Raw genomic sequence first — 59,361 nt, 5'->3', positions numbered from 1 at the left:
CATTTTTATAATGATAAAAACAACATGAACAAAGGCAACTGGAGGAGGAAAGGGTTTCTTTCATCTTACAGCTGACAGTTTACCACTGAAGAAGAAAATCAAGGCATGTACCTGGAGACAGAAACTGAAGCAGGGGCTATGGAGAAATACTGCTTACTGGATTATTCTCTGTGACTTATTCAGCATACTTTCTTATACACCCCAAGAACATATGCCCAGAGGTAACAACACCCCATCATCGGCTGGGTCCATGCACATCCATCATTAGTCAAAAAAATGTATTATGGAGTTCCCTATAATCAATCCGATAGAATCTTCTCAACTGAGGTTCCTTTTCCCAGATAACTCTGGCTTTTATAAAGCTGACACAAACTCTAACCAGAACAATTGACTCCTTATCATCTTGACACACCAGTGTCTAAACCATAACCACTCCTTTCTTGTTCATTCCCAAGATCTCACATTAATATCAATATCACAGTATAAAACATGAATGACTAAGGAAACTCCTAAAGCCTTCAAAATGGCCAACACTCAAAGTTCAGTCTTTTATCTACCCATCACCTCTTTCAAAGTTCAAAGCTTCTCTCAAATACTCAAGTATCTCTAGAAGTCTCTTAACTGTGTCTGCCTATAAAGTCTAAACACAAGGTAAATGTTTTCTTATTCCAAGGGAATTACCAGGGCATATTTATACTCAAACCAAAACAAAGCCTATGTCTAACATTGCAAAACAATGATCTTCTAGGTCCCAAGGGACTTGTATGCTCTGCCCTCCAAAGCATACAAAACTTGTTTCCTAGGCTCAGTCCAGCTCCACCCCACAACTGCTACTGCCCTCTACTGTGGAATGTAGAATATAGCCTTAACTCCTTATCAGAGCAGACAAAGACCCTCAAAACCCAGCACAAAAGTCTCTGTGAAACTTCTTACATACAAGGCCTACTGAGAAGTTTGCATGATGATGGACATACTGTCTTTCTCAAATGAAGTTTTTACCATTCATATATCTTTGCTTTTGGATATACCACTGTTTCATACTCTAGCATTCTTCATTATACTTTTTCTCATGAACATTATGTGGTTTTTGTTGTTGTTGTTGTTGTTGTTGTTGTTGTTGTTTTGTCTCCAAGGTCTTCTCGATCCCTTGAACAGCAATAACAACTTCTTCCCTTTTTTTCTCTAATTTGAAGCCAAATTTTGGCCCTTAGAAGAAGCTTTAGCTCCGATACTATATTTTTCATTTTATCTGTACTCTATTATTAACTTAAATATTTTCCTATAGACTTATCAACCCTAGTATCCTATCTATCTGACTGAGTGTCCTCAGAGGGGACATATAGAGAAGGAACAGTTCAACTTTCACAAAACTGTTTCTGTTTAAGCCTAGCTAGAGGGATGTTCTGGAGTCCGTATCTTCGCATGAGCAATGCCCCTTAAGCTCACTTCCATGCTACTCATCAGTTCTAATTTACTAATTGTTAATGATCTATGTCATGTTTCCATTCTATTTTAGTTCCATTCTTCAGGAAAGATGGCATTTTGAATGGCAGGTATATTGGCAATGGCAGGCCTGCTTCCGCACTCTGACCCACAGAAAGCCATTTTATTTTTTCTTTTGGAGCTGGAGAAGTGGCTCAGAAGCTAAGGTCTAAGGTTTATAATCTGTGTGGTTTGAACAAGAATTGCCCTCAGGAGCATATATAGTTATCAGGGAGTGGCACTACTTGAGAAAGAATAGAAGGTGTGGTCTTCTTTAAGTAGGTGTGGCCTTGTTGGAGGAAATTTTAAAAGCCAAAGCCAAGCTTAGTGGCTCTCTCTTCCTTGTGTCTGTGGGTCTGGATGTAGAACTCTTAGCTACTTCTTCAGCATTATGCCTACCCCTGTGCCACCATGCTCTCTGCCACAACAATCAACTAAACCTTTGAAGCTGTAAGCAAGCCCCTGTAAGCTTGGATTTTTTAAAAACCTACTTTTAATAATGGTTCTTAAATGCTGTAAACTCCCTTCTAGCCCACCACTCACCAGAGGTTGTGGAAAATAAAGGTTACTAAGATACAGGGAAAGTGGACCTGTTTGGTGTTTTTTTGTTTGTTTGTTTGTTTGTTTGTTTGTTTTGTGCATTATCAGGAAATCAGCAGTTCAGTTTACAGAATCAATAGCAGCTCGATTTACTCACAAACACTTCACAAATTTACCAGCAATTAGTTCAGTAGTGTCAGGATAGCAAACACATATCAGCAGCAGTGGCACGACCTAGCAGAAACAGCCAGGCCTCCACTAAATCAGCAGAAATGAGCGATCAGGACCAGCAGGGACACCAGGAGCAGTTATCTGCCGTACCTCTCTAAATGAAGTGAAGATCAATGACGACAAAGATGTGAGACCAAGAAGCTTGCTATGCCAGCTTTGTCACTGTCCACTGGGTCTTATATCTCGCCAAATATCACATGTCCTCTCATTATTCTTGCCTCACCATGTGAGTCTGTCTTAGCAAAACTCTATGTATGTCTGTATCAGCTGACATCACTCTCCAATTGGCCTGAGTCTGCAGAATTGGCAAGAAGCTGCCAAAGCACCACTAGAAGGTTTGTTGTTGTTGTTGTTGTTGTTGTTGTTGTTGTTGTTGTTGTTGTTGTTGTTTTGGTGCATTTTTCTCTATGGAGTCATGACAAATGGAGCTCAGCAAGGGAATGTAAGGCAATCCAATACATGCATGTTGTTAGCAAAGAATCCTTCATCACCCTTCCTTTCATGTGCATGCTTTGACAAAACATCCTTTCACCTGTGTCTGCTTCAGCAAAACATCAGTTGACATGTGACTTTCCAAAGAAACCAGAAGTATCCATGTCAAGCTCCAATTAAATACTTTCTTTTATAAGAGTTGCTGTGGTCACTATGTCTCTTCACAGCAGTAGACCAGCCACTGAGACAACTAAAAGGAAAAGAAACTAACATATTTAGTTTATAGAATGCTCAGGTCCTTTTCTTGTCAAAGAGATACACACCTAGAATCCCAGCACTTATGAGAGCTGCTGTGGGAGAATTAATAAATAAAGGTCTATACATCTATATGAATGACTTTCTAAAACTGTGATTGCTAGGCCATGCAGATCATGTGTGCACTTGTACACGCACATGCACACACACACACTTTAATACACATCCTTAGATTTTCTTATTCTTATCACTAATATTGTTTGTTCATTTAAATTGTATTGGTTCTTCTTGACAGCAAATGAAAGGAGGACATGATTTGGTTGCAAAAGAGAACCTGGCAAATGTATTTTTTACCTTAAAACCAAGTTAGTAACTGGGCATAATTTTGTACACGTACATGTATGTGTGTACACACATGGGGATCAGATGTGTCATGTGTGCACATGCATGTGGAGGTCAAAGGACAATGAGTAACATCCTCAGAGACATTCATCTCCTTTTGAAACAGGCTTCCTCATTGGCCTGAAGCTTTCCAATTAGGCTGGCCGGTTTGGCCAGGGAGCCTCAGGGATCCTCCTCTTTCTGTCTCCCAGTGCTATGATTACAACAGTGAACCACCACATGGAACATTTTTATGCAAATTCTGGGACAGAATCTCTAAATGTTTGAGATGCAAACACTTTACCAACTGCTCCCCACCCCCACTTGCAAGCTCAGGCAGCAATACAAAAGCACTTATTTGATTTTCCTAAGAAATACATCTTTAATATTCTGTAACTTCCTTAAAAGAAGGGAAGGGCGTGTGTATTACTTAAGTAGGACAGCCATAACCTTTCACAGACAGGCTGGCTTGAACAAAGGCACTCACTCCCAGCAACTCTGGAGCCTTGCAGTCTGAGTTCAGGGGCCATTCAGAGTCTGCTCTTTTCCAAAGCTTTTCCCCTTGGTTTAGAAGTGGGTGACCACCCTTTCCCTGTCATCTCCTAGGATTTCTTCTGCTTTCCCGTCTCCTTTTCTTCCCATAAGAGTACCAGCTATTTGGCTGGAAGCCCCACTTTCGTGGTCTCTTTAAAGATTTCCCCTGAAAATACAGTTATTTTATGAGATACTGGACATTGCATCTTCATTTGACAATTTGGAGTTGGAGGCAAATAAAAAAAAAATATATCAACGATTATGATACACAGTCTCAAAGTAGGGAGGCTGCCCTAGACAGAATTTAGCTTAACTGAAAATGTATTTGATAAAGTTCCAAACACAAACACAGTCAATAATTGCCAGCTGTGGGTTGAAGTAAAAAAAGGGATGGCAATTACCCACTGGTGACCCGGGAAGGACATGAAGCGCCAGAAGCAAAAGCTATTTTGCAATGTTGACCCTTCTCCTTGACACAGTAGAAGGTGGATTGAAGCAACAGACATCCTGTGTCTACCTGTGAATACATAAAATCATGGAGCAGAGTTTAGCCAAGTAAACTGTCAGGGAACACAAAATAAAAATGCAAAATGATGAGCAATTTGTCAGCAAGGTCCTGGGGAAGATTCTATTCATTTATAAAGGGAATAGGCAAGAGATCTGTCTTGACAAGACAGAAATTACTGCAAAAATTCAATGTGGTGTCTATAAGAATAACCACTGCTCTTAAATAATGCAAATAAAAAAGCAAGCACATAGCAATTTAAAATAAAATTAACACATAATATTATAAACCTTGGTGATTAAATGTATGGCTAGTGTAAATGTAGCCTCAAACGACCTAAATTCTCTTTGTAAATATTTTTATTTATTTTGTTGTCTCATTCCCCTCAAGAAATCAAACAACATCTCATAGAAGTAAAAAGAACTTGATGGTATATCACCTTTATTTTGTGTATATATGTACTTTTATCCCTACTCTATCCAAGACTTGTATCATAAAGAGGTGCTGGATTTTGTCAAATGCTGTTTTTGACAGCTAGTGAGATGATCATGTGTTTTGTTTTCTTGTCTTTCCTTTTGTTTATAGAGTGGATTGTGTTGATGGAGTTTTGTACATTGAACCAGTCCTCAATCCCTGGGATGAACCCTCCCTGGTCATGGTGGATGATGTCTTGGATGTGGTTTTGGATTAGGTTTGCAAGTATTTTAGTGAATGTTTTTACATCAGTGTTCACAAGGGAAATTGATATGAAATTCTCTTTCTTTGTTGAGTCTTTGTATGGGTTAGGTGTCAGGGTGACTGTGACCTTATAGAATGAGTTTGTCAGCATTCCTTCTGCTTTTATTTTGTGGAATAGCTTGAATGGAGAGAAACACTAAAATCAGGGACAAGACAATGCTGCCCACACTCCACCTATCTCTTTAGTGTAGTACTTGAAGCTCTACCTAGAGCAATAAGACAACTAAAGGAGATCAAGGAGATGCAAATTGGAAAGGAAGAAATCAAAGTATTGCTATTTACAGAAGAAATAATAGTATGAGTAACTGATCCCAAATATTCTACCACAGAACTCCTACAGCTGATAAAATGTGGTTCATTTACATAATGGAATACTAATCAGTCATTAAAAACAAGGGTATCGTGAATTTTACAGGCAAATGGATGGAACTAGAAAACATTCTCCTGAGTGAGGTAGTTCAGACCCAAAAGAACATGCATTTACTCACTTATAAGTGGATATTAGTCATAAATTACAGAATTACAGGCTCTAGTCATCAGTCCCAAAGAGCCAAATAAAAGAAAGGATGGTTGAACCTTCTTTGAAGGGAAAACAAAATAGATATTGGAGGTCAATGGAAAGGGAGTACTGGGTAGAATAGGGGATGGGGAGGTCAGCAGGAGGAGGGAGGAGGAGATCATATGTAGGAATAGCAGGTGAGAAGGGAGATGGGCTGTGGTGTGGCACAATTTCTAGGCTATTCCAGAGGCCTGGGATTGGGAGTGGGGGGCCCACAGAGTCTATGGGGACTGAGATTTCTAGCAGTGGGGGATGTGGATCCTGAAGTAGCCACTCCCTGTAGCCAGGCAGGAGTTCCAGGAGGGATAAGGACAGCAACCCACCCACAAAATCTTCAACCCAAAGTATATCCTGGCTATGAGACAGACACCTAGCATAACTGTCCTCTGGGAAGCTTCACCCATCAGCAAATAGAAAGAGATGAAGAGACTCACACACAAATATTAGATGGAGCTAAGGGAGTCGTGCAGAAGAGTTAGGAGAAGGATTGAGGGACCTGAAGAGACCAGGGACTCAACAGAAAGGCCAACAGAGTCAACTTACCTGGATCCTTTGGGACTCCTAGAGATTGAATCACCATCCAAAGAGCAAGCATGAGCTGGACTCAGGATCCTGCACATATGTAGGGGAATGGTGACTCCCAGAGGGGAACGCCTCCTTCTCAAAAGAGAGGACTAGGGGAAGGTGGACTAGGGAAAGGACTTTAATGAGGGTGAGTTTCTGCATCTCTGTTGTGTGGGGAGAGGAAAAGCTAATACTGGATTGTAAAGTGAATAAATAAATCAATTAATTTAAAAGAAGTAAAAACAATATACTACTATGTAAAGCTGTATTCAAGCATATACACTTATCCACTCTTCTGCATTCATTATTTTGACTCCCTTTGTGCAGATATTCAGGCAGTATCCACTCTATAACTTTAGTTTAACTTCTACAGCTCAGTCTTGTCTGTGTAAGTGATGTCACAGTCATGTTTTCTTTTTTCTTTTTTTAATTAGATATTTTCTTCATTTACAATTCAAATGCAATCCCAAAAATCCCCTACACCCTCCCTCCACTCTGCTCCCTTATCCACTCACTCCCACTTCCTGGCCCTGGCATTCCCCTGTACTGGGGCATATAAAGTTTGCTAGACAAAAGGGCCTCTCTTCCCAATGATAGCCAACTAGCCCATCTTCTGTTACATATGAAGCTAGATGCATGAGGTCAGAGGGTACTGATTAGTTCATATTATTGTTCTACCTATAGGGTTGCAGACCCCTTCAGCTCTTGGGTACTTTCTCTAGTTCCTACATTGGGGGCCCTGTGTTCTATTCTATAGATGACTGTGAGCATCCGCTTCTGTATTTGCCAGGCACTGGCAAAGCCTCACAGAAGAAAGCTATATCAGGATCCTTTCAGCAAAATCGTGCTGGCATATGCAATAGTGTCAGCGTTTGGTGGCTGATTATGGGATGGACTCCCAGGTGGGGCAGTCTCTGGATGGCCCATCCTTTCATCTTAGCTCCAAACTTTGTCTCTACAATTCCTTCCATGGATATTTTATTCACTATTCTAGGGAGGAATGAAGTACCCACGCGTTGGACTTCCTTCTTGATTTTCTTGTGTTTTGGAAATTGTATCTTGGGTATTCTAGGTTTCTGGGCTAATATCCACTTATCAGTGAATGAATATCAAGTGACTTCTTCTGTTATTGGGTTAAACTCACTCAGAATGATATCCTCCAGATACATGCATTTGCCCAAGAATTTCATAAATTCATTGTTTTTAATAGCTGAATAGCCCCTAGAAGACTCTCCACGCAATCTTAGGACCACCTGTGAGTTGAACACAACTTCTGTTCCATTCCAATCACACAGGACCTGAGACAGCATTAGGAAAGCAGTAAACCCGGCCTGACCAGGGTCACAAGTCCCTTACAGTTGGTGCCAGCACCAGGTCACCTGGGCGAAGATTCAGAGGACACCCCCAAGGTCCCTAGAGGACAGCTTCTGAGGCAGACCCCATTTCGGGCTCCAGACATCTGGACACCTTCCCTGGCAGAGGAAAGGTGTCCTCCCTGCCCTGTAGAGCTTTGCAGGAGCACTTGGGGAAGCCAACTTGGTTCCTGGATCCCCCCAAGACTAGTCTGCACAGGTGAGAGTGTGGACTACAGAAGCTAACAGCTTCTGGGACAGGCCCTGTTTCAGGCCTTCATCTGCTGCCAGGAGGCAGGTCTGAATGCCAGATATCTGTGCACCTTCCGTGCAAGAGGAGAGCTTGCCTGCAGAGAGTGCTCAGACCACTGAAACTCAGGAGAGAGCTACTATCCCAGGTCTGCTGATAGAGGCTAACAGAATCACGAGAGGAACAAGCTCTAACCAGAGACAACTATAACAACTAACTACAGAGATTACCAGATGGCAAAAGGCAAACATAAGAATCTTACTAACAGAAACCTAGACCACTCACCATCATCAGAAAGCAGCATTCCCACCTCACCCACTCCTGGGCACCACAACACACCCTAAAACCTAGACCCAGATTTAAAAGCATATCTCATGATGATGGTAGAGGACATCAAGAAAGACTTTAATAATTCACTTAAAGAAATACAGTGGAACACTGCTAAAGAGTTACAAGTCCTTAAAGAAAAACAGGAAAACACAACCAAACAGGTAGAAGTCCTTAAACAAAAACAGAAAAGCACATCCAAACAGGTGATGAAAATAAACAAAACCATACTAGACCTAAAAGGGGAAGTAGACACAATAAAGAAAGCCCAAAGTGAGGCAACGCTGGAGATAGAAATCCTAGGAAAGAAATCTGGAACCACAGATGCAAGCATCAGCAACAGAATACAAGAGATGGAAGAGAGAATTTCAGGTGCAAAAGATTCCATAGAGAATATCAGCACAACAATCAAAGAAAAGGCAAACTGCAAAAAGATCATAACTCAAAACATCCAGGAATTCCAGGACACAATCAGAAGACCAAACCTACTGATAATAGGAGTAGATGAGTATGGAGATTTTCAACTTAAAGGGCCAGCAAATATCTTCAACAAAATTATAGAAGAAAACTTCCCAAACCTAAAGAAAAATATGCCCATGAACATACTAGAAGCCTACAGAACTCCAAATAGACTGGACCAGAAAAGAAATTCCTCCTGACACATAATAATCAGAAGAGCAAATACACTAAATAAAGATAAATATTAAAAGCAGTAAGGGAAAAAGGTCAAGTAACATGTAAAGGCAGGCCTATAAGAATTACACCAGACTTTTCGCCAGAGACTATGAAAGCCAGAAGAGCCTGGACAGATGTTATACAGACACGAAGAGAACACAAATGCCAGCCCAGGCTACTATACCCAGCCAAACATTCAATAACCATAGATGGAGAAACCAAAGTATTCCATGACAAAACCCAATTCACACATTATCTTTCCCCGAATCCAGCACTTCAAAGGATAATAACAGAAAAAAACCAATACAAGAACGGAAACCATGCCCTAGAAAAAGCAAGAAAGTACTCCTTCAACAAACCTAACAAAAGATAGCCACAAGAACAGAATGCCAACTCTAACAACAAAAATAAAAGGAAGCATCAATTACTTCTCCTTAATATCTCTTAATATCAATGGACTCAATTCCCCAAGAAAAAGACATAGATTAACAGACTGGCTACACAAACAGGACCCAACATTTTGCTGCTTACAGTAAACCTATCTCAGGGAAAAAGACAGACACTACCTCAGAGTGAAAGGCTGGAAAACAATTTTCCAAGCAAATGGTCTGAAGAAACAAGCTGGAGTAGCCATTCTAATATCAAATAAAATTGACTTCCAACCCAAAGTTATCAAAAAAGACAAGGAGGGGCACTTCATACTCATCAAAGGTAAAATCCTACAAGAGGAACTCGCAATTCTGAATATCTATGCTCCAAATACAAGGGCAGCCACATTCATTAAAGAAACTTTATTAAAGCTCAAAGTACACATTGCACCTCACACAATAATAGTGGGTGACTTCAACACACCACTTTCATCAATGGACAGATCATGGAAACAGAAACTAATCAGGGAGACAGTGAAACTAACAGAAATTATGAAACAAATGGATTAAACAGATATCTACAGAACATTTTATCCTAAAACAAACAGATATACCTTCTTATCAGCACCTCATGGTACCTTCTCGAAAATTGACCATATAATTGGTCACAAAACAGGCCTCAACAGATAAAAAATATTGAAATTGCCCCATGCATCCTATTAGGTCACCATGCACTAAGGCTGATCTTCAATAACAACATAAATAATGGAAAGCCAATATTCACGTGGAAAATGAACAACACTCTTCTCAATGATACCTTGGTTAAGGAAGGAATAAAGAAAGAAATTAAGGACTTTTTAGTGTTCAATGAAAATGAAGTCACAACATAACCAAACTTATGAGACAAAATGAAAGCATTTCTAAGAGGAAAACCCATAGCTCTGAGTGCCTCCAAAAAGAAACTACAGAGAGCACACACTAGCAGCTTGACAACACACCTAAAAGCTCTAGAACAAAAGGAAGCGAATTCACCCAAGAGGAGTAGACAGCAGGAAATAATCAAACTCAGGGGTGAAATCAACCAAGTGGAAACAAAAAGAACTATTCAAAGAATCAACCAAAGGAGGAGCTGGTTCTTTGAGAAAATCAACAAGATAGATAACCGATAGCCACACTCACTAGAGGGCACAGGGACAGCATCCTAATTAACAAAATTAGAAATAAAAAGGAAGACATAAAAACAGATCCTGAAGAAACCCAAAACAACATCAGATTCTTCTACAAAAGGCTATACTCAACAAAACTGGAAAGCCTAGATGAAGTGGACAAATTTCTAGACAGATACCAGGTACCAAAGTTAAATGAGGATCAGGTTAATTATCTAAACAGCCCTATATCCCCTAAAGAAATAGAAGTAGTCATTAATAGTCTCCCAACCAAAAAGAGCCCAGGACCAGATGGGTTTAGTGCAGAGTTCTATCAGACCTTCAAAAAAGATCTAATTCCAGTTCTGCACAAACCATTCCACAAATTAGAAGAAGAAGTTACTCTACCCAATTCATTCTATGAAGCCACAATAACTTGGATACCTAAATCACAGAAAGACCCAACAAACATAGAGAACTTCAGACCAATTTCCCTTATGAATAACGATGCAGAAATCCTCAATATAATTCTCGCTAACCGAATCCAAGAACATATCAAAACAATCATCCATCCTAACGAAGTAGGTTTCATTCCAGGGATGCAGGGATTGTTTAATATACGGAAATCCATCAATGTAATCCACTATATAAACAAACTCAAAGACAAAAACCATATGATCATCTCGTTAGATGCGGAGAAAGCATTTGACAAAATCCAATACCCATTCACGATAAAAGTCTTGGAAAGATCAGGAATTCAAGGCCCATACCTAAACATGATAAAAAGCAATCTACAGCAAACCAGTAGCCAACATCAAAGTAAATGGTGAGAAGCTGGAAGCATTCCCACTAAAGTTAGGGACTAGACACGGCTGTCCAATTTCTCCCTACCTATTCAACATAGTACTTGAAGTCCTAGCCAGAGCAATTTGACAACAAAAGGAGATCAAGGGGATACAAATTGTAAAGGAGGAAGTCAAAATATCACTTTTTGCAGATGATATGATACTATATAAAAGTGACCCTAAAATTCCACCAGAGAACTCCTAAACCTTAAATACAGCTTCAGTGCAGTAGCTGGATATAAAATTAACTCAAACAAGTCAATGGCCTTTCTCTACACAAAGGATAAACAAGCTGAGAAAGAAATTAAGGAAACATCACCCTTCTCAATAGTCACAAATAATATAAAATACCTTGGCTTTAACTAAGGAAGTGAAAGATCTGTATGATAAGAACATCAAGTCTCTGAAGAAAGAAATTAAAGAAGATCTAAGAAGATGGAAAGATCTCCCATGCTCATAGATTGGCAGGATCAACATTGTAAAAATGACTATCTTGCCAAAAGCAATCTACAGATTCAATGCAATCCACATCAAAATTCCAACCCAATTCTTCAACGAATTGGAAAGAACAATCTGCAAATTCATCTGGAATAACAAAAAACCTATGGTAGCCAAAACTCTTCTCAAGAATACAAGAACCTCTGGTGGGATGACCATGCCTGACCTAAAGCTGTACTACAGAGCAATTGTGATAAAAAACTGCATGGTACTGGTATAGGGACAGACAAGTAGACCAATGGAATAGAATTGAAGACCCAGAAATGAACCCACACACTTATGGTCACTTGATCTTTGACAAGGGAGCAAAAATCATACAGTGGAAAAAAGACAGCATTTTCAACAAATGGTGCTGGCACAACTGGCAATTATCATGTAGAAGAATGTGAATTGATCCATTCCTATCTCCTTGTACTAAGGTAAAATATAAATGGATCAAGGAACTCCACATAAAACCAGAGCCAGTGAAACTCCTAGAGGAGAAAGTGGGGAAAGGCCTCGAAGATATGGACACAGGGAAAAAATTCCTGAATTGAACTGCAATGGCTTGTGCTGTGAGATCGAGAATTGACAAATGGGACCTCATAAAATTGCAAAGCTTCTGTAACGCAAAAGACACCATCAATAAGACAAAAAAGGCCACCAACAGATTGGGAAAGGATTTTTACCTATCTTAAATCAGATAGGGGACTAATCTCCAATATATATAAAGAACTCAAGAAGGTGGACTCCAGAAAATCAAATAACCCCATTAAAAAATGGGGCTCAGAGCTAAACAAAGAATTCTCAACTGAGGAATACTGAATGTTCAGTATCCTTAATCATCAGGGAAATGCAAATCAAAACAACCCTGAGATTCCACCTCACACCAGTCAGAATGGCTAGGATCAAAAATTCAGGTGACAGCAGATGCTGGCGTGGATGTGGAGAAAGAGGAACACTCCTCCATTGCTGGTGGGATTGCAAGCTTGTACAATCACTCTGGAAATCAGTCTGGCTGTTCCTCAGAAAACTAGGCATAGTACTACCGGTAGATCCAGCAATACCTCTCCTGGGCATATATCCAGATGTTCCAACTGGTAAGAAGGACACATGCTCCACTATGTTCATAGCACCTTATTTATAATAGCCAGAAGCTGGAAAGAACCCAGATGCCCCTCAACAGAAGAATGGATAAAGAAAATGTGGTACATTTACAAAATGGAGAGTACTACTGAGTTATTAAAAAGAATGAATTTATGAAATTCCTAGGCAAATGGATGGACCTGGAGGGCATCAACCTAAGTGAGGTAACCCAATCACAAAAGAACTCACATGAAATGTACTCACTGATAAGTGGATATTAGCCCAGAAACTTAGAATACCCAAGATATAGGATACAATTGCGAAGCACATGAGACTCAGGAGGAACGAAGACCAGGGTGTGGATGCTTTGCCCCTTCTTAGAACTGGGAGTGGAAAGCCCATGGAGGGAGTTGCAGAGACGACGTTTGGAGCTGAGATGAAGGGGTGGACCTTCTAGAGACTGCCATATCCGGGTATCCATCCCATAATCAACCTCCAAACGCTGACACCATTGCATACACTAGTGGGATTTTGCTGAAAGGACCCTAATATAGCTGTCTCTTGTGAGAATATGCTGGGGCCTGGCAAACACAGAAGTGGATGCTCACAGTCAGCTATTGGATGTATCACAGGGCCCCCAATGGAGGAGCTAGAGAGAGTGCCCAAGCAGCTGAGGGGAACTGCAACCCTATGGGTGGAATAGCAATATGAACTAACCAGTGCCCCCAGGAGCTCCTGGTGCTAGCTGCATATGTATCAGAGGATGGCCTGGTCGGCCATCATTGGAAAGAGAGGCCCATTGGTCATGCAGACTTTATATGCCTCAGTGCAGGGGAACGTCAGGGCCGGGAAGTGGGAGTGAGTGGGTGGGGGGAGGGTGTGGGGGACTTTTGGGATAGCACTGTAGATGTGAATGAAGAAAGTACCTTAATTTTAAAAAGGGGAAAAAAAAACAAAAAGAACAAATATAGTCCAATGGCAAAGCACTTACCAAATGTCCAGCAAGCTCTAGATTTGATAGTCACAGTGTGGTGACAAATAACTAAACAAACTCCATCAAACCAAACATTCTAATAAAACAATCATAAAAAAAAGTTCAGTTTCTGGAAAATGGCAGATGACCACAGGGGAAAAAAATTTTTAAAAATAGCTGAGTAGTACTCCATTGTGTAAATGTACCACATTTTCTGTATCCATTCTTCTGTTGAGGGACATCTGGGTTCTTTCCAGCTTCTAGCTATTATAAATAGGGCTGCTATGAACATAGTGGAGCATGTGTTCTTCTTACCGGTTGGAACATCTTCTGGGTATATGCCAAGGAGAGGTATTGCTGGATCTACCGGTAGTACTATGTCCAGTTTTCTGAGGAACGGCCAGACTGATTTCCAGAGTGGTTGTACAAGCCTGCAATCCCACCAGCAATGGAGGAGTGTTCGTCTTTCTCCACATCCACGCCAGCATCTGCTGTCACCTGAATTTTTGATCCTAGCCATTCTGACTGGTGTGAGGTGGAATCTCAGGGTTGTTTTGATTTGCATTTCCCTGATGATTAAGGATGTTGAACATTTTTTCAGGTGCTTCTCTGCCATTCGGTATTCATCAGTTGAGAATTCTTTGTTTCGCTCTGTACCCATTTTTAATGGGGTTATTTAGATTTCTGGAGTTCAGCTTCTTGAGCTCTTTGTATATATTGGATATTAGTCCCCTATCAGATTTAGGATTAGTAAAAATTCTTTCCCAATCTGTTTGTGGCCTTTTTGTATTATTTACAGTATCTTTTGCCCTACAGAATCTTTGCAATTTTATGAGGTCCCATTTGTCGATTCTTGATCTTACAGTACAGGCCATTGCTGTTCTGTTTAGGAATTTTTCCCCTGTATCCATATGTTCGAAGCTTTTCCCCACTTTCTTCTCTATAAATTTCAGTGTCTCTGGTTTTATGTGGAGTTCTTTGATCCACTTAGACTTGAGCTTTGTACAAGGAGATAAGAATGTATCAATTCGCATTCTTCTACATGATAACCGCCAATTGTTCCAGCACCATTTGTTGAAAATGCTGTCTTTTTTTTCCTACGGATGGTTTTAGCTCCCTTGTCAAATATCAGGAGGCCATAGGTTTGTGGGTTCATTTCTGGGTCTTCAATACTATTCCACTACTCTACCTGTCCTTCCATCATGACCAATTACGCTTCATCCCAGGGATGCAGGGATGGTTTAATATACAGAACTCCATCAATGTAATCCACTATATAAAGAAACTCAAAGACAAAAATCACATGATCATCTTGTTGGATGCTGAGAAAGCATTTGACAAAATCCAACACCCCTTCATGATAAAAGCCATGGAAAGTTCAGGAATTCAAGTCCCATGCCTAAACATAATAAAAGCAATCCACAGCAAACCAGTAGCCAACATCAAAGTAAATGGAGAGAAGCTGGAAGCAATTCCACTAAAATCAGGGTCTAGACAAGGCTGCTCACTTTCTCCCTACCTATCAATCTAGTACTTGAAGTCCTAGCCAGAGCAATTCGACAACAAAAGGAGATCAAGGGGATACAAATTGGAAAAAAAGAAGTCAAAATTTCACTATTTGCAGATGATATGATAGTATATATAAGTGACCCTAAAAATTCCACCAGAGAACTCCTAAACCTGATAAACACCTTCAGCGCAGTAGCTGAATATAAAATTAACTCAAACAAATCAGTGTCCTTTCTCTACACAAAAGATAAACAGGATGAGAAAGAAATTAGGGAAACAACACCCTTCACAATAGTCACAAATAATATAAAATACCTTGGTGTGACTCTAACTAAGTGAAAGATCTGTATGACAAGAACTTCAAGTCTCTGAAGAAAGAAATTGAAGAAGATTTCAGAAGATGGAAAGATCTCCCATGCTCATGGATTGGCGGGATTAATATAGTAAAAATGGCTATCCTGCCGAAAGCAATCTACAGATTCAATGCAATCCCCATCAAAATTCCAACTCAATTCTTCACTGAGTTAGAAAGGGCAATTTGCAAATTCATCTGGAATAGCAGAAAACCTAAAATAGCAAAAACTATTCTCAACAATAAAAGAAGTTCTGGGGGAATCACCTGGCCTGACCTCAAGCTGTACTACAGAGCAATTGTGATTAAAAAAAACAAAAACAAACAAACAAACAAAAACTGCATGGTACAGTCATGTTTTCTGCCCAGTGAAAATATCCTGGACCAGATTTCCTGGCCCCAGATTCCCACAGCTGTACTGCCAGTGATGGCCACTAGGCGGCAGGCCCTGAAGCCCAAGCTTGGAGATATTAACAGAGCAATTAGGCACTGGTGTAGCACCAAGCCAGTTGGAGTCAGATTCCCGGTCTGGCAGAGCAACTGTTAGGGGATGCTCGTACATCCGGACTTCTCAGATACTGGAATAGTCCAGCTTCATAGAGGGCTTCCCATCCGGAACAGCCCCACAACTAACCAGTTCCCTGGGTAGCTCATCCAATAGGACAGCCTCGCCTATAACTAACCCTGCCCCGGGATAGCCACGCCCTGGAAAAGATCCGCCCCTGGGAAGCTCCGCCCTCGAGACTCAAATCGGCCCTCAAGAAAGTCTTTCATTTGGGCAGCGGGCTTTCCTATAGCCCCGCCTTCCGCAGCCCCGCCTCTAGAGGCCCCGCCCATGGAAGACCCTTATTCATACTGCAGTCCATTCCTCTGCAGCGACAGTCAGCCGGCAGCAACCTCTGTGGTCTGAATTTTCTGTCCTGGTTTGTTCCGGTGTGGGGCTGAGTGTCCGAGCACTAAGACGACGCTGGGAGGAAATCCTTAAAGTGCCAGAAGGCTACTGGACGCCGTTCCCAACAGTGTATCTGCTCACAGGTATGTTTTTCTTTTAGTTTTATTGGCCTGGAACAGTTTTCTAGTTAACTCAGAACTCCTTTATCTTTGCTCTCTGAACTTGAGTCACGAATTTGAAAAAGGTGTGTGCTCGCGCGTGTAAGCACATTTAGTTTCAGAGTGCTGGGACTGTTTTTGTTTGTTGCTCTTCCTGCCAAACTTGGGAAAAATCAGAGGACTTTCTTTTCAAACAAACTTCATGAGACGTTGAACTTGGAATTCCTGATCTACCTGCTGTCTTTTCCACCCCTAAGCAGATTTCCCACAGTTCACTTTCCTGGAACAGTGCTATGAAGTGGGGGGGGTGAGGCACATAGAGACATGCCAACACCAGTGAACATTTTACCTCACAGAGGAGTGGCTGAAAAGTGACAGGGTTCTTCTATACAGTTCTTAGTCAAGGATATGGAAGGTGGAGATGCATTCCTCAGATTCAGGCCAGGTCATGGCCATGAGCTAAATGGACTGGACTACGCGGATAGATGAAAGGAGATGGGCAACATGAGTTGTTTAACATTTTGTATGAACAGGATGAACAAAGGAGACAGGAGGAACAAGGGAGTCTACCTGAAATCCCAAGTGAAGAACATGGGGAGAAACAAAAAAATGGAAGGAGAGAACTCAACAAGGGGGAGTGTCAGCTGTCTAGATCTGTCTGCTACATAGCTCAACTCTTCCAGGGACCCTCCTAGGACGCACCTCAGAGAGGCCCTGGGCAAGTACCCATGGCTCCCCCCAGTACCTGAAAATTTTCTTAGGATGTCAGCTCACAGCCATTGAAAGGGTGCCCTGTCAATCATGTGAGCGAAGGTGGAGGAGGTCCCCTACGGTGAGCTACTCAGATGTGGGAATAGCGAAGTCTTGTGGATCACCAGCCACACTCCGCACTCAAGGAAAGGAGACAGGGAAGAAAGAGAGAGGCACTCACATTGCGCACTGTACCTATAGCACTTATAGTCTAATCTGTAAAACAATGGTCCTCGGACCTCTGTGATTGGTCTAGAGAGAGAGTCTGAAGTGGCTACTAGGGTAAGCTCAGCTCTCAGCATACCCAGCTTCCAAAAAATTTGAAAAGAACTTTCCCAGGCAGTCAAAATGGGTGGCATGGGGGGTTTCCACTAAGGCAGCTTTGATCATTTGGAAGCTGTTTCCAACAAGGTAAGCAAAGCTGTCAGAAATGATGCACTTTCTGAAAGGTCATGCGATCCCAACTAACGCAGTTTATAACAGGTCATTGTGGCCCTTTTGTCTGAAAGAATAAAACAAACACCAAGTCAGTCCCTGCATTTGATTCATCAGATCCTATGGGAAGCTGCACCTCCTTATCTACCCCAGGACTTGTTCCTCTCTGCCGTTCACTCTGCTGCTGCCCTGGTGTACCTCTTACCAAACTGATCCTCCCACACCATTTCAGGTTTCAGCTTTCTGTTCCTATTCCTACCAGGTCTTTCCTGTCATGCATTCTAAAGCAGTCTTCCTGTCCATAGTTCATCAATAGATAGCAACTGGGGATTGCTGCAGTTGTATTTATTTATTTATTTATTTATTTATTTATTTATAAGCCTACTTATTTAATTGTCTTTACTCTTCTTATAGTTTTGAGTCATAAAAGTGGAATCCTTGTCTGTTTGCGCTTCACTTCATCCTCAAAAGGAGAAACTAATCTATCTTCTGGACCAAAAACATTTAGTTAATTGCCTTCCTTACTGCTTCCTCATTCTGGTTTGACCAACCTGAGTCTCTGCTTCCTTTGTAGCAACGGGCAGAACCATGGCAACAACTCCCGATGCTGCTTTTGAGGCCCTCATGAATGGAGTGACCAGCTGGGATCTCCCTAAAGAATTCACTCCCAGTGAACTCCTTCTTATTGGGGAGGCAGCCTTCCCAGTGATGGTGAATGACAAGGGCCAGGTGCTCATTGCTGTTTCTTTCTATGGCCAAGGCCGCCTGGTGGTCGTATCCCATGAGAGCTACCTGATGCATGCTGGCTTGGCTCCTTTTCTTCTCAATGCAGTGAGCTGGCTCTGCCCCTCCCCAGGGACTCCCATTGAAGTGCATTCTTCCTTAGCATCACTAGTTAACATCCTACGTGGCTCTGGGATAAATGCCTTGGTTCAGCCTGAGCCTGGAGAGGCTCTGGGAGTTTATTGCATTGATGCCTACAACGACACCTTGACCAAGAAGCTGGTCCAGTTTGTGAAGCGTGGTGGAGGCTTGCTCATTGGAGGTCAGGCCTGGAATTGGGCCAGTCAGCATGGCAGTGACAAGGTGCTATTCAGTTTCCCTGGGAACAAGGTGACAAGTGTGGCTGGAGTCTACTTCACAGATGTCTATGGAGATATAAACCGGTTCAAAGTCTCTAAGAAGATACCCAAGATCCCACTGTATATCAGGTGAGTGTTCCATTCTAACCATTTATAGATTCTAACTCTTTTTAAAGAGTGCTGATATCCTGTCTTCACTTAGTTTCAATTTCAATGTAAATGATCGTTTTAACCGTCTTCTAACCACTGCAAAGCAAAAACATGATCACTAAAATGGTCACTAAAGTACATCAAGGCCCAAGAAAATCTTGTTCTCCTGGTCACTCCCTGCCTTGAAAAAGCAGTCATCCACTTAAGAGAAAACCTCCATCTGTCTGCCATTTTGTTTCCACATACCTGAAACTTACAGGGCTTATCAGTGCCCTAAATAAATCAGAAAACACTGGTGTATCTATGTGAACATTTGCAATTGGGCCCAGCCCCATGCTGGGCACTGGGAATATAGAAGAAATGAAAATGATGTGTGCTACCATGAAGCCTACGTATTAGTGGGGAAATCAGCTGGTTAAGCAAATTGATAGATAACACCGTCAGATGTTGATAAGAGCCACAAGAGGAGAGAGAGGAAAGATGTGAGTTATCAGGTCAAGGGGGAGAGTAGCTGCTGCTTAACCCCTTCATGGAAGGCATAGAAATTAAGTTGTAGCAAATGCAACCCAGAAGATGGCAGAATATAGACAATGGCCATGAGTGCAAATGAACAGCTTGGAAAGTAGCATTTGAAAAGACACGGGGATGGGCTGTGCTAACAACTCAGAGGAGCAGAACAAAAACCTTAAAAAACAGAAGCCCGCTTTGCAGATTCCAGAAACATGGAGGAAGCCAGAGTTGTTGGAGATGGGTGAGTGAAGGTGGCCCTGCCAGGAGTGAGCACAAAGACCAATTGTACTTTTTCCCTAAGAGTTTCCCACAGTGGATTAACAGTTTCTGACTTTCTGTTTCGCATGAAGCATGACACCCAGGTACCCAGTCCAGGATATTGGCAGTGTCTCCATGATGTTCCTATTTCCACTGAGAATTGTTAATTTTACCCATTGTTACAAGATGGCTAGCCCTGCTCCAGGCTCTATAATTACACCCAGTCAATGATTGCTAGAGCAGACACATTAGTTGAGTCTATCTTTAAAAAAAAAAAAACTAGAAAATAATCTATTTTCTTGTAATCTGATCATCAAATGAATCTCCTTTGACATTTTAGTGATCAAAACTTAATCAAGCAATCCAAGTTTAAGGACCAAAGGGGGTCTGAGGATATTTATGAATGGTCATCATCTCTGAAGAACTTAAAATCGTGCTACAAAAAAAAAAAAAAGAAAGAAAGAAAGGAAGGAAGGAAGGAAGGAAGAAAGAAAGAAAGAAAGAAAGAAAGAAAGAAAGAGAGAGAGAGGAAGGAGGGATGGAGGGAGAGAGAGAGAGAGAGAGAGAGAGAGAGAGAGAAAGAAAGAAAGAAAGAAAGAAAGAAAGAAACAAAGTAAGAAAGAAAGAAAGAAAGAAAGAAAGAAAGAAAGAAAGAATGAAAGAAAGAAAAGAAGGAAGAAAGAAAGAAAGAAAGAGAAAAAAGAAAGGGAAAGCTAGTGAGCAGTTAGTAGTTCCCCGCAACCCTCAGCCCCAGGGAATGTGCCTGAGGTTTTTTCCTTACAGAGAGGGTTGTGAATAGGCACATAGAGTTGGACGTGATTTGCTCTAAGCTGGCTTTAACTCTATAGCCAACTGACAAGCTCAGGCCTGTGAGCCAGCCCCCCTGTTTTTGTAAATAGTGTTTTACTGGCACACAGCCATGATATGATCACTTATTGTCAAATTGCTTGTGGCTGCTTCCAAGTCTCAGCAGTCCCTTCAGCAGAATCCATGAACCCCAAAAGTATTGATCTGGCCCTTTAAGAAGTATGCCAGACATTGAAACTCAGATACATCTTTGCCTTAGTTGCCTGGAAGAACTCTTCTTTCAACAAAGGAAACCTGTTTCTCGTCATCTCCACCTACGTGTTCCACCTCTGCTACTAAATCTGAAATTCCCTGGGTTGTCACGTTTCATTTTCCATGGAACTTCAAGAATACACAGAAGTAGAAAGAACAATACGATATTGTCTGGGCAGTTGTGACGCAACACGTCGAACAGTCAACTCATGGGTCAGTCTTGTTCACCTACAGAAGGAAATAAGTCAGTGGAAGAAAATGGAAGAACAGATGCAGGTCCAGCTCAAAAGAGTGAGAGTAGACTTTATTGGTCTGAGAGGTTGTTTCTCCCAGGTCCTGGGGCTCAGTCTAGGAAGGTCCAGGAGAACTTGCCCTGCAGTATGAGAGTCAGCTTCACCACTAGAGAGTTCGAAGGGCTAGGGGCCAGTTCCAGCAGGCTTGTAATCAGCTATGTGTGATAAGCCACGTTGCCTGTTTTTGCCTCCTCCCAGGTCCAGGCTCTCAAATTTCGTGGACACCAGGTTTCTTGCAGCCTGTTTTATGGCCATGGTTTGAGGGTTTGGTGGTTTTCCTTTCATCTACAGCATCACCTCTGATTATTTTAAAACAATAGCGCTGGTACATTCCATCTGCATTGCTATAGGCAAACTCTAAAGACACAAACTCTTGAAAACATAACCACAGGGGTGTCACCAAGACTTTGTACAGTCAATGACAGGCTTCCGTACAGTTTGCTGTGAGAGGTTCCAAGCCACTCAAGTATGTTTTCTGTCTCAGAGCTGGTGTCCATGATTTCTAGATGGATTCTGTTCCTTTTGTGGGACATGTTTATTGGTACTAAGTTGATCAGCATCTATAAACCTCCCAAGTAATCAAAACTAACGAGTATTTCCCTGCCTTAGGATCAATATGTACACCAAAGAGCTCACACTGATACATCTCATTTGAATTCAGGACAGCAGGGATTTTATTGAATCTCCACATTCTCCTGTTGAGATCTGTTTCTTTTTCGCCTCCCATTTTGTAAGACACCATCACAATGAACTACTTGCTTTACCATAATATACACCCAACAGTTGCAAAATTCAAATGACAATTCTATCAACAGCAAGATGATGTGGGATCGATGAGTGACAGGAACATTTCAAGTAGTATTTGCTAGCATTGCCAAGTTTGGGTTGGGTTTCCTAAGAAAAGAGATGGGTAGATGAATTCCCCTTTGCAGGTTGGGTTTCTCAGGAATCTGAGTCTGACAGGAATTGGTGTGCGAAGTTCCTTTAAAAACTTCTGTCAGTGGGGAAAAAGAGGAACGATGGAGCAGGAGAAGGTACTCAAACAGCAGCAAACATTTCTTAGTAATTAACCATGGCAACAACTATTTTCTGTGCCTCTCATCCTCACAGCAAATTTCCTAGGGTTATGTTAAATTAGGTTAGTGTCTTTTGATGCCCTTTAGAATTGTTCCCCTTTTTGTGCTCATAGTACCGTGTAATTGGAAATTTCTGGTAACTTGTTTATTTGCCTTTGCTATTTAACTTTTTAGAACTGTGCCACACACACACATACACACACACACACACACACACACATATATATATATATATATATTTCTCTTTCTTTAAGAAAGTAGTGGCACACTCCATTTTCTCCACTTCATTTTTTCATTGAATAGGATTCTATATTATCAGGCTGGGTATGTCTACAGAACAGAACACCAAGACACCTTGCATGTTCTATTGTGCTTCCATATGTGGATATCACATACTCTATTCTTAAGTTCTTTGATGACAGACATTTGAATTTCTAGTGTGAATTTTTATTTTTCTGGTATTTTTACAGACAGACTGCAGTGAATACCCTGAGAGAGGTATCTTTGTAACCTCGCTGTGTCCATGGAATTGGGATGGCTCTTTGATGGGGGTGTGAATGTATAATTTGGCTAGCATTGCCATGCTACCCCTATTACAAGTTGGGTTCCTAAGAAACCAATTCAGAGACAGAGATGGTGTTCTGGAACCTCATTAAGATGCATTCTCAATGCAGAAAAAGAAAAAAAGATGGAGTAGGGATAGAAGATAAACTCTGAGGCAAATATTTAGAACATATTTCTTAGCGATAGTGACACTACTAAGTGAAACACAGTAAGACACTTATTGTATGCAATAGTAAACTCTTAAATAATATTTGATATATACTATAGTTATTGAGTGAATATTATGTGACCAATAAAAATCATATGTTCAGCGCTTTTAAAAGGAAAGCAGAATGCTCATGATAAGTCAACAATATTAAGACACATAAATGTGTAAAAATTATGTATAACTCATGAAAATAGTACTCATGCAGGTAGAAATATGAAAATAGAGTATCATGAAATTAGAATAACGAAACAGTGTGATAATGGGTTGTTTATAACTGGAGTGAGCTAATAATATAGCTCACTCCAGTTATAAACTATATTTTCACCTATAAACATTTAAGCCTTCACCAACTATATTTTCACCTATAAACATTTAAGCCTTCACCAAATTTTGTATAATTACATTAAAAATACATCTTAAATAACTTTATCTTGTTAAAGCCCTTAACAGATGGAAAATGCTTCTTGATCATAGTAAGATGCCATCCTTTTCCTGATATCATGTTGTTATTTTAGTATGAAATGGCCCTCACAGATGCATGCATTGATGGTCTGGGGTTTTAGCTTGTGGGAGCTCTGACCTCACCAGTAGGATAATCGGTTGATGGATTCATAATTTGATGGCATTTTGGGGAGGCTATAGAAACTAGAGCATGGACCACAGCCAGTAGAACACTGAGACATTCCCTAGGAGGGTGGAACTTGTTCCCTGCCCTGTTCTTTCTTTCTTTGTCTACTTTCTGCTTCCAGGCATCCCTGAGTTGAGCAGGCTTGTTTCACAACAAGCTTTGGGCTGAGATGTTCTGCCTCAGCACAGCCCCAAAACAATGGATCCAGCTGACCTGAGCTGAAATGAACTTTCCTCTTTAAAATTATTTTCTTTAGACATTTTGTCACAATGACAAAATATAGCTAACACAATTTATGTTGATTTTTATTTTTTATTAGACATTTTCTTTATTTACATTTCAAATGTTATCTCTTTTCCTGGTTTCCCCTCTGAAAACCCTCTATCCCGCCACACCACCCCCCACTTCCAGCTCCCAGCTCACCAACCCACCCACTTCTGCTTCCCTGTCCTGGCATTCCCCTACACTGGGGCATAGAGCCTTCACAGGACCAAGGTCCTCTTCTCTCATTGATGTCCTACAAAGTCCATTCTTTGCTACATATGCGGCTGGAATGAAAAATCCATATGATTTTTATTTTTTAACTTGTTCTATCTTACTATGTGTGCATACATATGTATGGAGGACAATATGAAGCCATGCTGTGTATACATGTGTTATATACAAATGGTATGCTTAAGTAAAAGAATAAATTGGTATATTCTTTACCTCACATATTTATCACTGCTCATAGTAAAGACATGACAATGTCCTCTTAGCAATTTTGAAATACACAGAAGTATATATAATCATTATCTTGGCATGTGATAAACCATAACACCGACTCTGCCTGTCCAACCTGAACTTTTACTTTCCAGCTAATGAGGATTTGATTAAATAATTTTAGGACAGTTCAAAGCGACATTTGAAAACACTAATTTGCAAAAAAGTGCAAGTTGCCAAACAATCCAAAAAAGTTATAATTTCTGTTAATATAAAATCCATCGATTTTACATAAATGCATATTTACATATATCCATAAAATGTTTGAATTTGAATTAAAAACATTAAAATATAGATGAATACATTTTTAATTAATTTAATTCCAATATATTAGCAAATACTTTTAGAAGTAAAAAATGATATTAGGTATTGTTTTATAATTTTAGAGAAAAAATGAAAGTGAAACACGTTTTTAATAAATTTAGGTAATCAGTAGCAATCAGTAGATCTCAGTCAACTTTCTTGTGCAAGCAAAAATAAATTCCCCTTAACAAACCACTTTATGTATATGTCATTTTCCAATTAAAGATCAGTGAGTATTACGACACTTTTAGTTTTAGACTCTGGGCTTCCATAATTTTATTCTGTGATGTGAAGGCTACATTTGCAGATATGTTACTATCTAGCTATTAATCTGTTGATGGTATTTCTGCCATAGGCAAGAAAGACTTAACTAAAGACACGGGGCTTCAGGCAGACAGGCTTGGAGCTGAGTCCCAGTGTCTTACTTTGCTTTGCTTTGAGTTCATGAGCAAGTTACTTGACTTCATCAAGCACCATTCCTGCTGACTGATGCCAAAGCGATGACAGGAATAACAAAACATCAGTGAGTTTAGTTTTCCTTTTCTCCAGTATACAGTACCTCTTACTTAGTTCACACATAGTTTGGTGAATGTTTGTTAAATTCTACACATTATTCTCTGCAATGTTATTTAAACTTTGACAGAGATGACTGCTATGAAAACAATTTTTCACATTGCTTGCTTTTATTGCTTGCAAAAGACAAAGGAAAAAGCAATGTGACATGAAGGTACTGAACTCACAAAGTGTTCATCTACATGCATCTTTCATCACTGTGCATCCAATTGTGGGAGTCGTTACACACTCCTACTTTACATTCTGTTTTTAAATATTTTGATGTTTAAAAAGAATCCCCTTAATGAGAATTTTCAGTCACAATATAAGGTCCTAAGTTTCCATAAGTACTTAATTATTTCCTTTTGTTAAATATGCAGAATTTTACAGTTTCGTACTTTGAGAGAGAAAAAAAGACACTCTAATCGTTCCATGACACAATTGATATCTTTAAAATAATTTGGCACTCTCTAGCTATGCAAATACCACAACACATGACGTTAAATGTCTTGAAATTAAGATATCTAAGTATTTGGGAATCTGGTTATTCAAAAGAAACCTAAGCAATTAATATCGAAGACTTGACTTTCAAGTTGCCTTTTCTATCATAGGTTGCTCATCCCTTATGATGCAAATTCTTCTTATACAAATTCAACGCCACCACCCAGATCACAGGAACCCTCTCCCAGCTCCACTTAAACATTTATCTTAGAGTTTCACTTTATCGTACTTCTCCACTTCCTGGGCACATCACCTAGTACCATCTCCATGTTATTCATCGGGTCACTTGCTAATGTCTCTAGCCTTCCAGATTGTACACCTTGGACAATGTCTGTATGATATCTATCCAGTTTACTGTTTCATTTTGGTACCTCCTTGGAGTCTTGGTTTTGTTTGTTCTGCCCGCTGAAAATGAAAAGGCATGAAGAATATCTAGGGTGACAGATAGCAACAGGAAAAATCTCAAACTGCACACAGAATCATCTGGAAAAGGAAGATGTTTTAGGGATGAAAATACACACGCATACACAGAAATATCCTGAAAGAAAGAAACCCCTGCAAAGGGGAGCAGGGAGGCCTCTCCTTAATGTCTGGAGTTTGTTGAAGTCTTTGAGGGATCTTCCTTCCCTAACTTAGGACTGCTCAGTTTGAAGAAAGACAGAATAGCAGATCAACCCACAGCTTTTGAGGAACACATCAGACCTCGAATCTGTTGGGCCAGTCCCTCAGCACGACCCTTACTGGTGGGAGGAAAACCCACAAGGTCTTTGTTTTAAACTGACAGGCTTTTGTCTCTGGTTAAGAGGGTGAGAATTTCAATGTCTTTCATTGAAACTGTCTTTCAATTTCATCCTGGAATTTCAATGTCTTTATCACCTAGTCCTGGCTCCTGTCCGATCTGTCTGCCTACCAGGGAAACTAACTCCTACTCTCTCAATTGTAAGTACCCACTGTGTGGGAAAAAGCCAAGGCCAACAAATATTTGTAAAGTGTATAAATTAATGAAACCCATACAAGCGATCTGTAGGTAAAAGCGATCACAGGAGAAAGGTTACCAGTTCTCGCAGCTCAGTGTCAAGACAACTCAGCATAAGGCTTCAGCCTCTAAAAGGGGAACAAAGCAAAACTGACTGCGCTTGTTTGAAAAGTGATGAAATTGAGACATGACAGGGTGTCTGCTCTTCTCTGTGCTGATAGGGAACTAAGAAGGAACACGACACATGATGCTAGTCCTTTCTGTACTGTTTTACTGATTGAATGAGTTAACTAATTTTACATTTAAAAATATTTGGTTTTTATTTAAAAGTATGTTGGTTTTAAAGTTGAAATGACAGAATTATATAAAAATGATTAAAATGGGCTCTAACTCTAACAGGATGATCTCAGAAGACATTTTGATAGTTATGAGGTATATCCTGTTTCAGTGTCTAGGGTTTTTTTGGTGCTTTTAGGTTTGATTTTGGTTTGGTTTGGTTTGGGCTTTTGGAGGGTTTTTTTTTTGGGGGGGGTTAGTTTGGTTTGGTTTGGTTTCTTCGGGTTTTTTGTTTTTTTTTTGTGGAAATATCGAGCACCTTATTCATAAATTTTCAATAAATTTGTTAGTTTTAAAAATTCAAGAAGCAAATTTGCACATATTTTATTTTTTTATTTATTTATTACGTATTTTCCTCAATTACATTTCCAATGCTATCCCAAAAGTCCCCCATACCTTCCCACCCACTTCCCTACCCACCCATTCCCATTTTTTGGCCCTGGCGTTCCCCTGTACTGGGGCATATAAAGTTTGTGTGTCCAATGGGCCTTTCTTTCCAGTGATGGCCGACTAGGCCATCTTTTGATACATATGCAGCTAGAGTCAAGAGCTCTGGGGTACTGGTTAGTTCATAATGTTGTTCCACCTATAGGGTTGCAGATCCCTTTAGCTCCTTGGGTACTTTCTCTAGCCCCTCCATTGGGAGCCCTGTGATCCATCCAATAGCTGACTGTGAGCATCCACTTCTGTGTTTGCTAGGCCCCGGCATAATCTCACAACAGACATCTCTATCTGGGTCCTTTCAGCAAAATCTTGCTAGTGTATGCAATGGTGTCAGCGTTTGGAAGCTTATTATGGGGTGGATCCCTGGATATGGCAGTCTCTAGATGGTCCATCCTTTTGTCACAGCTCCAAACTTTGTCTCTGCAACTCCTTCCATGGGTGTTTTGTTCCCAATCTAAGAAGGGTTACAGTGTCCACACTTTGGTCTTTATTCTTCTAGAGTTCCATGCGTTTAGCAAATTGTATCTTATATCTTGGGTATCTTAAGTTTTGGGCTAATATCCACTTATCAGTGAGTACATATTGTGTGAGTTCCTTTGTGATTGGGTTACCTCACTCAGGATGATGCCCTCCAGGTCCATCCATTTGCCTAGGAATTTCATAAATCCATTCTTTTTAATAGCTGAGTAGTACTCCATTGTGTAAATGTACCACATTTTCTGTATCCATTCCTCTGTTGAGGGGCATCTGTGTTCTTTCCAGCTTCTGGCTATTATAAATAAGGCTGCTATGAATATAGTGGAGCATGTGCCCTTCATACCGGTTGGGACATCTTCTTGATATATGCCCAGGAGAGGTATTGCGGGATCCTCCGGTAGTACTATGTCCAATTTTCTGAGGAACCGCCAGACTTATTTCCAGAGTGGTTGTATAAGCTTGCAATCCCACCAACAATGGAGGAGTGTTCCTCTTTCTCCACATCTTCGCCAGCATCTGCTGTCACCTGAATTTTTGATCTTAGCCATCTGACTGGTATGAGGTGGAATCTCAGGGTTGTGATTTGCATTTCCCTGATGATTAAGGATGTTGAACATTTTTTCAGGTGTTTCTTTGCCATTCGGTATTCCTCAGGTGAGAATTCTTTGTTCAGTTCTGAGCCCCATTTTTAATGGGGTTATTTGATTTTCTGGAGGGTTTCTTTGTTTTTTAATAATTAATTATTTTATCAATTTATATCCCAAATGTTGTCCCCTTCCTGGTTCCCCCTCACAGAGTTCATCCTTCCACCCCTTCACTTCTGAGAGGGTGCACTCCACTAGGTATCCCCCAACCCTAGGCCATTGTTCCTCTACAGGATTAGGTGCATCCTTTCCCACTGAGGCCAGACTAGGCAACCCTCTGCTACATATGTGCCAAGGTCCTTGGATCAGCCTGTGTATGCTCTTTGGTTTGTGGCTCAGTCTCTAGGAGTTCCCAGGGGTCCAAGATAATTAAGACTGTTGGTCTTCCTATGGGGTTGTCATCCCCTTCAGTTCCTTTAATCCTTCCCCTAACTTTTATGCTGGGGTCTCCAACTTCAGTTCAATGCTTGCCTGTAAGAATCTGCATCCATCTCAGTCAGTAGCTGGTAGAGTTTCTCAGAGGACAGCCATGCTAGGCTCCTGTCTGCAAGCACAACATAGCATTAGTAATAGTGTCAAGGATTGGTGTCTACCCATGGAATAGATCCCAAATTGGGACCATAACTGGTCTACCATTCCTTCAGTCTTTGCTCCATTTTTCTTTCTGCATTTCCTTTAGACAGGAGCAATTTTGGGTCAAATATTTTGTAGATGAGTTGATGTCCCCAACCCTCCACTGGGGATCCTGTCTAACAATTGGAGGTGATCTGTTCATGTTCCATATTCCCACTGTTGGGCATTTCATCTAAGGTCATCCACATTGAGTTCTGAGAGCCACCCCCATTCCAAGTCTCTGGGACTTTCTAGAGGTTCCCTCCACCATACACCCTCTACCCCATCACGCCCACAGCTACGTATTTCCATTTGCTCTCCTGGCCCTCTGAATTTCTCTCCTGTCTTCCCCCAAACACAGAGCGTACCTTCTATTGCCACCTCTTTCCCGTCCCCCTCCCCCTCCCCATCCTCTCTCTCACCCAGGTCACTCGCTCCCTCTGCCTCCCATGATTATTTTGCTTTCCCTTCTAAGTAGGATTTAAGCATCCTCATTTGGGCCTTCCGTCTTGCTAACTTCTTAGGATCTGTAGGATGTATCATTCCGTACTTTTTGGCTAATATCCACTCATCAGTGAGTACATACCATGCATGTCCCAGCAACTACATGGTGGCTCACAACCATCTCTAATGGGATCTGATGCCCTCTTCTGGCTCGCAGGTGTACATACAGATAAGCAGTCGTACATAAAATAAACAATTCAATGTTTTATGATTTCTGGATTTTTGCCATTTTTAAGAAGGTGACTCAGTCTCTTGGGGGGGGTCTAATTTCTACATTTCATTAAGCCTTTCCAATACTATCTAATTACTGACTTACTGTATAAGGTTAGTATATAGTAAGTCAGTAAAGATGATTTATTTAATCCATCTCCTATATATTTTTTAATTCCTGAAATACAAAAACTTATAAAAATTATTTTTATGCTGACCACATCTCAGTAAAGAGTAGTGAATACTCCTATCATAGTTAAGTAAGGATTAAAGTACTGTGTGATGTTTATGCGTGCGTGTGCGTGTGCGTGTGCATGTGTGTGTGTGCGTGTGAGAGAGAGAGAGAGAGAGAGAGAGAGAGAGAGAGAGGCAGACGTGCATGAATGTTTGTGTGGGTACACATGCATGGGTAGAGGACTTCCAGGAGTTGCTTGTTTCCTTCTATTTTGTGGATCTCAGGTATTGAACTCAGATCACCAGGCCCAGTTAAAAGAAAAGCACATTTATCCACTGAGCTATCTCACCTGCCCTAGGTGAAAATTTCTAAAAGATATATGACTATATAAATAGGTAAAGCAAAAAAAATTTTTTTTTTACTTATAACTTGTTCATTTCTGAGCAAGCCTGTGGGGAGCCTTGTGTGATATTTCTACAGTCTTACATCTGAAGACCTACTCCAGAAGAGGCATAGTAGGAGTGCTCTATCAGATTGCTGGGTTTTACAGCGTTGTTTATATGCTTTAATAATGTTTAAAACATGAACCTTGAGGCAGAATATTCACTTGGCTGACTCATCAAGAATTCTTGGAAAGACTCATTTGGAGACTGTGGGTTTTAGTGTATATGAATACGACCATTAGCTCTCTCTTCAAATCTATGAAAACCTCAAGTGTAAGAAGCACCAGCGTTTTGTTTATTGCTAAGCAAGAGCAAATATGAACAATGATATGTGATTAATTGTGAGATGGCAAGAAAAAAAACATTAGGTTGATAAGACATACGTTATTAAATTCCAAAACAGTATGGGTAAGAAACAGAAGATTGATACAAACTATGCCATTTTTCTTCACTCAGCGGGCTGTAACGAGTAGCTCCTTAGCTGAATACATCTTCATCTCTCTCATCTTCGTTCCAGGTGTTGGGAGGAGCTCAGACATGACCAGGACCAGCTTCTGGATGGAATCTCTATGTTGGATGTCAGGACTGGGGGTGTCCCCTCACAGCTGTTGGTGCATGGGTCCCTGGCCTTCCCTCTGGGGCTCGATAACTCCTTCCTTAGCTGCTTCCTAGCAGCTGCTCACTATGGCCGTGGTCGTGTGGTGTTGGCTGCACATGAGGCCATGCTCTGCGCTCCTAAGATGGAACCCTTTTTGCTCAATGCTATACGCTGGTTGTCCAGAGGTCAGGAAGATAATATTGGGGTGAACACACGTCTCAAGAATCTGAATTCCCTATTGTTGAAGCATGGCTTGAAATGCAGTCTGGAGTCCCATTTGACCGATGATATGTGTGTCTACTGCTGTGCAGCTTATAGTGACCAGGAGGCCAAGAAAATACAGGAGTTTGTAGCAGAGGGTGGAGGGTTGCTCATTGGTGGTCAGTCCTGGTGGTGGGCTTCCCAGAACCCAGGCAGCTCTGCTTTAGGTAGTTTCCCTGGGAATGTCATCCTCAATACTTTTGGCCTCAGCATTTTGCCTCGGACAGTCAGCCCAGGCTGTTTTCCTATCCTTCATATAGATATAAGAAACTATCACTTTCGAGGGGCTCTTTCTGAGTTCCAAGCTATGTTGAACCACAAGGAGGGGAACTTGGAAAAGAGGTATTCGGGAAAGTTGGGAGTAGATGGAGCAGGCTTTCTCCAGATTCCTGCACAGGGAGTTCCTGCTTACTTATCTGTGCACCGGATCCTGAGGAAGATACTGCGACAGGCAGGCCTCCCAGCTGTGAGCAAGAGTAATCCAGTGTCCAGTCACTCCTATGAGGCTGCGATACTCCAGCTAGCCACAGAGCTGGCACACTCTGGGAGTGATTGCTCCCAGATAGCACATAACCTTAGCAGTCAGACCTGCTCCTCCAATCTCTCCTCCTCAGAACACCCCATTACCGTGGAGATCAATGGAACCAATCCAGGTACGGAGTGAGCAGAGAATGCCCAGAGTATTCTTGGCCTGGGAGAAGGTGGATTTGGCTAACTTCCTTCCAGGTTCTGCTCCTCAGGAAGGGTAGCTTCATGCTTTATTAGATCTTTCCAAGACAGTGAGATCCAGGGTTGGGCTTAGTTAAGCCTGGGATGAGTGGGTCCAGGAAGTGTGGAATTCATGGAAGGAGAGTTGAATGTGTGGAAGGCTCCATGTAGAGTCAGGCTATGTAAGAACACATAACAGAACTCAGCCTCCTCTATGACTTGCCAGGTGACCGTGATGTCTGGATGAGCACTGGGCTCTACCTCCTGGAAGGACAAAGCACCGAGATCTCTGTCTCTGAACCTGCTGCCTCTGCAGGTCTGAAGGTAAGGCCAGACATCCAGAATCAGCATTGCCCCAAGCACAGCCAAGACTCTTCCACACCACACAGGCGTTCATAACGCTCCTACTGAGTTTGTCCAGCAGGAGTCCAGGGGAAAGTTATTCTGCCCCGCTTGTAGATGGAACAGCAGAAAGTCCAAGCTACTTGTGACTCAAGCTCTTTCCTAAGCCGAATTTCCATGTGTGACAATCTTACCTATTTTTATGGATAAGGAAGAGTAGTGACCTTTTATACCAGCACTCACCAGTTTTCCTGGTAGCAGAAGCCTGAGTTGCTAACCTCAAACTCTGCCTCCCGAGTGCTGAGATAAAAGGCATGCGCAACCATCACCAACTTATTAGGGGCTCTCTCTGATTTATCTACTTCAATCAGACAAAGGCAAAAAGGCAACCCCATGACTCTAGAAAGAGCAAGTAGGGTTGAGCTGGGCAGAGAGCAGAGAATGAGTTCTCTGCCTCCTTGTCTGATGCTGTAGCATCTGGATGGGCCTGTATCTGTTTACAAAGAGTAGAGTGGGATGCCATGCCTCAGTTAAATCAGAGCCATCCAGTGTATAAGTTTCATATAATGGCTCAGGATTCTGCCTGGTAATGAGACTCCATGAGGCCCTTAGCTATTATGCCTGGTGATCAGCCCACTCACTCATATCAAATGAAAATCCATTGTTGGACTGTTTTTACATCCCCCAAAATTAAATAATCATACTGTGAAGTCCAAAAGACTTTGTAGTGCTACAGTTTTGTAGAGTGTATGCATCCTTCACAAAAGTTAGAATTTTACATATAATCATCACCCTCTCCAAGCCCCTAACAAAGTCCTGCATGCTTCTTGAGTGCTGCACTTCCCTTCATGTGATGCAACTGTCTGTCCAGGTGCAGATTGGATGTCACACTGATGACCTTACCTTTGCCATAAAGCTGTTTCGAGCCCCTGTGGTAACTTACCAGTGCTGTATGAACAGAACCCAACGGTCAGTCTCCTGCCTCTGGGGTGGTCTCCTGTACATCATTGTGCCCAAAGGCTGTCAACTGGGCCCTGTGTCTGTTACCATCACGAATGCAGTGCCTGCCCCATACTACAAGCTAGGTGCGTACACTGGGCATTGGAAAAGGTTGAGCTGTGGGTGTCTTGGTGACTGTGGGGTTATTAATAACAAGGATCAGTAGAGAGAAGAAAAACAGAACTTGTCAACATGAGTCTGCAGGCAGGAGGTGGATCAGCCTGTGTCTATGGAGACTTTGGGTACAACAGAGGGGTCTATTGACATGTCCTTTACCTGCAGCCTACGGACCTGCATGATTGTAGGTTATATCAATGCTTTCTTCTCTAATTTCTCTCTCTTTCTGTCTCTGTCTTCCCAACCCTCTCCTCAAGGCAAGTTTCTCTCTGTCTCTCTCTCTCTGTCTCTCTCTGTCTCTCTCTCTGTCTCTGTCTGTCTCTCTCTCTCCTCAAACAGAAATGGGTGGCAGGTTCCATGCTATGTATTTCTAGGTAAGACATCACTGGAGGAGTGGAAGAGCTGCATCCAGAAGAACCTAGGCCCCTGGGGAGAGCTGGCCACAGACAATGTCATCCTGACAGTGCCAACTGCAAGCCTCAAGACTCTGGAGAATCCAGAGCCTCTGCTCCAACTCTGGGATGAGATGATGCAGGCTGTGGCCAGGCTGGCAAGCCAGCCCTTCCCTTTCCAAAGACCTGAGAGAATTGTCGCTGATGTGCAGCTCTCAGCCGGTGGGTGCTTCAGGGGAGTGCTCCTAGTTAGCAAAGTTCATTTGCTATTCCTTTACCTTTAGTGTGCTTTCCAAGAGTTGTAGATCATAATTATGTTATTAATGTACAAGGGGGGAGCATAAAACCATGGACCATGGTGGAAGTGGCAGAAGTTTACAAATAAAAGGCAAATCACTGACATCTTCCATGATGCAGCTGCCTAAGTCAGTAATCATGTCCAGAAACTCAGTGCCGGGAGGTGACCAGTGTCTGTGAAGATCTTTTCAAAAAGAATATTCAGATATAAGTCAGAATTGGAAAATGAAAGGGGAAGGTGAATAAAGACGTCTGTGGTAGGTACTGGTACCAAGTCCTTTGCCAAGAAGAAACATAAATGTAGGAAAATCAGAGTCCTGATTCTCATATAAGGAAGATAAATTCTTACCTGCAGAACTACTTGTATGTATGCAAATCTGGTTAGCAATGCAGATTTGAGGGGGTGGGGGGAATGAGATTACCCTAGTTTCTCTAGTCCAGACATAGGGCATTGAACAGGCAAAGAAAGTCTAGATAACAAAGCATCAAATTCCAGGAAGGACAATTATGTAAGGGATTTTCTTACCCTTTAGGGTCAGAGTGAGGACAAGGCCAAAGCTCAGTTGGGAGAATCTGAGAAGGAGTCAGTTACTAGAGGAAATCCATGTGCTTTCCAACCAGCTCAGATAGTCTGGAATCACTGGATATAGTCAGCATCGTGGGAGCACAACAGTGGAAGGGACGGAAGGAGAAAGTTGAAGCAGACCCTGCTCTCATGTTGCATCTCTTTCCTTGAATTTCCAGGCTGGATGCATTCAGGATACCCCATCATGTGCCACATGGAGTCTGTGCAAGAGCTAGTCAGTTTGGCAAACATAAGAAGTAAGGGCCTGTGGGGACCCATCCATGAGCTGGGCCACAATCAGCAGTGCAGGGGTTGGGAGTTCCCCCCACATACAACTGAGGCCACCTGCAATCTCTGGTCAGTCTATGTTCATGAGACCGTCCTGGGGATTCCCAGGGCTCAGGCCCACCCTCAACTGAAACCTGAAGAAAGAGAGAAGAGAATTAAAGAACACCTTCAGAAGGGAGCACCCCTGCAAAACTGGAATGTCTGGACAGCACTGGAGACATATCTGCAGGTACCAAGCACAAATTCAGGGAGATGATTTTGGACAGACTCCTTTATTATGCAGTAGCCTGCCTCCCTAGAGTTCTCCAATTCTTCTATGACTCCCACAAATCTGAGAACCACCACTACCACCATTTCTGGGTGTGGATCACTGGTGGTATGTCTACGATTATATACTTGTATAATCAAAATGACACCTATCTCACTCCCTGACCCATGATTTTTGGAATGATTTTGGGAAGACTCCTTAATTATGTAGTAGCCTGCCTCCCTAGAGTTCTCCAATTCCTCTATGACTCCCACAAATCTGAGACCACCACTACCACCACTTCTGGGTGTAGATCACTGGTGGTATGTCTTCGATTATATACTTGTATAATCAAAGTGACACCTGTCCCACTCCCTGACCCATGATTTTTTTGAATATACATGAAAATGGAAAGAATTCTGAGAAATTACATAGCACGTTTATCTGTGCTGTCCTGAACTTTGTTGTAAAGGGAAGGCTCTCCATCAGATATCACAGAGGGAAGGCTCTGCATCAGATATCACTGAGACTGTCACCAGTCTTGCTCTCACTGGCTTCTTCTGTCATCTCCAAATAACTGTTCAGGACTTGCCATTGTTTTGTTATCCTCATCTTTATGGGATGAGTGACTATTAACAGCTTCTTATACTGACAGGGGTATACCTACTGGGCAACTGTATTACATGTAGCTATTGTAGAAAATAAATCTACTAACAAGCTTCTTAGGCTTTGACTACTCCACTAGAAGCAAAAGCACTATTTGAATAAATAATGGCCAACCAATAAAACAATGCTGTCACAAGATTAGTTCCTTTCCCATGCATAAGCATTTCTCTCTTCCCTCTCTCAACAATGTGCTTTCAACTTACATGTCAAGTCATCAAAGCTTCTGCCCATGGAAGAGCTGGTGCACTGTCTACTGCAATCCTATGCAGAGGGACTATAAAGCTCACTTGTCACAGGGGCTCATAATTAATAAAGAATTTAACCACCACGTCCAAAAGCAAAACCCTCTTAAATGATAGATCTAGAACTGAGAATCAGGAGTTACCAGCACGCCCTGGTTTCTACTCTAATTTTTCCCTTCACGGATTTTGAAGAGTGAATGAGATATGTTCTCAGTCGATGAGTAACTCAACTCAGTCAGGCTGAAGAAAGCACTTATGGTCTGGGTAACACATTTTTAAAAATAGAGCTAGTAAGAGTAACTGTAATTTATTAACACATTTTTATACACTAGGGTTCCAGAGAACACCTTTACTAGATTGAGGGATAAAGGTTGATGGCCAAGCGCTATTGGGATCCAGTGAGATAGCATTTATATGGAGACAGGGGACCAGGGATTGGGCAAACAATGAGTTTGAAGCTGATGATAGATAGAAAGTAGTCACTGATAGGTCAGATATACCTATAACCGTGAACACGGGCATCAGTCACTTTGGCAAATTCAATACCACATTCTTCCCTTTCTTTCTCTTCCCAGCTCCAAGAGGTCTTTGGGTGGGAACCGTTCATCACCCTCTTTGCTGAATACCAAACCATTTTTTACATCCCTGAAGACAATGAGTGCAAGATGAACATATGGCTGAAGTTGTTCTCTGAAAAAGTGCAGAAGAACCTGGTTCCTTTCTTTGAAGCCTGGGGCTGGCCTATCCAGAAGGATGTGGCTGAAGACCTGGCCTGCTATCCTTCCTGGGAGGATCACCCCCTGAGGATGTACATGGGGAGCGAGTAGTAGGGGCCATGGAGCCGGCTGGGGTGGGGAAAGGGCATTGGGGTGGGGTGAAATGGGTGAGATAAGGCATAGTACTAGCTTCACGGCCTTAACTATTTTTCTCACTGTTTGACTTTAAAATATATTTTGAATGTCCCTTTCCACATCCCATCAGCACATCCCAATTTCAGGGACCATTTCCTCAGATACCACCAGTATCCCCTGGCAGATGCTTTGTACATGAAAAACATTAAGAAGATACTTGCTACATGAAAGGTCACTAAAGTCTCCTGACACAGAAGGAACAGTCAGTGCATGTCCTAAGACCTGCATACAGCGTTTTCTCTGAGTTCCATGGATAATCTTCCACCAGCTAATATCTTCTTATCATAGAGGAGAAAATGGCATGGATGTTAAACAACTTCTTTAGTCAAGACTGAGAAGAGAAAGTGTCAGATTTCACAGATGTCCATAACAGCGATAGATTGTAGATCTTATCCTCAACAGATTGATAATGTTAACCAAAATTTGCCCAAGAGATAGATGAAGGTTTGTGCTCTTTATTTGCTTTCCTATGTTCATTACTGAATTTTGACTAAATATCAAATTGAATCTCTAAATCTTTTTCGCAATTAATCTTCCCTTTACCTCAAGATTCATCTGCCTTGAGAGGAAACCAGCCTTGGAAAAATATTTAAACCAAGGAAGTTCATTTCCCAAACTGGTGGCATTCTTAATTATAATTGGAGGGGGTGACTAGGGAGCTAATTAAAGCTGGAATTAATGGGTTATCTAAGAGACCAAACCAAGTCCTAACCTTGTACACACCACTTCTCTGTAGGATGTAGAGCCCTGTGATGGTGTCTTCTCATTCCTGAGGAGAGACCCTGGCTCCGCCTCTTGTTTTTATGCTTTTGGTAAATTTTTCTGTGGCTGTAATACCCACAGATTATGCTTGTATACGTAAAAACATTTTTTTCTGCTTACAATTTTATAGTTCTGTATTTACAAATCTTATTTAGGAGAAAATATTGAAGAATAGTGATCTCAGACAAAGTCTGAAAAAGCATGAGTGGGGGAGGAGTTATGAAGTCCCATCCCTAGTTAGAGATCTGTTAGCAGTCTATGGCTGCTGGGAGGAGAGTCGGCTTTCTTCAGCTTTGTGGTCCCTAAGAGGCTACCTATGCCGTACACCAGCACACATATAGGCAGCACTATGGGCTTTGAAATGAACACATGAATTTAGGAGGGGATAGATATGTGGGGATAGGGGATGAATGAGGACATGGGAAATGGTTTTGATCAAAGCACCTTATATACATGTATAGAATTCTCAACTAATAAAAATGAAGAAAATGCTAGATATAAATCCTGCTTTTCTTGTGATTTCTCTTACACTCAACACTTTGGCTTGGTCACTTTCTGTACAGGGCACTGGTTTGCTTTCGTTAGTTCTCTTTCATGAGCGCCCTTCTTATTTTAGGTCAAAGCCTAGTCAGTTCTCCTTTGCTGTCACTATAAAGAGTCAAGTCGGTTTGGAAAGCTTTGATTCCCTCGTAGCAGAAGAGAGCACAGGATCCCAGCTTGGTAGATTGGATCCATACCTTCTAACCTCAACTGCTTCTTGTAATGGAAGGTGACTTAGGTCAAGGTGTTTAAGTATAAGTCATAGACTTTTAGTGGATAGACTGGAAGCCGTTGGTACCTATGGTATTAGGGAGAAAAGCTTGATAATATTGCTCAAGACCTTAATCATTATAGTTAAACCAGGAGACAGTTGAGGGATAGCTATTTTTTTTTTATGAAGAAAAAAGATTTTATTTTCAGCTTGTGGATCTTCAGGCTAGGGAGTCCACAAACACAAAGTGTTTATGGTATTTAGTGAGAGCCTTCTTCTTGCATGATAATACCACAGTGGACATGATGTGACAAGAAGACAGCAAGCATAGAGAGAAAGCAAAGCTGTTCCCTGGATCATGCACTGCTTCCTGAATCACTTCATTCATCTACAGAAACAGTGCCCTCATCGTCCAATCCCAAAGCCCTGCTTCCAAATCCATGAGCATATAACTTTGGAGATTTTTTTTTCTCATTTACATTTCCAATGCTATCCCAAAAGTCCCCCATATCCACCCACCCCCACTCCCCTGCCCACCCACTCCCCCTTTTTGGCCCTGGTGTTCCCCTGTACTGGGGCATATAAAGTTTGCAAGTCCAATGGGCCTCTCTTTCCAGTGATGGCCGACTAGGCCATCTTTTGATATATATGCAGCTAGAGTCAAGAGCTCCGGGGTACTGGTTAGTTCATAATGTTGTTGCACCTACAGGGTTGCAGATCTCTTTAGCTCCTTGGGTACTTTCTCTAGCTCCTCCATTGGGGGCCCTGTGCTCCAACCAATAGCTGACTATGAGCATCTACTTATGTGTCTGCTAGGCCCCGGCATAGTCTCACAAGAGACAGCTACATCTGGGTCCTTTCAATAAAATCTTGCTAGTGTATGCAATGGTATCAGCGTTTGGATGCTGATTATGGGGTGGATCCCTGGATATGGCAGTCTCTACATGGTCCATCCTTTCATCTCAGCTCCAAACTTTGTCTCTGTAACTCCTTCCATGGGTGTTTTGTTCCCAAATCTAAGGAGGGGCATAGTGCCCACACTTCAGTCTTCATTCTTCTTGAGTTTCATGTGTTTAGCAAATTATATCTTATATCTTGGGTATCCTAGGTTTGGGGCTAATATCCACTTATCAGTGAGTACATATTGTGTGAGTTTCTTTGTGAATGTGTTACCTCACTCAGGATGATGCCCTCCAGGTCCATCCATTTAGCTAGGAATTTCATAAATTCATTCTTTTTAATAGCTGAGTAGTACTCCATTGTGTAGATGTACCACATTTTCTGTATCCATTCCTCTGTTGAGGGGCATCTAGGTTCTTTCCAGCTTCTGGCTATTATAAATAAGGCTGCTATGAACATAGTGGAGCATGTGTCCTTCTTACCAGTTGGGGCATCTTCTGGATATATGCCCAGGAGAGGTATTGCTGGATCCTCCGGTAGTACTATGTCCAGTTTTCTGAGGAACCGCCAGAATGATTTCCAGAGTGGTTGTACAAGCCTGCACTCCCACCAACAATGGAGGAGTGTTCCTCTTTCTCCACATCCACGCCAGCATCTGCTGTCACCTGAATTTTTGATCTTAGCCATTCTGACTGGTGTGAGGTGGAATCTCAGGGTTGTTTTGATTTGCATTTCCCTGATGATTAATTTTTCAGGTGCTTCTCTGCCATTCGGTATTCCTCAGGTGCTTGACAACACATCTAAAAGCTCTAGAAAAAAAGGAAGCAAATTCACCCAAGAGGAGTAGACGGCAGGAAATAATCAAACTCAGGGGTGAAATCAACCAAGTGGAAACAAGAAGAACTATTCAAAGAATTAACCAAACGAGGAGTTGGTTCTTTGAGAAAATCAACAAGATAGATCAACCCTTAGCTAGACTTACTAAAGGGCACAGGGACAAAATCCTAATTAACAAAATCAGAAATGAAAAGGGAGACATAACAACAGATCCTGAAGAAATCCAAAACACCATCAGATCCTTCTACAAAAGGTTATACTCAACAAAACTGGAAAACCTGGACGAAATGGACAAATTTCTGGACAGATACCAGGTACCAAAGTTGAATCAGGATCAAGTTGATCATCTAAACAGTCCCATATCACCTAAAGAAATAGAAGCAGTTATTAATAGTCTCCCAACCAAAAAAAGCCCAGGACCAGATGGGTTTAGTGCAGAGTTCTATCAGACCTTCAAAGAAGATCTAATTCCAGTTCTGCACAAACTATTTCACAAAATAGAAGTAGAAGGTACTCTACCCAACTCATTTTATGAAGCCACTATTACTCTGATACCTAAACCACAGAAAGATACAACAAAGATAGAGAACTTCAGACCAATTTCTCTTATGAATATCGATGCAAAAATCCTCAATAAAATTCTTGCTAACCGAATCCAAGAACACATTAAAGCAATCATCCATCCTGACCAAGTAGGTTTTATTCCAGGGATGCAGGGATGGTTTAATATACGAAAATCCATCAATGTAATCCATTATATAAACAAACTCAAAGACAAAAACCACATGAACATCTCGTTAGATGCAGAAAAAGCATTTGACAAGATCCAACACCCATTCATGATAAAAGTTTGGAAAGATCAGGAATTCAAGGCCCATACCTAAACATGATAAAAGCAATCTACAGCAAACCAGTAGCCAACATCAAAGTAAATGGAGAGAAGCTGGAAGCAATCCCACTAAAATCAGGGACTAGACAAGGCTGCCCACTTTCTCCCTACCTTTGCAACATAGTACTTGAAGTATTAGCCAGAGCAATTCGACAACAAAAGGAGATCAAGGGGATACAAATTGGAAAAGAGGAAGTCAAAATATCACTTTTTGCAGATGATATGATAGTATATATAAGTGACCCTAAAAATTCTACCAGAGAACTCCTAAACCTGATAAGCAGCTTCGGTGAAGTATCTGGATATAAAATAAACTCAAACAAGTCAATGGCCTTTCTCTATACAAAGAATAAACAGGCTGAGAAAGAAATTAGGGAAACAACACCCTTCTCAATAGTCACAAATAATATAAAATATCTTGGCGTGACTCTAACTAAGGAAGTGAAAGATCTGTATGATAAAAACTTCAAATTTCTGAAGAAAGATATTAAGGAAGATCTCAGAAGATGGAAAGATCTCCCATGCTCATGGATTGGCAGGATCAACATTGTAAAAATGGCTATCTTTCCAAAAGCAATCTACAGATTCAATGCAATCCCCATCAAAATTCCAACTCAATTCTTCAACGAATTAGAAGGAGAAATTTGCAAATTCATCTGGAATAACAAAAAACCTAGGATAGCAAAAACTCTTCTCAAGGATAAAAGAACCTCTGGTGGAATCACCATGCCTGACCTAAAGCTTTACTACAGAGCAATTGTGATAAAAACTGCATGGTACTGGTATAGAAACAGACAAGTAGACCAATGGAATAGAATTGAAGACCCAGAAATGAACCCACACACCTATGGTCACTTGATCTTCGACAAGGGAGGTAAAACCATCCAGTGGAAGAAAGACAGCATTTTCAACAATTGGTGCTGGCACAACTGGTTGTTATCATGTAGAAGAATGCGAATCGATCCATACTTATCTCCTTGTACTAAGGTCAAATCTAAGTGGATCAAAGAACTTCACATAAAACCAGAGACACCGAAACTTATAGAGGAGAAAGTGGAGAAAAGCCTTGAAGATATGGGCACAGGGGAAAAATTCCTGAACAGAACAGCAATGGCATGTGCTGTAAGATCGAGAATTGACAAATGGGACCTAATGAAACTCCAAAGTTTCTGCAAGGCAAAAGACACCGTCAACAAGACAAAAAGACCACCAACAGATTGGGAAAGGATCTTTACCTATCCTAAATCAGATAGGGGGCTAATATCCAACATATATAAAGAACTCAAGAAGGTGGACTTCAGAAAATCGAACAACCCCATTAAAAAATGGGGCTCAAAACTGAACAAAGAATTCTCACCTGAGGAATACCGAATGGCAGAGAAGCACCTGAAAAATTAATCATCAGGGAAATGCAAATCAAAACAACCCTGAGATTCCACCTCACACCAGTCAGAATGGCTAAGATCAAAAATTCAGGTGACAGCAGATGCTGGCGTGAATGTGGAGAAAGAGGAACACTCCTCCATTGTTGGTGGGATTGCAGGCTTGTACAACCACTCTGGAAATCATTCTGGCGGTTCCTCAGAAAATTGGACATAGTACTACCGGAGGATCCAGCAATACCTCTCCTGGACATATATCCAGAAGATGCCCCAACTGGTAAGAAGGACACATGCTCCACTATGTTTGTAGCAGCCTTATTTATAATAGCCAGAAGCTGGAAAGGACCCAGATGCCCCTCAACAGAGGAATGGATACAGAAAATGTGGTACATCTACACAATGGAGTACTACTCAGCTATTAAAAAGAATGAATTTATGAAATTCCTAGCCAAATGGATGGACCTGGAGGGCATCATCCTGAGTGAGGTAACACATTCACAAAGGAACTCACACAATATGTACTCACTGATAAGTGGATATTAGCCCCAAACCTAGGATTCCCAAGATATAAGGTACAATTTGCTAAACACATGAAACTCAAGAAGAATGAAGACTGAAGTGTGGACACTATGCCCCTCCTTAGAATTGGGAACAAAACACCCATGGAAGGAGTTACAGAGACAAAGTTTGGAGCTGAGATGAAAGGATGGTCCATGTAGAGACTGCCATATCCAGGGATCCACCCCATAATCAGCATCCAAACGCTGACACCATTGCATACCCTAGCAAGATTTTATTGAAAGGACCCAGATGTAGCTATCTCTTGTGAGACTATGCTGGGGCCTAGCAAACACAGAAGTGGATGCTCACAGTCAGCTAATGGATGGATCACAGGGCTCCCAATGGAGGAGCTAGAGAAAGAACCCAAGGAGCTAAAGGGATCTGCAACCCTATAGGTGGAACAACATTATGTACTAACCAGTACCCCGGAGCTCTTGACTCTAGCTGCATATGTAACAAAAGATGGCCTAATCGGCCATCACAGGAAAGAGAGGCCCATTGGACATGTAAACTTTGTATGCCCCAGTACAGGGGAACGCCAGGGCCAAAAAGGGGGAGTGGCTGGGTAGGGGAGTGGGGGTGGGTGGGTATGGGGGACTTTTGGTATAGCATTGGAAATGTAAATGAGATAAATACCTAATAAAATGGAAAAAAAAAGAAAAGAAAAGAAAAAGAAGTCTGGAAGAATGGAGAGATGGGGACAGAAGTGCTGGAATGGATCACTTCTGTTTTAAGTTCTTTGCTATTTATTTAATAATTTACTTCTGTTGTACAATACCCTAATCATTTTTATTTTTTAATTGTGTTTTTGCATACACTGTATTTTATTCAAAATTTTTCATATTCATTCCCCATATCCCAAATTCTCCCACCTCCCTACCACCCAGCTTTATGTTCTTTCTCTGTACATCATCAATGAAGCCTCCAGTGCCAGGAATAAGTGACATAGAATCATGTGTTTTGGCCAAAGTTTCCCCAGGGGAACCCACAAACAACCCAGGCAATTGCCGAGGATAAAGGTTGCTCTCCACAAGCAGATAGTAAGGCTCTGTTGCTGAAGACAATCCCTACACACCTCATTGAACTTGGAGAATTTGGGCTGCTGCCTATGTAGAGCCTTTCCTCCTGATGACTAGTGATCACAGTACTTGGAATTACTCAGAGCACTACCATGGGAGAAAGGGAAACACCAACCCAGCTACAAATGCTTCAATCTGCAATGCTGATCTGCACGCAAAACCTGCTAGTGAAATAGTGGAAAGAATTTTGTGGTTTTGTGATTGTGACTACCAATATCTGATTGAATTTAGAGCCCACTGAAACCTGTCCCTGATACTACTTAAGTGACCAAGAACCTGAAATAAGATAGGCCAGGGATCTAGGGGCAAATACCAAATACTATTATTTTGCTAAAGGAACATTGTAATAAAATGACTTTTAATAACATTCTGCTATCCTCACAGATCAGTGCCTCACCCAGCCATCATTGAAGAAGTTTCTTTCTGAAATAAATGATGATAAATAGACTCACTGTTAGACAAGATACAAAGAGTGAGAAACCATGGAACACAACTATGTGGGGTGTCTCCATCAATTCCTATCCCTCAAAGCTCAGGGAACCCAGAGGAAGGGGAGAAGGAAAGAGTATAAGAACCGGAAGGAAGGAAGGAATAGAGAACACCAAGTAAAGGCCTTCTAAACATCACAGGACTGATGCACATATGATCACACAGAGACTGTGGCAGCATTTACAGGCCTGAACAAATCTGAGACCAATGAGGTCACAGTGCTGAGAGGGGAAGTGAACACAAGTCCCCGTCCCTAATCCAGAAACTATCTCCAAATGAAAAACACTTGAAAATGAAAAATTAGTTTTTTCTAATGGAGTCTCACTGGATATACAAACCACTCTAAAGGACTCATGCCCAGCAGTAAATGACCAACACAAGATGAACTCAAGATGAACTCAATAATATTTTCGGAGGTTTTGTTGTTGTTGCTAGTTGTTTGCTTGTTTTGTCTTATAAAAATTAGCTGAATTTTTTTTTGTCTTATATTGCTTTGCTGTTTTAAATGGGGTTTTTGCTTGTTCATTTTGTTTTGTTTCTTACTGTACAAGTCTTTGCTTATTTATTATCATTTCTGATTTTGTGTTTTTAGGGGATTTCTGTTTATGCCACTGTGTGTTTCTTGTACTTTTTCTTTGGCTCTTTGTTTTTTTTCTGCTTATTTCTTTGTTTTGATCTATTCAGGTCTGTTTGCTTTGTTCTATACAAGTTTGTTTGCTTTTATCTTGTTTATTTTTTTCTTTTTTGTTTTGGGTAATATATTTGTTTATTTATTTTGTTGAATGCCTGTTTGTTTTGTGAGAGAAAGCAAGAAAGAATAAAGCTTTGGGTGGATACCAGGTGGGGAGGTGGGGAGGATCTGAGAGGAGTTTGTGGAGGAACAACCATATCAATTAAATACATAATTATATATAAAAGAATTTGCTGTTCTTTCATGAGAATAACCTAAGGAATCATATTATTTTTATTGAGGGTTACATGTGGGTGGAGAAAATGAAGAGGTAAAACAAACAAGAAAAAAGTCCATGAGTCCAGCCGCACAATGACTATGTGTTCATTGTGATAGTAAATATTTGATCGCAATTAATAGTTTATATCCTGACTTTGATCATTCAGTTCCCAGATAAAAGACACACAACTTGTATGTTTATAATAAGCCTTTAGTGCACTAGAGCTCGACAGATATCTACCTTTCAGGCTATTATGTCTACTTCCCTATCAATAACCCTGAGTTATAACTTGCTATGTTCCATCTCTGATGCTCTTAACTCCAATCAGGCAGCCCTCATGGCCATGTTTTCATTACTGATCTAACCCATGGTGTCTTTCCTTTCCCCATCTTCTTCCTTCTCCTCCTCATTCTTCTTTGATCCCAAGCTTGGGACCCAAACACCCCACCTATCTTTCTTCTGCCCAGCTATAGCCTGTAGGCATAGTTATTCACCAATCAGGGATAACTTGGGGCAAGGTTGCACAGTCTCTTGGGTCTAAGATTGGATTCTCTCATTCCTGGAGACAAACAGACCTTCAGAGCCAGTATTTAGCATTACAATACAGAGCAACAGACCAAATATCAATATTCAGTTACTCAACCAGCAAAGGTAGGCCATGGGAAATTAGCATCCAACATAAGTGGAAAACCAAACCAAGGCCAATCATAGTGATTAAAAATAAATTGTCTCCACTTAGAAATGGAGTTCAGGCAAGAACAATGCCTTCTTGTTCCTGCAGGGATAGAAACTTAAGGCCCTATGTGTTTCAGCCAGGTAAATGTAAGTTAGATGCAGGAGACAACTTTATTAGGGATGTAGTCTTTAGGGTGCCCTTATAGTCCACTCCTCAGAAATACAGCTTTCATTTCTCAACTGATCCTTAATAGACCATTTGAACAGGTAGAGTGAATGGATGGTCATTAAGAGCCATTCTGAATTGTACTAGTTATTTGTGGATCAGGTCAGTGAACTATACTAGCGGGAAAGGGGTGGCTGTAACCACAAAACAAAAATACTTTGTCATTATATAATTTCACTAAAACCAAACAACCTAAAAACTCTGTATCTCAGCCTGTGTTGTCTACCAAGGATCTAGCAGTTTGCTGTTTAAAATGCGCTGTGTTGGCCATATGTAACAGAGAAGGATGGAAGACCATGGGGTGGATGTTTCAGTCCTGCACTAAGGGGTGAACAGGATGATTGTGGGAGATGGAAGGAGAGGGAAACAAACGGGAGGGTGAGAAAGGAGGAAGAGGAAATAAGGGTGGCAGTATCAGAAACTGGAGGAGATGTGAGAGAGGTATAAGGGTCAAGAAATCGAATAAAAATAGGTGGGGAGGGGGGATGAGGAACTGGGGATAGCCACTGGTGGGTCCCAAACACCAGAGAAACGTGAGGCTCCTAGGACCCAATGGGATTGACTTTAGCCATAATGCGCAGAGAAGGGGGAGATAGAACCTGTGGAGACCACATTCAGTAGATAGGCACAGTCCCTGGTCAAGGGATGGGGCAACCCACGCATCCCAAAGTTTTTTAACCCAGAAATGTTCCTGCCCAAAGAAAGAACAGGGACGAAAAATGGAACACAGACTGAAGGAATGGCCAACCGGGAACGGCCCCACCTAGGGATAAATCATGTCTGCAGACACCAAACCCAACACTGCTGTTGTGGTCAAGAGGTGCTTGCTGACAAGAAAAAAGTGTGGCAGTTCCTGGGGAGGTCCAGCCAGCAACTGACCAGTGCAGAGGCGGATGCTTGGAGCCAACCATCAGACTGAACTCAGGGAACCTGGTGGGGTGCTAGCAGAGGGACTGGAGGACTGGAGGGGGACTGAAACCCCCTTTAGAAGAACAACTTAGGCAGGCCTGACCACCCAGTGTTAGACCACCAGCCAAGGAGTGTACCTGGAGGGATCCATGGCTCCAGATACACATGTAGCAGAGCCTTGCCTCACAGCAACTGGAGGGGAGGCCCTCGGTCCCGGGGAAGTTTGATGCCCCCAGAGTAGGAGGATGCTGGAAGCTTGGAGCAGGGCAGGAGAAGGTGGGTGGGTGGGGAGCACTCTCATACAGGCAAAACGGAGGGCAGTGTGGGATGGGGGAGGGTGGCGGAGGGGTAACCGGGAAGTGGGATATCATTTGAGATATAAGCAAATGGAATGATTAATAAAAAAAAAATAAGTTAAAAAATAAAATAAAATAAAATGCTCTGTGTTTATTTTTTTCCACAGGAACCAAATAAGAAATTGTGTTACTGTCCCCACTTCTGGAGGAGAAAATAGAGATACAAAGATGAGAAACAGAAAAGCTGAACTTCTGATTCTGGCAGTTTGATTCCAGATCTTCTGACAGGACAGTGCCAACCTGCTGGTAGCATGATACTGTCTCCATCAAACCCTCCTCAGCTTCTGGACCACAGAGTCTGGATTCAAGCAGAAAATGATTACTGGATGTTAAAGGTCATCTATCCAAGGCACACATACCTTAGAGCAGTGGTTTTCAACCTTCCTAATACTGCAACCATTTGATACAGTTCCTCATGTTGTGGTGACCACCCCCAACCATAACATTATTTTGTTTCTATTTCATAACTGTAATTGTGCTATTGTTATGAATTGCAATGTAAATATGTGTGTTTTCCCACGGTCTTAGGCAATCTGTGTAAAAGAGTTGTTAGATTCCCCCAAAAGGGGTCACAAGCCATAGGTTGAGAATCACTGCCTTAGGGTATGATTAACATCTTGTTCCACCTACCCGAGAGGGTTTAAAGCCTCCAAAAATGAGAGTTCTCTAGAGTCTTAGAGAAAGATGGACTTAAGTTTGGGGTAACTTTTTTTAAGGACACTCCAACTGAATTGTTACTATATTGGACAGGAAAACCCAACCTTCTATATTGCTAGCATGAAGGATGCAATTTGATGTAAGAAGTCACCCTAACAAGGTTCAGGGAAGTACTTATTACTAGTTGTAAAGAAGACAAAAAACACCCTACCTCTATGCCCTTTGCAGAATGGGATAGAATCACTAACTTGTTAACAGAATGGATGGTTAGTGTCAGAAAAACAGAACTTTGGTATTTTATCTCACTAAGTGAACCACCAAATAGCCTCCCACTGAGGAACACTGCTAAAAGGACATAACAAACCCAAGTAAGGGGAATTGCATAATTTCTATGGTGAATGGGCCTTACAGTACTTTCTGTGTCACCTACTGTTTTGCTCTCCCCCTTGTGTCCACTCACAAACATTACAGCTTCTCCCCCATTAAATATAAAGGAAAGTGCTCTATGGGGCAAACTCAGCCTCTCTTCTGGTTTTAGTTAAAAAGAAATGTTATGTTGCCCCTCTCTTGAAGCAAAGTATTTTTCAATATGATTTTAATTTTCTGTCTCTAACATTCTCCCAAATTAGTATGCTTTAGTTGGAGTAAAATGTTTACATAAACCATCATTCACAATATTGTGCAAGAATGGATTTAGGGTCTTAAGATACAACAGCTTTACCTTCACCAATTAAATACATGCAGTATATCTAAATAGCACCTCCTTAAATTTATATTTCCAAAGAATAAATAATTATTAGAAGTAATCAGTTCAAGAACTTTTAAAAACTGATGTCACATGGTTTGAGCTATCAAGACATCTACGTCTAGACTGCAAAGAAATATACACTGAAAACAAACATGGCTTCTCTCACTTAAACATCATCTTCCAAAGAAAACATTTGCAGGTCATTGTGACTTTATAACTAATAGAAATATGCCATTTCATATTTGGACAGACTTCTCCTATCCAGTCCTCTGGGTGTGAGGGTCTCTGAGGGTGGCTAGAAGGTAGTTTGATTCAACATAACTAAGTAGCTAGTGTTAATTCAAACTTCAGGAATCTGACCCAATTAGTTTATTTTAGGCATGTTTAAGCACAGCATAATTTGGAGGAAGTTTTCCTGGTGATAAATAATTCAGTCCATGAGCACAATGAAGCTTAACATATGAGTGCATCAGAAATCATTGTAAAGTACAGGTGAAATCTTTAATAAAGATTAGTTCTATAGGTTGGTTATATGTGACAGCCTCCATAAAGATGGGTTTTATAGAATGACAGGCCACGATAAGGGTCTGGGAGAAGATCCAGCCACACAGTGTAAATATCACAGACTATTTACTGCATCTGCTCCCAGCCATTGGGGTAGAAAGCAGATTATACATCTCTCCCTTTGATCAGACAACGCTGTGTGTTTAACATTCCTGGTTCTCCTAGTGCCTATCTGTGAGCACATGGACCGCCCATATCTGGAGTATGCATAAATTAGTGTCCTCCCTCTCAGTGGAGAAAAGAAGTAATATGAAACCCAAGATATCACGGAACCACAATAAAAGCTGATGTTATATTTGGCTCAGAAAAGGTCACTTGGCCAGATGCAACCGCCTCTTGAGCTGAACAAACAAAATCACTCTACTCAGAGAGAAATATCCAGTATGCATCACTCTGGTTTTCTTTGCTATAACACAATACTAGAGGTAGCCACCTGACAAGGCTAGTTGGTATACAGCTGTGGAGGTGTAAAGTTAAAGTGCCAAATCTTACAATGGCCTTCTTCATGGAACATGTCTATGTGAACAGGACAAAACACAAGGAATACACAGACAGTGTGTGTGTGTGCTGCACTAGAGGAATTTATCCTAATAATTTACCTAATCCTAGTCATACCCCGAATGTCTCACATCTCAATACCAGAATTAAATTAACCCCCCTTTTTTAGTATTTATTCAATTTACACCCGACTCTTCGCCCCCTCCCTGTCATCCCCTTCCACAATCCTTCCTCCTCTCCCCCTCCCTTCTCCTCTGAGAGGCTGGAAGGTCCTGGGTATCCCCCACCAGGAAACATCAAGTCTCTGTAGAGTTAGGCACATCCTCTTCCACTGAGGTCAGACAAGGCAATCCAGCTAAAGTAACATATCCCACATACAGCTTTCAGGATAGCCCCTGCTCCATTTGTTTGGGACCCACGTGAAGACTAAGCTGCACATCTGCTCCATAGCAGGTGCATAGATGTGTGAGACCTAGATCTAGCCCATGTATTTCTTTGGTTGGTGGTTGTCTCTGAGAGCCCCAAGGGTCCAGGTTAGTTGACTCTGTTGGTCTTCCAGTGGAGTTCCTATCTCCTTCAAACCCACAGTCCTTCTCCCTATTCTTCCATAGGTGTCTCCAAGCTCCATCCACTTGGCTGTGGGTGTTTGGATCCATCTGAGTCAGATGCTGGATGGAGCCTCTCAGAGGACAGCCCTGCTAGACTCATGTCTGCAAACATAACAGAATACCTTTAATAGTGTCAGGGATTGAGGTTTGCCCATGGGATGGGTCTCAAGTTAGGCCAGTTTTTTGGTTGGCCATTTCCTCAGTCTCTGCTCCATCCCTGGTCCCTGCATTTCTTGTAGGATAAATTTGGGGTCAAAAGTTTTGAGAAGTCTGCCATCCACACAGTGGATCTCCATTCTTCCACTACCTCTCTGCCTACACTCATCAGTCCTGTGGATTCTGAACTATGGAGGTTAGCTTCCCCTCCTCCACTCATCTGCTCTGCTGTCTGAGTTCTCTAGAGCACTCCAAGCTGCTCTGAGCAGCCCGCTATCCACTATGGACACCCATTCTCCTACCTTCATCAGTCCTACAGTTGCAGACTTGCTGATCTAGAACCATCAAAGGATACCCATGAGAGGCCTGCCACACCAAGACCATTGAGGTTAAACCCCCTTCCAATGCCTACTACAACAGGACTATCCAGAGACTTCATTACTTATTTCCTGTGTTTTTTTAGATGTGGTTATCCTCCTTGGGTTGGAGTTTTCCTTCAAGTATTTTTACATGGCTGGATTTGTGGATAGATGTTGTTTGAAACTGGATTTGTCTTGAAATATCTTGTTTTCTCCATCTATGATGATTGAGAGTTTTGCTGGGTATAATAGTCTAGGTTTGTAGGGTGGTAGGCCCTTGTCCACCCTGCTATAGCACACAGCTGCTTAGGGAGGCAGAATGTGGAATTCAGAGAGTTTGACTGCACTTATCCCATGCACTTATCCCACCCAGGGCAGTACTGGGTTGTAGAAAAGCACCAGGGCAAAGCTCCAGGGATGGGAAAGTGCAGTCTGAGAAGTAGGAAAGCCAGAGTTGGTTCTTGGTCCAAAGGCCTGCGACCAGGCTGGGCCTGTGGGGTTCTCAGACCCTTGGACATCCATTCTGGAAGTTGAAAAAGAGCAGAGAACAGAGTCTGGGACCCTTGGTCTTGGGACAGAGCCTAGCCCAGGGGCGGGGGGAGCTCTGGTTTGACCCATGAAGGTGGGAGGTGGGGCGGGAGACAGATTGCCCTTAGCTTGCTGGATGCAGGCTTGGTGGCAGTTGTGGCTGAGAGCTAAGAAAGATCTTCTACAGGAGATTAGGCTGTGGCTCTCTAGGTGAAGGTCTTCTTCATGGCTCCCCACAGAGGATCTTGGTGACCCAAAATTACTGGGTTGGCAAAGTCAAAGACACAGCAACAAAAACTAACTATAGACCAGTATCTCTGACAAACACAGATGCAAATAACAACATAGTGAAATAATTCGATTTAATAGCCCACCAAAAATATACAATTGATCCTTAAAATGCAAGAATGTTCAAAATATGCCTATTAATAAATGTGTTTTACCATACTAACAGAATGATGAACAAAAGCCATACAATTGTCTCAATTGATGCAGGAAAAGAATTGGATACAACTCTTATAACATGTTGAATGTGACATGGACACAGGGAAAGAAAACAAATAAAATGGCCCCTAACAACTACTTCTATACTCACAGGTCAGTGCCTTGCTCAGCCATCATCAGACAAACTTCTTGCGAAAGGTAATGAATAACACAGAGACTCAAAACTGCACAATGTGCAAAGTGAGAGAGACTTTGGAGCACTCAATCCTACATGGAATGTCTTCATCAAACTGGTTCTTCCCTTGGGGGTTAGGGAGCTACATGGAGGAGAAGGCAGCAAGACTGTATGAGCCAGAAGTGATGGATAATTCCACAGAAACCGTGTCTTCCAGACACAACAGGGCTTATACACACTCACAGAGACTGTAACAATATGCCCAAAGCTTGCACAAGTTCAAGCCAGATAGATTCCCAGCACTGAAAAGGAAAAGTATACACAGAATCCCAGCTCCAACCAAGATGCTATCTGCAATTGATACCCACTGGCAAAGGAAAAAAATCAGGGTTCTCTAATAGATGCGCACTGGGTATAGTAACTATACTTCATGGTAGAAACAGAGTTTGATTCTCAACATTCATGTTGGACCATAGCAACTACCCCAGCTTCATGGAACCTAACAGAATCTTCTGGCTTCCACAGGCACACCAAACACCCATGGATGCTCTCACACAGACATACACATGTATAAAAAAAATCTTTAAAAAATATCATTATGCATTCCTAAATCGTGTACAGTTACTGTGTCAGTTAAAAATAAACATGCTAGTACATATGTTTATCTTTTCCTAATCTTAAAGGTCCTCTCACCACTTACCTATTTATCCTGTTTAATTCAGATTCTAAACAAACAAGACTATTATCATATTTGGAAAGTTTGTATTTATTTTCTAAGAGATTTTTTATGAAAAATCTTTGATTTTAACAAAGAATATTTGTCCAACACCTGAGTTGATAATTTATGAATCTATTAAATAGGTGGATGTAGTAATTTGTTTTCTCATTTTAAAATAACATTCAGTCCCAATTAGTGTTAACCTAATTAGTCATGCATATTGTGATCCATATAAATTATTGTTTACAGTTGTAATGCTATTCTTTGGACTCTTTAATCTAAATTAATAGATAACACAGACCTGTGGTTATCTTTTTAGTGTTCTGATCATGTTTTAACATCAAACTTACATCCTTCATAAAATAGGTTATGTGGTGTTCCTTATTTTGCCTCTTTTGGAAGGATTTTATAACTTTTAAAATTGTCTGTTCTTTGAACATTTCAAATAGCTCACATGACATGGCCTGGAATTTTCTTTACAATAGACTTTATTTTTATATCAGTTAACGTTTTTCAATTCACTTTTAGAAGCTATGTATTAAACAGCTCATTTAGTTTTGTCTGAATTTCCAAATGTATGGGCTTAACATCTTTCCATGCTATTCTGCCATCACTGTATCAGCTAGTATTTCACTCCTTTTCCTGTTGTAATATTGGTTATCTTTGCTTTTCTCACTTCTCGCATTTTTCTTTGCAAAGATTTGTTATTTCAATAACTAATTGGGTGTTTGTTTGTTTCTGCTTTCTCCTTCAATACTGTCTACTCTCAGTTTCACGCCACTCTTTCTGATTTATGGGGGTGTTGAGATTGTACGATCATTTCATAACTGCTTTGATGGTGTCTACCTTTATCTATTTTCTATCTTTGTCTTCTTAAATATTAACTTTAAAAGCATACATTTTCCTCAATGTTTTTACACATGTTTTTGCGCAATAAGGTTTATTCTATGTCCTGTTTCTCTAGCGCTGCATGGTAAGAGGTCTTTAGTAGAAAGAACTACTGAAAAATCTTCTTGTTGGGGTTGCAAATTATAAAGTATGGGGCTGGAGAGAAGGCGTCAAGGTAAAGTATTTCTCATGCAAATGTGATGACCTTCAAATCCCAAGTCAGTGTTGGTTGGGCATGAAACCTTCTGTAATTCTGGCCTCCAAAGACACAGACAAGAAATCTCCAAACTAAGAAAGCTAGCCATGTTAGTGGTATTGGTGAGATCTGGGTTCTTTGAGATACTTTGAAATAGTGCATAAGGTAAAAGATCAATTGTGGAAGATTCCCACAGTAAATCTCTAACCTGGACATACACACACACATTTGTCCATGAGCACCCTATAAAAACATATGCAAGCATGCACACCTACATGAATATATCCCCCACAGATGAAAAAGAAAAATAAGTTAAATTAATTAATTAAAATAAAAGCTTGCCCAAATTTAAATTACATAGGTATTTTCATAGTTCATTAAGATATATTCCTTGGGGCTGTAGAGATGGCTCAGTGGTTAAGAGCACTGACTGCTCTTCCAGTGGTCCAGAGTTCAATTCTCAGCAATCATATGGTGACTCACAACCATCTAAAATGGAATCTGAAACCCTCTTCTGGTGTGTCTGAAGACAGATACAGTGTACTCATATACATAAAATAAGTAAATAATTCTTTTTTATTTACATTTCAAATTTTATCCCCTTTCCTCATTTCCCCTCCTAAAACCCCCATCCCAACCCCCTTCCCCTGCTCACTAGCCCACCCACTCCAGCTTCCCAGTGTCCTGGCATTCCCCTACAATGGGGCATCAAGCATTCACAAGGCCAAGGGCCTCTCCTCTCATAGATGTCCCACAGGGCCATCCTCTGCTACATATGCAGTTGAAGCCTTGAGTCCCTCCTTATGCTCTCTTTGGTTGTTGGGTTAGTCCCTGGGAGCTCTTGAGGGTACTGATTGCTTCATTGCTTCAAGTTTCTCTCCATTTAGTTTGATGTTGGTTACTAGTTTGCTGTATAGCTTTTACTACGTTTAAGTATTGACCTTGGATTCCTGATCTTTCCAAGAGTTTTATCATGAATGAGTGTTAGATTTTTGTCAAATGCTTTCTCAGCATCTAATGGAATGATCATATTATTTCCTTGAGTTTTTTTAAATAATTCTTTTTAAAAACAGATATATTCCTTATTTGGTACAAAACAGTGAGAACTTTACCAGCAGCAAAAAGAAATAAATTAATTCAGAGTAGATAGTAGACATTTGGCCAATGGACTAATGAGTAGATTCTAGTGAATGGATGTTTGACCTGTTGCCTTTTGGTGAGTTAATTTGCATGGATAAACCAGAACTTAGCCTGGAAATCTTAAGAGGGGTCACAACTAAGCTTCCCATGACCTATCCCAGTACATTTTTTCATGACTCTCATCACAGTGACTGTCACCCAACTCACAATTTCCCAGTTGGTTCAACCTGGCTAGTAGTAATATTCCAGTTTCCTAATAAAGGTCAAAGGAAAGGAACAGGCTTTCTCAGGAAATTCTTCAGTGGGGTTTGCCCAGAATGGCTGAAGATCTCAAGGCTTTCACTCATATTTTAAAGCCTTTGCTTCAGTCAGCTACTATGGTTTAGAATATCTACCCATTGTCCAGTGTCCCTCAACAGAGGAATGGATACAGAAAATGTGGTACATTTACACAATGGAGTACTACTCAGCTATTAAAAACAATGAATTTTTGAAATTCTTAGGCAAATGGATGTATCTGGAGGATATCATCCTGAGTGAGGTAACCCAATCACAAAATAACTCACTTGATATGCACTAATAAGTGGATATTAGGCCAGAAACTTAGAATACCCAAGATACAATTTGCAAAACACAAGAAAATCAAGAAGGAAGACCAACACGTGGATACTTCATTCCTCCTTAGAATAGGGAACAAAATACCCATGGAAGGAGTTACAGAGACAAAGTTTGCAGCTGAGATGAAAGGATGGACAATCTAGAGACTGCCCCACCCAGGGATCCATCCCTTAATCAGACATCAAACGCAAACACAATATGCCAGCAAGATTTTGCTGAAAGAACCCTGATATAGCTGTCTCTTGTGAGCCTATGCCAGTGCCTGGCAAATACATAAGTGGATGCTCACAGTCATCTATTGGATGGAATGCAGGGCCCCCAATGGAGGAGCTAGAGAAAGTACTCAAGAGCTGAAGGGGTCTGGAACCTTATAGGTGGAACAACAATATGAACTAACCAGTACCCCCTGAGCTTGTGCCTCTAGCTGCAAATGTAGCGGAAGATGGCCTAGTCAGCCATCATTGGGAAGAGAGGCCCCTTGGTCTTGCATCTTTATATGCCCCAGTACAGGGGAACGCCAGGGCCATGAAGTTGGAGTGGGTGGGTAGTGGAGCAGGGCTGGGGGAGGGTGTAGGGGACTTTCGGGATAGCATTTGAAATGTAAATAAAGAAAATATCTAATAAAATTTTGAAAAAAAACACAAAAAGAAAAGAAAGAGAGAGGGGGGAAGGAAGGAAGGAAGGAAGGAAGGAAGGAAGGAAGGAAGGAAGGAAGGAAGGAAGGAAGGAAAGAAAGAAAGAAAGAAAGAAAGAAAGAAAGAAAGAAAGAAAGAAAGAAAGAAAGAAAGAAAGAGAGAGAGGGGGGAGGGAGGGAGGAAGGAAGGAAGGAAGGAAGGAAGGAAGGAAGGAAGGAAGGAAGGAAGGAAGGAAGGAAGGAAGGAAGGAAGGAAGGAGAAAGAAAGAAAGAAAGAAAGAAAGAAAGAAAGAAAGAAAGAAAGAAAGAAAGAAAGAAAGAAAGAAAGAAATGCTGGATCAAAAAGGTTTATGCTCCTCATCAATTCAGGTTTCAGTCCAATAAGGAAGTCAAGGTAACAGGAACTTGAAACAACCAATTGCATCCATAGCCAGGAGCAGAAGGAGAATAAATGATTGCTTCCTCACTTGATTGCTTGTACTCAGCTCATTCCCTCTAGTCTTTAACAGTTCTGGGGACACTGCCTAAGGAATGGTACTACCCACAGTGGGCCGAATATTCCAATATCAACCAACTTTATTAAGATAATCCTAGAAGGTTCCTGATGACCCAGGTGTGTTGAGGAAGTGCCAGAAAAACACCTCAGCCCATGACTGGTTCCCAGTGACCCAAGCCAACCCAGTTGCAGCAGGAACTGAGTAAGGTGTTAGAGTGAAAGAAGCAAGGAAATAGGTGGTAGAACAATGGTGGATGAAGAGAAACTGAGAGGTTTATGCACTATGAAGTGAGGTAGAACTGGAGGCGTGAAGATGGGTGCTGTTCTTGCTCCTTGGGAAACGATGAATTACACTGTCCCTCAACAGAACCAATAACAAACACAAGTTCCAATGGGCCTGTCTTCTTCCTTTGAGAAAAAGCGACCATTATGTGAATTACAGTACCTACAGAATGGAGACCCACAACTGAGAGGACATGGCCTGCTGTGTTCACTTGTCATCATTGGCCTATCTGCTCATCTCTCTGGTTGGTTGGGGTGGCAGTTCAGCCATGAGACTGCTTGACTCTATGCTGAATACTGTGCTGTGTTTAACACTGGCCAGAGATTTATTTCTTGTGGAGTCTTTGGGTTGGATAAACATTTAAAGATACCTAGAGGCCTCTAAACCTCATGGGCTTCCAGTAGCATAAGCCACTCTGATGTGCAAGTATGGGATGGAAGGATGGGAGAGAAAGAGTATGGAATGGTTTGAGCACAATGAAGAGAGGCAGCTCTGGAGACTCTAGGGTGGAGAGGAATAGCCTGATGTGAGTAGCCGGAGATGCCACCTAAGGCCATGGTAAAGTCCCTGACCATGCTGTTTCTGAAGGACATGCCTATGTCTGTGGCCATGCAGTAGCAGGGGTCTTTATTGGTATCTATGGCCCATGTTACTGCCAAAGGCCATGTGGATGTCCCTGGTCTGAGCTGCTACCTGAGACCATGCTGATGTCTAATAGCTGTATAGAGCTGGCTCCACTCCTTACTGATTGCTGCACTCAGGAAAGCAGGTTTCACACCCCTCCCAGGCCATATAGTAGAGCTATCCCTTGTGGCAGGGATAGGAGCCAGCCAGCCCTGAGGGCTTGAGCTCAGGAAAGCTGTCCCTGGTCCTCATCTGTCATGCAGTGCCATGGGCGTGTGTGACGAAGAGATATCCTTCCCTGTCTCTCCTCGGAGATAGTTAACCTTGGGGTCATTCGCGTGGGGGAGCTGTCCCTGCCCCTCACAGGCTGCAGCACTTGGAAGAGAGGGCCCTGTCACTCATCTGGTCAGCACAGTGGATCAGACCCCAGTCAGAGTGGTCCATTAGGTAGGGGATGTGGAGAGCTGACCTTGCCTATTTCTGGCTGGAGCATTGGGTAAACTACCTGGGGTAGTGTCAGAGAGCTCACCCTGGTGGTGAGGGTGTGAGAGAGCTAGCAGACTGAGCAACTCAGCTACCACTCAGGCCCAGATCTAGGGCTATGAATTGGCCCAAACCAACATCTACAACAACTCTGATGCTTGAACTTGTGAAGAGGCAGGTCCTTCTGCTCTAAATCTAAAGCTGCAGGGTCTCCATGACACAGGGCAACAACAATATCTGAGAGGAGTCCCAGTGAGGATCCAGTATTAATAGTGTAGCAGAAGCCTGGGGCCTTGAACCATACCAAGGACTCATTGCAATGGACATTTTGCAAGTAAACATATGTGGACAAAAGGGTAGACTGTGCCACACACTAGGACACACTACAGCTTCCACTACAAGATTTTGTTGTTGTTGGTGGTGGTGGTGGTGTTTTTCTTTTCTCTTTTTTTTTTCTTTTCTTTTCTTTTCTTTTCTTTGTTTGTGTACTTTGGATTTTTGTTTTCTTGGGGAAGGGCATTGCAAGGGCAGAGGGTTAATATGAAGGTTCCAGAAGATAAGTA

At 41.6% G+C, this 59,361-nt stretch overlaps 1 protein-coding gene across 1 annotated transcript; it reads left to right on the top strand.

Moving 5' to 3' along the window:
- Positions 1-16,453: 16,453 nt before the first annotated feature.
- Tcaf2 (TRPM8 channel-associated factor 2) lies at positions 16,454-38,452 on the top strand. The gene is made up of 8 exons (NM_146174.1): positions 16,454-16,615; positions 18,390-19,026; positions 31,100-32,094; positions 32,376-32,473; positions 33,363-33,576; positions 33,982-34,221; positions 35,041-35,378; positions 36,880-38,452. Exons 2-8 carry the CDS (start codon positions 18,404-18,406, stop codon positions 37,129-37,131), a joined length of 2,760 nt encoding a protein of 919 aa, NP_666286.1. The 5' UTR covers positions 16,454-16,615; positions 18,390-18,403; the 3' UTR covers positions 37,132-38,452.
- Positions 38,453-59,361: the final 20,909 nt, after the last annotated feature.

Source organism: Mus musculus, chromosome 6 (assembly GCF_000001635.26).
Source record: "Mus musculus strain C57BL/6J chromosome 6, GRCm38.p6 C57BL/6J".
Classification (NCBI taxonomy): Eukaryota; Metazoa; Chordata; class Mammalia; order Rodentia; family Muridae; genus Mus; species Mus musculus.
The sequence above is the reverse complement of the archived record's forward strand: the minus strand, read 5'-3'. Positions and strand labels throughout refer to the sequence as shown.

Excerpts from the sequence above, each read along its gene's own strand:
- Tcaf2 (NM_146174.1), top strand. The coding sequence starts at position 18,404 with ATGGCAACAACTCCCGATGCTGCTTTTGAGGCCCTCATGAATGGAGTG. Across the intron at positions 32,474-33,362 it reads CTGCCTCTGCAGGTCTGAAG|GTGCAGATTGGATGTCACAC; the intron begins GTAAGGCCAGAC and ends CTGTCTGTCCAG. Across the intron at positions 35,379-36,879 it reads CACTGGAGACATATCTGCAG|CTCCAAGAGGTCTTTGGGTG; the intron begins GTACCAAGCACA and ends TTCTCTTCCCAG.